At 46.7% G+C, this 72089-nt stretch overlaps 1 protein-coding gene across 1 annotated transcript; it reads left to right on the forward strand.

The window, feature by feature from the left end:
* The first annotated feature begins 9236 nt into the window (after positions 1 to 9236).
* Positions 9237 to 23266, forward strand: MCM3 (minichromosome maintenance complex component 3). The gene is made up of 17 exons (XM_063915117.1): positions 9237 to 9454; positions 11499 to 11611; positions 11745 to 11953; positions 13305 to 13435; positions 13570 to 13808; positions 13991 to 14099; positions 15640 to 15793; positions 15933 to 16064; positions 16465 to 16673; positions 16790 to 16964; positions 17881 to 18007; positions 18090 to 18243; positions 19452 to 19592; positions 20616 to 20716; positions 21224 to 21297; positions 22059 to 22128; positions 22562 to 23266. Exons 1-17 carry the CDS (start codon positions 9377 to 9379, stop codon positions 22758 to 22760), a joined length of 2415 nt encoding a protein of 804 aa, XP_063771187.1. The 5' UTR covers positions 9237 to 9376; the 3' UTR covers positions 22761 to 23266.
* Positions 23267 to 72089: the final 48823 nt, after the last annotated feature.

The following is a 72089-nucleotide window of genomic DNA, read 5'->3' on the forward strand; positions in this document are numbered from 1 at the left end:
GGCAGCATGAGGGCATATATGGCACTGTGGGGCATATCTGGCACATCTGGCACTGTGGGGCATATCTGGAAGCATGAGGGCATATCTGGCACTGTTGGGCATATCTGGCACATCTGGCATTGTGGGGCATATCTGGCAGTATGAGGGCATATCTGGCACTGTGGGGGCATATCTGGCACTGTGGGGGTATATCTGGCAGTATGAGGGCTGTGTACGGCTAGAGCTGCATTTCCCACCCTAGGCTTATATACTCGAGTCAATAAGTTTTCCCAGGTTTTTGTGGTAAAATTAGGTGCCTCGGCTTATATTCGGGTCGACTTATACTCGAGTATATACGGTATATAAGTTACTTCTATGACAATTACAAGTAACTTTATAGTTAGAATTCTCATGTTTCCTATGCAAGAGCTGATAGCTCCATCAGTAAGGTGCTTGCTTCCAGTGTAACAGATCATGGGTTCAAATCCTGGCCATGACACTTGCAAAATAATTGTCAGAGAAATAATCAGTGTTGTGAGTGAGCAGCTCTATGTAGTGTGTGTGTGTGTGTGTGTGTGTATGCCTGCACACTACATAGACCAGCCTAGTTGCAATGGTTTTGAACTGACAATTTAGGCTTGCTATACAGGAGCAAAAAGCTCTGTCAGTAAGGTGTCTGTCGTCAGTATAACAGGTTGTGGGTTCTAATCCTGGCTATGACTGCTAAGAAATGTGTGATTTAAAATAAATGACAATGAAATATACATATATTTATCTATATATAGGGAGGTGCCAATATTTATCTTGCAACTGGGACGAACTTATACCACTGTAATTGGCACACAACATGGAGGAATAATAAGCCCAGCCCAATATGCCTACACTCCACCGGGAGCCACCCAAATTCTGCTGGTGAAATGTGCAAGCTTTCATGGTCATATGCAAACAGAGGGGGTCATTCCGAGTTGATCGCTCGCTAGCTGTTTTTAGCAGCCGTGCAAACGCATAGTCGCCGCCCACAGGGGAGTGTATTTTCGCTTTGCAATTGTGCGAACGCCTGTGCAGCCGAGCGCTACAAACACATTTTCTGCAGTTTCTGAGTAGGTCTGAACTTACTCAGTCCTTGCGATCACTTCAACCTGTCCGGTCCCGGAATTGATGTCAGACACCCGCCCTGCAAACGCTTGGACACGCCTGCGTTTTTCCATCCACTCCCAGAAAACGGTCAGTTGCCACCCACAAACGCCTTCTTCCTGTCAATCTCCTTGCAATCGGCGGTGCGAGCGGATTCTTCATTAAATCCATCGCTCAGCAACGATCCGCTTTGTACCCATATGACGTGTCTGCGCATTGCGGTGCATACACATCCGCAGTAGTTACCTGATCGCTGCGCTGCAAAAAACAGCAGCATACGATCAGGTCGGAATGACCCCCAGAGGCCACTATTTCTCAACATTTTTTTATTTTTTGTTTCCCTCTTCTCCACCAATAGGACACAGAGCCATCTTGTGGTCAAAAATAAAACTGCAGTTTATGAACCCAATCATCTGAATTGGTATGATCACTTATTGGCCAGACTTTTTGTTTTATCCCCTTCAGCAACAGTTGGGAGTGGACAATAAGGACTTTGGAAACTGTAAAAGGAGTGGGGTGGTGCTGCAAAAACAGGGCGAACCAATGATGTGCACTTACATAGCTAATTATTTATTGTAAATGTGTCATACCATCACAGAGGTTCCCAAACGCGGTCCTCAAGGTACCCCAACGGTCCATGTTTTAGGTTTATCCAAGCTTGGCCACAGGTGACTTAATTAGCACCCCAGTCTATTGGATGTAACCATCTGTGCTGAGCAATGGATATACCTAAAACCTGGACCGTTGGGGTTCCTCTGTATTAACATATACATGATAGCTCCCTGGAGTACAAAACCATACTTGCCTACCTGACCCTCTCCATGAGGGAGAAAATACTCTGCTCCTGGACTTTCCTGGTAATGTATGATTGCCATCACCTGTGGTGAGCTAGTTAATTGATAAGAAAGGTGGTTTCACCACAGGTGATGGCAATCATACATTACCAGGAAAGTCCAGGAACAGAGCATTTTCTCCCTCATGGAGAGGGTCAGGTAGGCAAGTATGTACAAAACATACATAAACACGGCAAATGTGTCTAAAATAAAAGGGACTAATAACCTACTGGCAATAAAAAAGCAACAAATATAGATATGGAGAGAAGTCTCATAGAGCTATGCTCACCATATGAAGAGTGAGTTTCGGGAGTCTGATATTATAGTGCAGTGGTTCTCAAACTCGGTCCTCAGGACCCCACACAGTGCATGTTTTGCAGGTAACCCAGCAGGTGCACAGGTGTATTAATTACTCAATGACACATTTTAAAAGGTCCACAGGTGGAGCTAATTATTTCACTTGTCATTCTGTGAGGTGACCCGCAAAACATGCACTGTGTGGGGTCCTGAGGACCGAGTTTGAGAACCTGTGTTATAGTGTATCATGCCTGCAAAACCTCCGTGCTGCTGTGCCATAGTCTCCTCTTGGGTATTGTAGGAGTTAATTTGGTGTGTCCTGCAATCACAAGCACCTGGTTCACTGCTACATAACCCTGCCTCTTAGGAGGCATCCTGCTGGGCTATTATACCACTTTTACACTCGCACTCCCGGGTCACTCCCGGGATGCGTCCCGGGATGCCTTCCCGGGACTGACCCCTTTCACACTGCACTAAGACCTGGGATCGACCCGGGACAGCCCCATTTACACTGATCCCGGGATATCCCTGCAAATGCACATGTGTGTCATTAGAAATGGCCTTTTCTGGCTCACATTGATGAGGTCACACTAGTCAACAAAGGGAGGGGTGGTGCCTGCTCACACCATTGCTGCAGTCATGGCCGACGGAGTACCAGTGTGTATGCCTGAGCTCATGATTCTTTCTGCTTTGCAGATGTTTCATACAGCCACTGACAGCATGATGCAGCTTATCACACTGTGCAGTATACTGCACATATATTTTATGAGGAGGAGGAGGGCGCAATTTATGCTGGATAGGGCTGCTAGTCGCCGCCAATATTTGCGCAGGAGGAGAGCCTTCATATCATCCAGGATGAGTATCATACTGAGCGTGAGTATGGGCCCTAACCGCTCATTTTGGTCCAGAGATCGCCGGCACGGAGAAGCCTTTATGAGGACCGTGGAAGCTTACCAGGATGAGGAGTGGATGGCTAACTTCCGTGTGTCTCGTGCAACCTTTAACTACATCCTGGAATTACTTACCCCAGCACTTGACATGCAGACCACCAGGCTTAGGAGACCCATCGAGGCACGCAGGAGATTAGCTATTGCATTGTGGTGGTATGCTACCCCAGGAGAGTACCGCTCAGTCTCATGCTTGTTCGGTGTTGCAATCTCCACCTGCTGTGTCATAGTCCACCAGGTGACTAAAGCAATTGTATCTACCTTATACAAGCGCTTCATATCTCTACCACAAGGACAGCGCTTACAGGATACCATCATTGGATTTGTGAAGCGAGGCTATCCGCAGTGTGGAGGAGCGATTGATGGGACACACATCCCCATTATTGCCCCACGTGACAACCATGCTGACTATTTTAATAGGAAGGGCTGGCACTCCATCATATTACAGGCTGTTGTGGACCACAAATATTGGTAAGTGTTTATTTTTGGGGTGGTGGGATGAGTTGCATGTGTGAGTTTTACATTCTAATTGTTTTCAATTTTACTGTTCTTTAGTTTCCTAGATGTGTTTATTGGCTGGCCAGGCCGATCTCATGACTCCCGAGTTCTTGCCAATTCTGACCTGTACAACATCGTAGAGGAGAAGCAGGGAGGCTGGCTGTACCCCAAAGAGTGTGCAAAGATTGTGAATGGGGTGGAGATCCCTGTCCACATCATCGGGGATGCTGCATACCCTTTACGCCCCTGGATTATGAAAGGCTACACCCAACAGGTCCAGTTAACCCCAGAGCAACAAACCTATACTCACACCCTGAGTTCAGCAAGGATGGTGGTTGAGAACGCCTTTGGCAGGTTAAAAGGAAGATGGCGTTGTTTGATGAAGCGCAATGATGTGGACCTTATGAATATGCCTAATGTAGTAGCTGCGTGCTGTATACTGCACAACATCTGTGAACTGCAAAATGAGCTATTCCTTCCTGAGTGGACTGTGCAGGACCCTGAGGTTATAAACCCACATGTGGAAGGTGCTTTGTTTGGGACTGCCTCAAACTCCGCTGCAGAACAAATACGCCACACTATTACGTCCAACCTTGCAGCACTGGTACAATAGTGTTTAAGAATCAGCACAACATGTTTGGTGAATGAAAATGTTTTTATTTTGTATTCCACCTTTGATCTTTGGGTTCATTATTTATGTTTTTCCAAAAAAAACACATTGCCAGCAACTGTGTATATATGCATAAACAATGTAGAAAACACTGTAAACATGGTCTACTTTACGCACAAATGGGAATGTTATGCCTAGATTTGCAAACAAGTTTTTATTGGCATAAAAAAAAAAAAAAAAACACTGGTAGGTTTGTAGATACAACACCATAAACCACAGTGTCCCTGCAGTATATTATCTCTGTGTAAAAAATAAATAAAAAGTGCTTTAATGTAGACACTATACAAAACAGAACATAGAAAAAAATGAAGGAAGGCACAAACAGTTGTGCATAAACAATGACCACACTGTGGTTATTTAACAACAAATAACAACCAAAAAAAGCAATTCACTGTGTTTCACGGCAAATTGCGCAATACAGTAAACTCTGGGCTTGGCGCACTAGATGGTGCAGTATTTGGGGCATAGTATGGACCAGGATTAAATGATGAAAAACCCTGCTCAGGGGGGTATTGTGAGTTGTGGTGTTGGTTTGGTGCTCTTGAGGTATTGGTCATACGCTCATAGAACGCCATGTTCATTTGGTGCAATTCCCTGTGGCGGTCATACTGCTCTCTACTCATGCGTTCCTGCATTGTCATGACTTGGGAAAGGAATGCATCATGCATTTGGCGTTCTGCCTCTAGAAACCTGTCGAGCCTTGCATCCTCCTGTGCGGACATTGTAGCGTCCATCTCTCGGAGTTGGTCGACAAGGACATTTGACATGGCTTTAGCCACTTGCTCCGCTCTGTTCAATTTCTTCCTTCTAGGCGGTACGGTGTAAACTGTGAAGAGAAGAAATACAAAATGAGCGTATATAAAAATAGCAGCGTTAGCAAACGTGTTTGTGGCATTAATCCACCTATACACTAGCTACTCTGCAACATTGAACTTTTTTTAAAAATGCAAAGCCCCCCTGCGTGGGGGCAGAAAATGCAAAGTGTGCCACCGTGCCAGCAGCGTGTTGAGCGCAGTGATCCTGCAAGGGGCTCATTAGCGCTCGCCACGCTGCCGCCACACTGGCCACTCATACTACGCACATAACCGGATGATTAACAATTGTGGATTTGTGCTATGAGTGTTAATTTCTAAACATGTACTTACTGTTTTTCTGTAAAGTTGGGGTGACGGCACTTTGTACAGTCCCACTGTCACTGGTCTGAGCATCCACGACGTCTTCAATGGTTGCAGTTATGCTGTCGTCGTTTCTGGATGTGTTTATGGACGGCTGGGATGATGTGTCGCTGTCCTCAGGTGTGTCGTCAATTAACAACGGTGATGATGGACAGACGTCACTGCTTGTCTGTGTCTCTTCTGGAGTGCCTTCTGTAGCAGTGTACTGTGAACTGGAAGACAGACTCACCGGACTGCATATAGCTGTGTTTCCAAAGATATTGGCGCACATGTCATAGTACTGCCAGTCGATACGGCCAACACCGCTCTTTTTCCTGTTGTTGTCATGCACCTTAAGGAAATGCTTTTTAAGAGTTTTCATTTTGTTTAACACTTGCTGCTGTGTGCGGATGATTCCCCTGGCTTGCAGCATCTTGGAGATGTTTTTATAAATGACTGCATCTTTGACTGTGCCTGTGATCTGCCTCATAATTTCCTCCTCTCCCCTAATGCTCAGCAACTCTCTCACCTCCTGGTCTGTCCAGGTCGCCATGCTGCCTTCCTCACACGCATCAAGGACGCTCCCCAGGGCTCTGAATGATGACATCATCTTTTCTGAGCCCATGAAAGCTCCAATCGGAGGCCTTTTAACAGTCCCGGGTAGTGAATCCCGGGACGGGCCCTTTCACACTACCCAGCTTCCCGGGACGGTCCCGGGTTCAACCCTGCTTTTGACCTGGGATGAAATCCCGGGATGCTCGTCCCGGGAAATTGTCCCTGTACCCATTTACACTGAGAAGAATCCCGGGATGATGCGCGTTCACGTGCAATATCCCGGGATTTTTCTGCGAGTGTAAAAGGGGTATTAATGGTCTCTGATGGGAGAATAGTGGCCTGGTCCTGTCTGCTGGCCATAGTTTCTGGATTCACCAAGTCATGTGTACTGTCATGGTTGCTGCTGCTGCAGTGAGAGGGTGTTCCTCAAGTCAGTTCTGATTCAATGCGCCTGGAAACTTTCTGGATTCCTACTTCTGCCTGTTCTACTACTGTGTACATTGTTAAACCGCAGTGTTCCCCAGTGTTGGCGTAATCCTAGTGAACTCTGCAGCTCACCCATCTACCGTCTGCTGTGTTGCATTTGTTCTGGTAACATAGTGAGGTTGAAAAGAGACAAAATGCCCAACGGGTTCAGCCTATATTCTGCATTGGTACATCTTGGTGAGCTCCGTTCCAGACTCCCCAGTTTGTCTGCTATACCATTCAGTGTCTGCAAATTGGTGTTTCTACACCTGTGAATGTCAGCCTTGTCCCGTCGGTATGTGTGGTATGCCGGGATCCCATACTGCTCCCGTCCCATCACTGTGGTTATTTTTATCTAGAATTTATTTCATATCCAGCCACACCCGAAGTGTATTACTTTGCTGCTAAACCCTGAATTTTTCTGCTGCATGTTGTGATTCTGGTATACTTTGGGCTTTTTTCATAAGTGAGAAATTCCAGTCCGCAAAGCCGGTATGGTGTAAAGTCCATTAGGCCAGAGATGTTTGAACTGTGAAAAATAATAGTGTGCCAAAGCTGCATGAATCCACAGTGATGACATGACTGGCTGACTCAACCTGGCAAAAAAAACCTCACAGTGGAGTATAGGGCCTAATTCAGACCTGATAGCAGCAGCAGCAAAATCTTTCTCTAATGGGCAAAACCATGTGCAGGGCAGATATAACATGTGCAAACAAATTTAAATTGCCGTGTAAAAATAAAGCAGCCAGTATTTACCCTGCACAGAAACAAAATAACCCACCCAAATCTAACTCTCTCTGCACGTTATATCTGCCACACCTGCAGTGCACATGGTTTTGCCCATTATAGAAAAATTTTGCTGCTGTGATCAGGTCTGAATTAGGCCCATAGTCCAGTGTGTGGTGGACATTCGGCAAGGTGCGGGGACCAACCAACAGAGGTTCCCAAATGTGATCCTCAAGGCACCCCAACGGTCCAGGTTTTAGGTATATCCATGCTTGGCCACAGATGACTTAATTAGCACCCCGGTCTATTTGATGTAACCATCTGTGCTGAGCCACGGATAGACCTAAAACCTGGACCGTTGGCGTGCCTTGAGGACCGCGTTTGAGAACCTCTGCAAAAGATGTTAGCAAGGTGCTGCTGCAGTGGGGAATGACTGACCCGTGATGGGACTCTTTGCTAAGTATCTCACAGGCTCTGTGTAGTGGAGAGATGCATGTTCCACAAATAGGTACGGCAAGGCTCAATTGTGCTATGATAACAGTCAAGGTTGCAGTGTCTGCTGTGAAAACAAATGGGGAGACTTTGTGCCTAATTCAGGTGATGTGCGTATACGCAGGATCTGTACTGCACATGTGCAAAGTAAACAGGGATGCGTTGAGGCCAGTGGCTGATGCAGCTTCACTGGCCCTGGCAATGAAAAAACACTGTATACCCTCCAACTGTACCTTTTTGGCAGGTATAGTTCCTTTTTTTTTTTTTTTTTTTTTTAATGGTCGACCTGCCAAAAAGGGCTTTGTACTGATTTTTGACTCTCCAACTTAACATTAAAGGTATAGGAAAGGGGGTGTGACCCATACCTGCCTACCTGACCCTCTCCATGAGGGAGAAAATGCTCTGTTCCTGGACTTTCCTGGTAACGTATGATTGCCATCACCTGTGGTGAGCTAGTTAATTAATAAGAAAGGTGTTTCACCACAGGTGATGGCAATCATACATTACCAGGAAAGTCCAGGAACAGAGCATTTTCTCCCTCATGGAGAGGGTCAGGTAGGCAAGTATAGTGTGACCATGCCCCCGTTCCTAATTTGTATTGGTTTTCATTGGTAAAATATTAGAGGGTATGACTCTGGGGTTAGTTCTAAATCCCTGTTGGGTAAGGGATGTGTGATGTCACCAGGGGGAGGAGCTACAGATGTGTCCACTTACATCTTTGCTATTTTGCTACATTTGGCACAACATGCAAAACACGGCTAAGCTGTTCTTCACGAGTAGCGAGTGGATGGGTTTTAAAATTTTTGTTTGCCATAATAGAATATGTATAAGTAACATTAAAGAAGCAAATTAAGAAAATCACAAGAAATGGCTAAATCTCTGATTCTATAGCAAGCAAAACCGTGCCATACATGTTGGGATATAGCAAAAATGTATGTGGAGTTGGACACATCTGTATGTCACCAGGGGAGGAGCCATGCCCGAACAGGGTACCTGAAATGTACCCTAGTGGGCTCGGTGGCTCTCTTCGCTCGCCAGTGGGTTAGTAAAGGTAGTTGGTGGTGGGGTTGGTAAAAGAACACTCTTGCAGGCATAACTCCTCCCCCTGGTGTCTTAGGTCTTTTGGGCCACTTAATTCTAGCATCTACCATGACGCTGGCCACCCTGAGGATTACACAAGATGCCTCCTGCTGCATTTACATATTATTACACAGCAGCTGCGTACAAACGTGCAGCGGCTGTGCAATAGTGTTCGTCTCTGAATCAGACCCTCCCTAGCTTCACTTAAACCAATTTGCCCTGACTAAATATGGCGGCAGCGGCGCGCACACATTACGTCACTAGTCCGTTCCCACGCTTCACAACGCGATCCCCCAGTCACCGCCCTCCTCCTCCTGTACGACACACACAGCCCCGCCCCTTAGCCGCGAACTCCGCCGCGGATTGGGTAGCCGGCCGTTCGCGCCAATCGCCGGGTCCAATCCGGTGGGAGGGATCGGACAGGTTTGGCGGGAAAGCCGGGTTTTCGCGCCACTAGTCGGATCAGGGAGGCTGCAGAAGAACTTGTAGATCGGCGTCGGCCATTCATCAGCGGGGATTATAGTACCAGACACCGGAGATTGAGCCATGGCCGGAGTGATTGAGGCGGACGAGCAGGAGATGCGGGATGCCCAGCGCGAGTACCTAGATTTCCTGGACGACGAGGTGAGTGCGGGGCAATAACTTCATACTTACCCCGGGCGGGGGCTCGATCACCCTCCAAGCACACTGCTCCCCCTCACCGGCCTGCAACCTCCGACTGCAATTCCCAGATCATGCTGCGATCAGAGAGTAAGTGGGAAAAGCAGAAGCTGGGCGGCTGGGGTAGGTGCCCTGGTACCCACTCCGCTTACTTCCGAGGTAAGTGATCAAGCTGTAGTTCCTGGGACACTACTTCTGCTTCTCCAGCTGGTGTATTCCCCTTACAGGGGTGGTTCTTCCTGCTGTGCATGAGTGGGTGAGAGTTGGGGATCCCCGGGGGGCAGTGCCCACCCCCCATCTCATAATGCTGTAATGTACCCTGTTGTGTCCTAGTTGCCGCCCCCCACGCATACATACATACATACATACATACTTCCCTTCTCTCCCGGAATGGCCGGGAGGCTCCCCCTGTCCCGCCTCCGGCCACCCCCTCCATTACAGCACAGCCTTCCCTGCCCGACCACTGAGCCGACCTGGCTGCTCTCTCCCGCAGAGAGCAGCCAGAATATCGGTAAGTATGATACATGTACACATACATACGCGCGCACATATACATACGCGCGCACATATACATACGCGCGCACATATACATACGCGCGCACATATACATACGCGCGCACATATACATACGCGCGCACATATACATACGCGCGCACATATACATACGCGCGCACATATACATACGCGCGCACATATACATACGCGCGCACATATACATACGCGCGCACATATACATACGCGCGCACATATACATACGCGCGCACATATACATACGCGCGCACATATACATACGCGCGCACATATACATACGCGCGCACATATACATACGCGCGCACATATACATACGCGCGCACATATACATACGCGCGCACATATACATACGCGCGCACATATACATACGCGCGCACATATACATACGCGCGCACATATACATACGCGCGCACATATACATACGCGCGCACATATATACACACACGCAATACAGCCCAGCCTCTCTCCTGTGCAGCCCTGTGTGCATTGTCTTCCACCCGTCCATGTAATGTCTGTGTCCTTGTAGTGTGTGGTAGGTCCCTACATTAGTATGAGTAGTGCAACATTACCTCTGTACAGGTCCCCTCCTCCTGTGCATCCCCTGTGTATGGGTATTGTCTTGCCCGCAGTAACTGTGTGCTGGGGTACATGTGGTTGCTGGATCCTGGTTATTTCATGGTCGTCACTCTGCTGGTGGAAGGAGATGATCTCTTCCGGTGATCAGGCTCTCTAGTGTGACCCAGGTGGTTCTTTCACACTGCAGGCTACCAGGGTTCGACCCTGGTATACCCCTTTCACACCGCACAAATAACCCGGTATTCAGCCGGTATTGGGGTTGGCACGGGTCCTGGTGTGAGAGGGGTCATGGATGAATTCCTAGGTCGCCTGACCCGGTCATTCAGCCCAGCCTGGGAATAAAGGGTTATTCCCAGGTTAAATCCCTGGTTAAGTGCAGTGTGAACGGGTTGCCGGGTCGATGGGACCTGTCCACTGCATAGGGAGAGGCAGCGCAATGATGATGGCATCTCCTAGCGCCGCCCCTGATGGCTCCGTCCACTTTATCACTCCCAAGACTTAAAGGCCCTACACACCTAGCGATTGGTCGCCAACGTGCACGACAGCCGTCTGACGGAGAGGAGTGAAGTTTCTTCGCTCTCCCCCGTCATACGGCTTCATGGCTTGCATATGTTTAAACGATATGGCACCAATGATGAACAAGTGCTGCTCATCGGTCATCATTGGTGCCTACACACTGAGAAATATGAACGATATCCATTGATGAACGAGATCGTTCATATCTTAAAGTGAAATCGCAATGTAAGGTTATATCATAAACATATGATCCGGTATAAATGTTAATAATCCTTTTCACAGAATGTATTGAAAATTTATTTAAGTCGCGGCCTAATCCGCTAAAGACAGTTTATTGCTATAAAGTAACACGTTATTTCCCCACCACCAATCCCCCCCCTTGCAGGAAGATCAAGGTATTTACCAGAGCAAAGTCCGAGACATGATCAGTGATAATAATTGCCGGCTGATTGTGAATATTAACGATCTCCGGAGGAAGAATGAGAAGCGCGCGCACCTGTAAGTACGCTGTCATAGTGTAACCCATCTGCGCATCTAAAGAGCATTTTGTAGAAGCCTTTATGCCTTATTCTAGCTGATGTGTTGATTGCAGCCTATAGCTATACACAATTGTAATGTGTTTATTTACCAGGCTTATGAACAGCGCCTTTGAGGGGCTGATCGCTTTCCAGCGGGCGCTGAAGGATTTCGTGGCGTCCATCGATGGTACCTATGCTAAGCAGTATGAAGACTTCCATGTTGGCCTAGAGGGCAGTTTCGGCTCCAAACACGTCACCCCTCGTACGCTCACGTCCCGCTTCCTGGGCTGCGCTGTCTGCGTGGAGGGGATCGTTACTAAATGTACGTATAAGAAGTTTCTTGTAGACTGCTTTTCCCATAACTGGTCTTCCATAGCTTTAAGATTTAATGACGTGAAAGCCTTATTGTAAACGGATTACAATATCATCAGACTGTAATTTATAGTGGAAGCAAAAAGACAGTAAAATATTGTAAATTAAACATCCATAACCTCTTATAGCTGCGTACAGAGAAGGTGACAGAGAAGCTTTGCGTTCCTCTAAGCTTCATTGACTGCAGCGCCATCTTGTGGCAGAACACATTATTGCAGAGATGCACAAATTTAAATAGCTGGATAACGTTCTGTTTCATTAGAATGGAGTATAAAGAATAACCCATTAGCAGTTTACTATGAATTCGTTAACGGCGTACAGCATAGGGATTGTTGTGGGATGAGCCAGTATTCAGAATGCAGGCTCATAGATTAATAACCTCACTAGTTTATGGTGAATTGATGAGCTTTATTGATTATCATGATCAGAATATCAAGCAATGCAGGATGTATTGGCAGTGAAATGTATTGGAGTTACTGGAGAGGGGTTGCAGTACCTCCGGTGATCGCTGCCTGTATGGCATCTGCCTAGTGCTGATGTTACAGTGCAGGTCTGGCCAACCTATGGCCTTCCAGCTGTTGTAAAACTACAAGTCCCAGCATGCCGTGCCACCGGTTTAGCACTCCCTAATAGTAAAACTGTGGCAGGGAATGCTGGGGCATTCAAAACAGCTGGAGAGGCACAGGATGGTCAGGCCTGTTATAGTGAATGACTTCTAGCAGTTGGGGGGGGTGCTGCGTGTATGTGAGATCCTATTGAGAGGTTATGGGGCATATGCGCAGAGACATCGGGAGTACTTGGTGGACTGCCTCTCTTTGTAGGTGGTAAACTTTTTTTCATAGCTACTGCAACCAAAGGTCACCACCACTTCATACACATCCTACTATGTTCTGCCCTGTGTGGTTGGTCATTCAGAACATAATCCTCCTTTCTGAACTGTTCTTTAGTCCTTGGGTTACTGTCATTGGGCTGGGTTTGTGCGGGATGTAGCTGGGATCCCAGCAGTCAGAATGCCGGGGCCGAAATCCTGAACGGGTTAGGTTTAAGCTGCGGAGACTGAGGGCTGGGATTAGCATTACCTGCACCCCTGCCATGCCAGTGTCTGTATTCTGACTGCTGGCATCCCATACCCAACACGTTGGTACCATGCCACTAGCTGGTCAGACTTCTGTCGCTCAGCTGGAATGTTCACACTGTATGAGTTGAGCCTTTATATTTATGTAGCTGCTGATATTACAGGCGCACCCAATGAATGCAGAGTTCAGGTCAGGTTATTTCATTACACAATTGTCGCATCCCAGGCTCCCTGGTTCGTCCTAAAGTGGTACGCAGCGTCCATTACTGTCCGGCTACGAAGAAGACCATTGAGCGCAAGTACTCAGATATGACCAGCCTTGAGGCCTTCCCGTCCAGTGCCATCTATCCCACTAAGGTGAGAGTTCTGCTCCACAGGATATTTGGGGGGGGGGGGGATTTATCCTAACCATTTAGAGACCACAAGTATTCAGGGCTGTAGCTGGACAGTCGTATGCTTAAAGCATGTCTCTTACCCCTTTCTTAATACAGGATGAGGATAATAATCCACTGGAGACAGAATTTGGCCTCTCGCTGTATAAAGACCATCAGACAATTACTATTCAGGAGATGCCAGAAAAAGCCCCCGCGGGTCAGCTGCCCCGATCTGTAGATATCATCTTAGATGATGACCTTGTTGACAAGGTGAAGCCTGGTGACCGTGTACAGGTCATTGGCACCTACCGCTGTCTGCCATCCAAGCAAAATGGCTACACCTCTGCGTCATTCAGGTAACTGCGTCCTTCTGTCTTTTTCCAGTTTTGATGGCTGCCCTATTGATCTTTGGGCTCCACAGTTCTTGTGTTGTAGGATATTTAACTGGGGGAAATGGTCTGGGGACCTAGGTACAAAAATGCCAACTTGTGTGTCTGCAAACTCTGCCCTCCATGTTAATGCCTATATTTTCTTGCAGGACCATCCTGATAGCCTGCCACGTGGTTCAAATGAGCAAGGAAGTGTCTCCTGTCTTTTCGGCGGACGATTTGTCCAAAATAAAGAAGTTCAGTAAAAGCCATTCCAAGGTAACGCTTGTGTTAACTGTGCTTTCAGCATTGTCGCACACGGTGACCTTTATATCCCTCTGTGTCCGTTATCGTTTGCCTTTATTGTATATCCCGTTATGGCGGTAATGGGTGTGGGACCCCGTTCGATGCAGCAGATCGCTACGAACACTTGCTGGGACCAAAGAGCAGAAATAGGAAATGCTTCCCATCTCTAAAGGCCCGTACACACTGGTCGATATATCGGCCGTTCTCTTGAACGGCCGATATATCGCGGGACCGTCGGCCAGTGTGTACGGCCGATACGTCTGTGAACTCCGTCGTTCAGACGTATCGCGTCGGCCCCGCAGCACAGCCAACGGCCAATATATCTACCAATATATTGGCGCGTCGCTGTGTGTGTATGGCCGACCGCCCGTACACATGCTGCGGCGGCCGGCGGTGATTGACAGGTGAACTGGACGGGCATGTGTACACGCCTGCCCAGTTCATGACGTCAGTCCCCGACGGATCGAGTAGTGTGTATGCTCAACACACTGCTCGATCCGTCCATAGATATATCTGCAGATCAATTGATCTGCAGAAATATCTGTTAGTGTGTACCCACCTTTAGGCTCATATCTGTTTGGTGCCATCACAGGATGCAGCGTTGATTCCTTTCCTACCAGTAGAAACCGTTGTGCTAGTACATTGTAAAAGTTTGAATACATGGACAAAGGTGGTAGAAGATTAAATTGCACCCATCTTTCTGAATAAAATGCTAAATAGAGATTTTTTGTTTTATAGCACATTTCATGCATTAAACTGCTTTCCAAATATTTTAAGAGCATGTTTTTGTTAACAGTGAAGTGCATCGGAATCTAATCTAATTAAGATAAATGCATAATGCCGCTTAAGAATGGAGAAAACCTAATAAGCTTGTGCTACAGCATAATTCCCGAGATAACAAGTGTATCTAGGTAATTACACAGGCTATGACAATTCTGAGTTAGGCATAAATAAAAATTAAGACAGTAACTGCGCATAGGAGTAAGACCATGCTGAACTTAGATGGAACATGTGCAAAAAGATTCAGAGGTGGGGAGGAGAGAGTCCAAACCTGGGTCTAAATTGTATTGTAAAAACAACTATCCAGCATTTGTGGGCTGCATGCAAAAGCAGCCAGTATTTACACTGCATGGGAAAATAATGTATCTGCATCTCTTGCAATGCCACCTGATCTGTCCAGGTGCAAAGCTGCTGTTTTGCTTTCCTGCCACCAAAGAATTAGCCCCTTTCTGCCCTTGAAGATTAGGTCTGTGAAAAGGAAAATGACAAACTACTGTAACGTTGGGTAGCACTAGCTGGCGGTGCTAGCTTACCCTTCTGACTTCCGTGTCCGTGAAGGTCTCCTGGGATATAGTAGAAGTTGTGATGACTGGCATTCCAGGCAGACAGGCTCTGTGGTACCTCGGATATGATTACCTGCATCGGGCCACAGGCATTCAGAAGAAAAGCTTTTTAACTTGGAATGTTCAGAATGACATAATGCGTAATGATTGGTTCCTTGCTCTATCGCCAGGATGTGTTTGAGCAGCTGTCCCGGTCTCTCGCACCCAGTATTCATGGCCACCACTACATTAAGAAGGCAATCCTGTGCATGCTGCTGGGAGGTGTGGAGAAGGTGCTGGATAATGGGACCCACATCAGAGGAGACATAAACGTTCTCTTAATAGGTATATTACACCGTATTCTCATTCCTCTACATTTCATGTATGTATTGCACTCACTCATAACGTTCATTGCTAGCTCTGTGCACTAGAGATGCCTTCAATACAAACTGTCTAATACAAACTTGCTTATAACTTATTTTAGGTGATCCCTCCGTGGCAAAGTCTCAGCTACTAAGATATGTGCTCGGCACTGCTCCCCGTGCCATCGCTACCACTGGCAGAGGGTCCTCGGGAGTGGGTTTAACTGCAGCTGTCACCACTGACCAAGAGACGGGTAAACAGCGCTGTCTACACCGCGTGTCGGGGGTGGTATGTAGTAGTGTGAGATTACGGAGCAGGTGTGACTTCAGGAAGTCCGTTTTGCTAGGTTTAAAGCGACAATTGTTTAAGTCAGGTTTTGCCTTATAACGGTCACTTTTAGCGGGGAACACCCCCCCCCCCCCCCTCCCCCCCCAAATCGTGCACTTCCTGTAACCTCAAACTATTATGTAGCCCCCGTATTCTCTTAAAAAAACATTTTCAATTCTTTTGAACATGCAAGTTAAGGACCGTGATATTGATGCACGTGTTTAATCGCTCAAAGCTGGAATATGCCTCTTAAATTGACTCTTACATGAGGGGTTTTTTTTGTGTGGATATTAAAGCTAATGTGTACATGGTTTTTGTTTTGCCAGGGGAGAGAAGACTGGAGGCCGGGGCCATGGTGTTGGCCGATAGGGGTGTAGTCTGCATCGATGAGTTTGACAAAATGTCCGACATGGATCGGACGGCCATCCATGAGGTCATGGAGCAAGGTCGTGTCACCATCGCCAAAGCTGGCATTCATGCTCGGCTAAATGCCCGCTGCAGTGTGCTGGCAGCAGCTAACCCCGTCTATGGAAGGGTGAGCCTTGTTGCATACCGTCACCTTGCTATTAATATAGAATCGTAGTTGTTGGGCTCTGTGCTGTATGGAGACACCAGAGTTTAATAGGTTCATATCTCTTCCCCGGATCTTAGTATGACCAGTACAAGACCCCTATGGAGAACATTGGCCTTCAGGACTCCTTGCTGTCCCGTTTTGATCTCCTCTTTATTATGCTGGATCAGATGGATCCGGAGCAGGACCGTGAGATCTCTGACCACGTCCTGCGCATGCACCGGTACAGAGCCGCAGGGGAGCAGGATGGGGATGGTGAGTTCTTATAAAGAGATCAGCGGATTGTACTATTGGTTGCCGTTACCACAACGGGTAGGATGAGTCCTATGTATACAGACGGAGGCTGCAGGAATAGTTGGTGCCATTGATGTACATTTATATAGGGTGTCTCGTCTTCCAGCAGGTCTTAGACTTCCTCTGTTCACTGCTAACCATGCCGATTATGTTCAGCCGCACTGCTAGGTGATTGCTAAAACAGATTTAGTACAGTGGTCCTCAGGACCCCAAACGGGTCATGTTTTCCAGGTCACCCAGCAGGCACACAGGTGTATTTGTTACTCACTGACACATTTAAAAGATCCACAGGTGGAGCTAATTATTTCATTTGTGATTCTGTGAGGAGACCTGGAAAATATGACCGGTGTTGGGTCCTGAGGACCGAGTTTGAGAACCTGTGGTTTAGAATACCTATATTGCACCAATAAACATTTAATTGTATATGATTGCACCATGGTGCTAATATGTTGTTGCCCCGATATCACCCAGCAACTCTTTTTACACCCCCCACCCCATTATACAGACCGTTGCAGGTCCTCCATCATTGGAACACTGTTCCGGTCTTTTACAAACCAAATAGTCATCACAACCATCTGTTCTCCTCGACAGTCTGATCTGTTTGTTTTTAAATGGCTTTACTTGCGCTTCAAGTCCTCGGGGGCAGATTTATTAAGCCTGATGAAGTGATAAAGTGGAAGGTGCTAATGTGCCAGCCAATCTGCTTCTAACTGTCATGTTACAGGCTGTTTTTGAAAAATGATAGTTAGGAGCTGATTGGCTGGTGCATTATCACCTTCCACTTATCACTTCACCAGGCTTAGTAAATCTGCTCCTCAGTGCTGCATGGCTAGATACTGCAGGCCTGTAATGAGATGATGTAAATGTTGTGTTCCAGCTATGCCCCTGGGCAGCACAGTGGACATCCTTGCCACAGAGGACCCCAACGTCACTCATGAGGAGCAGCAGGAGCTGCAGGTCTATGAGAAGCACGACAGCCTCCTCCATGGAGTGAAGAAGAGGCGGTAAGTGCGGCGTTTTCATGTGTAAGAGAATGATGCGGCAGCGGCTTGACTGAGTGTTGACCAATATTTCTCACGTCACCAGGGGGGAGAAGCTCATCAGCATGGAGTTCATGCGCAAGTACATACACGTGGCCAAGCTCTTCAAGCCCGTTCTGACTTCGGAGGCCGCCGGTTACATCGCAGAGGAGTATTCCCGCCTGAGGAGCCAGGAGCAGATGAGCACCGATGTGGCTCGGGTGAGTCCTCTACGAGCCTTCATAAATGTGGTTCCTCTGTAGCCAGCCAATTTCTGCTCTGAGTCCACCGGGTCCTTCAGGTTGTGGTCCAGAAGCATTGTGTGCCTGTTCTAGGTCTCTCCTAAGTACACTGGTAATCAGAACAATTCTAACAAACTCGGCAACGTAACATGGTGTAAAACTGAGGTTCTTATAATTCTTGGCCCAAAATATGGACCCACCTACCAAGACCCAGGTGACCTCATCAGGTGTATCCCTAACATTCCCAAGGTCAAAGTTTTGGTGGAGTTCCACAAGATAGGAGGAGCAAGGGAGAGAGGTCTTTATAGGTGGGTGTTGGATGGTTACAAGGATGAGAGATGTAGGTCAGAGGGGGAGAGTGAAAGTAGGTCAGATGTACTGTAATGAAGGGAAGGAGATGGTGAGAAACTTGAATTGAATGTTGGAGGAAATGGGATGCCAGGGCAGGGATGTGCTGAGCGGTGCGAAGATCCTTCTCCCCACAGCACATGGTCGAGGTTACAGCTATCGAGGTGAGAGATAAGGGAATCTATAGAAGTGTTTGACAGGAGTACTGGAAGTGTGGGGGGAAAAGCCAGTGCAGACTTGTAACAGGGGCGTTATTGCCAACTGAATAGATGGGCAATAACCCTAGGAGGGGGAGAGGTGTTCCGTACGCATTGCTCTTTAGGTAATGTTGGGGCACCCAGGTGGAAATACAGTAGCAGAGACGTAGCTGGTAGAGAAGAGGTAGATTTGTCTGCATGTATGATAGTGGAGGGAGGAGAGAGAAGCAGGTGCCATGAGTTGAGCCTTAAGAAATGTGTCTGACAATGGAGGAGGCGATCCAGGAGAGTGCTGCAAGGGGAGGTAATTGTGTTGACATTTGGGTAACTCTGGTAGATGAGTGACCCTTCCAGTGTTCCGTGTGTAGAGCAGATGAGTGCCTGTAGTCAGGGCAGTCTCTGAAGTGAGGGAAAGAGCAGAACAGTGGATCAGGTGCTTGCACACAAACTACTGCTGTAATTAGGAGGGGATGAGAGGGGATTGCTGTACACAGGGGAGTGCATGATTGCAAAGGGAAATGGTATGTGAAGAGCTGGGAGGGGGAGGAGTGAGGGTAGGTGCTTGTATTACTCCAAAACAGTGGTGTATTCATATTACTGTTGTGTGAGCAGTAACATCTAAACTGTACTCTTCCTCATCAGACCTCTCCTGTCACTGCCCGTTCCCTGGAGACTCTGATCCGCTTGTCCACTGCACACGCTAAAGTGCGGATGAGCAAAACTGTCCAGCTGCAGGACGCCGAGGCTGCTGTGGAACTTGTCCAGTATGCGTACTTCAAGAAGGTGAGGGACTTCTGCCGCTTCCCTTGCTCATACATATTGACTACAGCTAGATTACAAGGATTCATTTGTAACCAATGGGATCCGGTCTGAAGATCGACACTGTCTAGGTCGACAATGTATAGGTCGACGGTCACTAGGGTTTCTAGGTTGACATGTGCTAGGTCGACAGGTCAAAAGGTAGTCATGAGTTTCACTTTTTTTTTATTTTTTTACTTTCATACTTAACGATTCACGTGGACTACGATTGGAAGATTCACGTGGACTACGATTGGAACGGTAATCTGTGCAGGGCACAGTGGTAGCGGGGCACCTTGCCCGAAGCGGTGCACTAATTCGACTTCCTGGTCACTGTACGCAGAAAACGACACAAAAAAACAACCCTCATGTCGACCTAGCACATGTCGACCTATAGTGGTCGACCTTGCACAGGTCGACCTATAGTGGTCGACCTTGCACAGGTCGACCTATAGTGGTCGACCTTGCACAGGTCGACCTATAGTGGTCGACCTAGCACAGGTCGACCTATAGTGGTCGACCTAGCACAGGTCGACCTATAGTGGTCGACCTAGACACTGTCTATTTGATCCACACCCGTAACCAATATGTAATTTGAAGTATTGAACTCTTCAGTAGAAGGAAAGCTTTTCCTGTCCTATGTGTAGTACCCAATAACAGCCACTGTGTGTCGCTGCTGATGCATGAGGTAGATTGTCTAGCTGGTCTGGATCTTCCCGATCTGATAAAGAATGACTTATTGTCCCACAGGTTGATGGCTGACACTTATTTCTAGAATGAACAATCTTGCGCTACATGTGGGATTGCTCGTGGAAGTTTGTTTGCAATCTAGATATAGTCCACCTTGAGACCATATTGGTAGCAGACCAAGTATTGCTGATGAAGTAGAATATAATATGTGGAAGGGCTGGGTATCTGGACTATGTTACTGGTGTGTAGAGGTTTAGTGCTGGGAAGTGACCTGTTGTCAGAGCCGAGGGTCTGAATCCTGTGGTGGTCTGTGTTAAGGTACTGGAGAAGGATAAGAAGCGAAGGAAAGGCACGGAGGACTCAGATACTGAGGAGGAGGAAGTGCTGACGCAGACTGACCGGCAAACCAGAAAGAAAAGGTCAGTGATGTACTCTTGATGCTGTGCCGCCATAGCTGTGTGAGGTAGGCACTACACCTGTGTGCGCTGATGAGATGCTGAGACCGAATAAGGTCCAGACATGAGGTGTAGTGGCAATGATTTAGCACATCTACGATCAGGCACACTGACGTGGGTGAACGCCCAGCACAGGGCTAGTCCGCCCCACATGTCTGGCCCCCCCTTCCCCTTGCAGAAGTATAAAAGCATTGCACAGCTGCAATGATTTTGTACTTCAGGAGTAGCTCCTGTGCACTGACAGGGAGCTGCTCGTCGCAGCGGCTGCATGTAACGCTGCCGTACTGTGCATATTAGAGGGCGGATACCTCTTGTGTAAGCAGTTCCTGACGCTCTAATGCAATCTGTCTCTCTCTGCTCAGTAACTACTGTGGACTGGTGGACACCTGGTGCCCAAACGTTACCGGACATTGGATCTAATACATGACCCTTTTCAGTCTGTGCCTGATGTGGTTTTTCTTGTGTTTCCAGGAAGACGACGGGTGCGGATGGAGAGTCACATGACCCCTACGCTTTCAGCGATGCAGAAGATGAGACCCCTGATGGTTAGTTCTTAGATTGCTCATATTTCTCCCTCTTATCGCCGGTGCTGCCGCTTTGACCTAGATCTGCAATGTCTCCGCTGCCCTGATTCTTGGGCACCAGATTTCTAGGTGTGATGTGTGGTCGCAGAGGAGTTTCTGTAAATGTCAGATCAGATATGAAACCTTTTATATTTGCATGGAGATGTTGCTGCAGAGCTATTCTACAGAACAAAGACGCTTATGTAGGTTAAAATGGAAAACCTCTTACCAATGCTGTAATACGCAACCATGACGCGTGTGTCAGGTGATCAAACGGAAGTGTCTAGTAATTGTATGGTTTTATCGGGCACACGTGGCGCATTCAGAGCTATGAGTGTCATATTAGTGTTTGTATGCTCTAGTTCCACTACGTTGGTAAGTCAGTCCGCTCGAAGCCTCATCACTGACTGTAACTCTCGCACACCTAAACCTTGTGTCTCTTAAAAACATACATTACAAAGGACCACAGTGTTGGTGTCACTTTGTCAGTCTTAATTTATTAAACACTGGCATCGTAATTTTCTTTATGCCAGAAGCAGAAACCATGTTATAGAAAGGAAAGAAAAAATAAAATAATGCAAGAGACAAAACCTTTGCTCCGTACTTTTGAGATATTCTGTCTGTACGAGCGCTACGTTGCTCTGCGCAGTGAGGAATACACTTGCCCGGCAGCCAGTAAATGTTACAGGTGCCTGTGTCTGTCCCTGTTACCTCTAATGGTTCATTTGTCTTTTCAACTACAGTTCAGGCCCATCCCCCGAAAACCCCAGAGCACGGAGACTCGCCTAAGAAAACAGGACTGTCTGGAGAGAGGTAATTGTGCCGGGGTCATTTAAAGGACTTTGGAGTTTTATTTTTCAGTGATTGGTTTACTGGGAATCTGCACTTGAGGGAGGGGGGGGGGGGGGGGGGGGGTAGTAGAGTAGAAATACCTCCCCTTAATTACATTATGATTTTGATGGCACACTTGCTTTGAGGAAGACTTGTGTGCCCCTCCAGACACTGGGCTGATCCATGGCCAAACCAATGAAATTCCTGTGACCCCAGCCAATAGTATCTTTATGGCTCTGCTGAGTGTTCATTGATACCATGCAATGGCTATGCCTTTCTGGTAAAGCTACGGTAGCCTGGGAGTGACATTTGTTTTGCATCTTTCAGGTCATGGCTATCCTGCAGCCGTTTGGTTTATTACTCTTTTTCTTTTTTTATTCCAATTTGACGTTTTGTTTTTTTGTCTTATCACCAGGCTGAAAGATTTCAAGGCGGCTTTGCTAGATGCCTTCAAGACGGCCCATGCCCAGTCCGTCGCTATGCCGGCCCTCATGACCGCTATAAACAAGAACAATGATGCTCCTTTCTCCCAGGGGGAGGTGGATGCTGCTCTGGAACTCATGGAGGAGGCGAACCATATCATGGTTTCTGAAAACATTGTGTTCTTGATTTAATAATGGACAATGGTTTTTGTTTTTTGGAAAGCGGAGTCTGAGGTCTGGTTAGTGACCTGCGTTGGCGCATTTGCCTGGACTACAGCTGCTTTCACCTCCCTTCAGTGGGATAATGCTTTTATGCAGCCATGTGCTACGTTTCTACAAGCACCTTTATACAGTATATAGGGTTTCGTGTCCGCCTGTGGTCACGTTCCACAAATTCCAGTCAGCTTTGTTTTACCTTTATTTTACAAATTAGGGGAAGCCCGTTTTATATAGCGTCAGATTGTTTTACTTTATCTGGGGAACGCTTGGAAGAGGTTTTTATTGGGCTTGTTTGGTATATTTTAATACCCTTTATAAGTCACTTTGTTGCAATATTGTAGTTGTAGTCTGTATAGAAGTTTACCTTATTCCAGGTAAGTAATGTTTGCAAATTTTTTTTTTTTCCTTTTGTATAGTACAAACTTGTCACCTAGCTCCTCTTACACTGTGTAATATTGGCAATAAAATGTAAAACTTTACCAACTGCAGACAAATACATTGAACATTTACTGAAGGCGGCCAGACTTGCTGCATGTCTGACTAGTTCGGCCAGCCTAACACAACGGCCTGCACATTTTTGCTACAAAGCTGGTTACCAGTTCTCATCCTGACTATCCTTGGACTGGTGGAAAATGCAGTGAGTACAGTCCTGTTCCCATTACACAAACTGTACCCCATGCAATCTTGCAGCATCTGCTTGTCAATTTCTGACCAAACTGGGTACATTAATTTCTGGTTGCAGTATTGGTTTAGTACAGTGGTGCCTCGGGTTGGTAATTAGGACCAATTCAAGTTATTTACGGACAGTGTAATAAACAGTGCCAATGTGTTTGGCTTTCAATCATTAAATGTGGACAAAAAGCAAATCGTGCCCCTTACCACCTAACTGAAAGGATGATGTATAAAACGCAACTGTAATATATAATTTCTCTAACGTCCTAGTGGATGCTGGGGACTCCGTCAGGACCATGGGGAATAGCGGCTCCGCAGGAGACAGGGCACAAAATTTAAAAGTTTGACCACTAGGTGGTGTGTACTGGCTCCTCCCCCTATGACCCTCCTCCAAGCCTCAGTTAGGTTTTTGTGCCCGTCCGAGCAGGGTGCAATCTAGGTGGCTCTCATAAAGAGCTGCTTAGAGTAAAAGTTTTGATAGTTTTATTATTTTCAGTGAGTTCTGCTGGCAACAGGCTCACTGCAACGAGGGACCTAGGGGAGAAGAAGTGAACTCACCTGCGTGCAGGATGGATTTGCTTCTTAGGCTACTGGACACTAGCTCCAGAGGGACGATCACAGGTACAGCCTGGATGGGTCACCGGAGCCGCGCCGCCGTCCCCCTTGCAGATGCCGAAGTAAGAAGAGGTCCAGAAACCGGCGGCTGAAGGCTTTTCAGTCTTCATGAGGTAGCGCACAGCACTGCAGCTGTGCGCCATTGAGCTCAGGCACACTTCACACCGGCGGTCACCTGAGGGTGCAGGGCGCTGGGGGGGGCGCCCTGGGCAGCAATGTTAATACCTTTCTGGCTAAAAAGAATACATCACATATAGTCCATGAGGCTATATGGATGTATTTCACCCCTGCCAGGTCTCAGAAAAACCGGGAGAAGAGCCCGCCGGAATAGGGGGCGGGGCCTATCTCCTCAGCACACAGCGCCATTTTCCTACACAGCTCCGCTGCTAGGAAGGCTCCCAGGCTCTCCCCTGCACTGCACTACAGAAACAGGGTAAAAAACAGAGAGGGGGGGCATTTTTTGGCGATATTATATATATTTAAGCAGCTATAAGGAAACAACACTTATATAAGGTTGTTCCTATATAATTATAGCGCTTTGGTGTGTGCTGGCAAACTCTCCCTCTGTCTCCCCAAAGGGCTAGTGGGGTCCTGTCTTCTATCAGAGCATTCCCTGTGTGTCGGTACGTGTGTGTCGACATGTATGAGGACGATGTTGGTGTGGAGGCGGAGCAATTGCCGGTAATGGTGATGTCACCCCCTAGGGAGTCGACACCGGAATGGATGGCTTTGTTTATGGAATTACGTGATAATGTCAGCACGCTGCAAAAGTCGGTTGACGACATGAGACGACCGGCAAACCAGTTAGTACCTGTACAGGCGTCTCAAACACCGTCAGGGGCTGTAAAACGCCCTTTGCCTCAGTCGGTCGACACAGACCCAGACACGGACACCGAATCTAGTGTCGACAGTGAAGAAACGAACGTATTTTCCAGTAGGGCCACACGTTATATGATCACGGCAATGAAGGAGGCTTTGCATATCTCTGATACTGCAAGTACCACAAAAAGGGGTATTATGTGGGGTCTGAAAAAACTACCTGTAGTTTTTCCTGAATCAGAGGAATTGAATGACGTGTGTGATGAAGCGTGGGTTACCCCTGATAAAAAACTGCTAATTTCAAAGAAGTTATTGGCGTTATACCCTTTCCCGCCAGAGGTTAGGGCGCGCTGGGAAACACCCCCTAGGGTGGACAAGGCGCTCACACGTTTATCCAAACAAGTGGCGTTACCGTCTCCTGATACGGCCGCCCTCAAGGATCCAGCTGATAGGAGGCTGGAAAATACTCTAAAAAGTATATACACACATACTGGTGTTATACTGCGACCAGCAATCGTCTCAGCCTGGATGTGCTGGGGTGGCTTGGTCGGATTCCCTGACTGAAAATATTGATACCCTGGATAGGGACAGTATTTTATTGACTATAGAGCAATTAAAGGATGCATTCCTTTATATGCGAGATGCACAGAGGGATATCTGCACTCTGGCATCAAGAGTAAGTGCGATGTCCATATCTGCCAGAAGAAGTCTATGGACACGACAGTGGTCAGGCGATGCGGATTCCAAACGGCATATGGAAGTATTGCCGTATAAAGGGGAGGAATTATTTGGGGTCGGTCTATCGGATTTGGTAGCCACGGCAACAGCCGGGAAGTCCACCTTTTTACCTCAAGTCCCCTCCCAGCAGAAAAAGACGCAGTCTTTTCAGCCGCAGTCCTTTCGTTCCTATAAGAACAAGCGAGCAAAAGGACATTCATATTTGCCCCGAGGCAAAGGAAAGGGTAAGAGACTGCAGCAAGCAGCCCCTTCCCAGGAGCAGAAGTCCTCCCCGGCTTCTGCAAAGGCCTCAGCATGACGCTGGGACCTTACAAGCGGACTCAGGGGCGGTGGGGGGTCGCCTCAAGAATTTCAGCGCACAGTGGGCTCACTCGCAGGTGGACCCCTGGATCCTGCAGGTAGTATCTCAGGGTTACAGGTTGGAATTCGAGAAGTCTCCCCCTCGCCGGTTCCTAAAATCTGCTTTGCCAACGTCTCCCTCAGACAGGGCGACGGTATTGGAAGTCATTCACAAGCTGTATTCTCAGCAGGTGATAATCAAGGTACCCCTTCTACAACAGGGAAAGGGGTATTACTCCACGCTATTTGTGGTACCGAAGCCGGACGGCTCGGTAAGACCTATTCTAAATCTGAAATCTCTGAACCTGTACATACAAAGATTCAAGTTCAAGATGGAGTCACTCAGAGCAGTGATAGCGAATCTGGAAGAAGGGGATTTTATGGTGTCCTTGGACATCAAGGATGCTTACCTTCATGTCCCAATTTGCCCTTCACACCAAGGGTACCTCAGGTTTGTGGTACAAAACTGTCATTATCAGTTTCAGACGCTGCCGTTTGGATTGTCCACGGCACCCAGGGTCTTTACCAAGGTAATGGCCGAAATGATGATCCTTCTTCGAAGAGAAGGCGTATTAATTATCCCTTACTTGGACGATCTCCTGATAAGGGCAAGATCCAGAGAACAGCTGGAGGTCGGAGTAGCACTAACTCAAGTAGTGCTCCAACAGCACGGGTGGATTCTGAATTTTCCAAAATCCCAACTGATCCCGACGACACGTCTGCTGTTCCTAGGGATGATTCTGGACACTGTTCAGAAAAAGGTATTTCTTCCGGAGGAGAAAGCCAGGGAGTTATCCGAACTCGTCAGGAACCTCCTAAAACCAGGGACAGTGTCTGTGCATCAATGCACAAGAGTCCTGGGAAAAATGGTGGCTTCTTACGAAGCGATTCCATGCACGAATTTTTCAGTGGGATCTGCTAGACAAATGGTCCGGATCGCATCTGCAGATGCATCAGCGGATAAAATTGTCGACAAGGGTCTCTCTGCTATGGTGGTTGCAGAGTGCTCATCTGTTAGAGGGCCGCAGATTCGGCATACAGAACTGGGTCCTAGTGACCACGGATGCCAGCCTGAGAGGCTGGGGAGCGGTCACACAAGGAAGAAACTTCCAGGGCGTGTGGTCAAGCCTGGAAACGTCTCTTCACATAAATATACTGGAACTAAGAGCAATCTACAATGCTCTAAGCCTGGCAAAACCTCTGCTTCAGGGTCAGCCGGTGTTGATCCAGTCGGACAACATCACGGCAGTCGCCCACGTAAACAGACAGGGCGGCACAAGAAGCAGGAGGGCAATGGCAGAAGCTGCAAGGATTCTTCGCTGGGCGGAAAATCATGTGATAGCACTGTCAGCAGTGTTCACCACATGATTGTAGTCCATTGGGAAAGACCAATGGTGGACATGATGGCGTCCCGCCTTAACAAAAAACTGGACAGGTATTGCGCCAGGTCAAGAGACCCTCAGGCAATAGCTGTGGACGCTCTGGTAACACCATGGGTGTACCAGTCAGTGTATGTGTTCCCTCCTCTGCCTCTCATACCAAAAGTACTGAGAATTATACGGCAAAGGGGAGTAAGAACGATACTAGTGGCTCCGGACTGGCCAAGAAGGACTTGGTACCCGGAACTTCAGGAGATGCTCACGGAAGATCCGTGGCCTCTACCTCTAAGAAGGGATCTGCTTCAGCAGAGACCGTGTCTATTCCAAGACTTACCGCGGCTGCGTTTGACGGCATGGCGGTTGAACGCCGGATCCTAAGGGAAAAAGGCATTCCGGAAGAGGTCATCCCTACCCTGGTAAAAGCCAGGAAGGAGGTGACCGCACAACATTATCACCGCATTTGGAGAAAATATGTTGCATGGTGTGAGGCCAGGAAGGCCCTGACAGAGGAATTTCAACTGGGTCGATTCCTACATTTCCTGCAAACAGGATTATCTATGGGCCTCAAATTAGGGTCCATTAAGGTTCAAATTTCAGCCCTTTCGATTTTCTTCCAGAAAGAATTGGCTTCAGTTCCTGAAGTCCAGACTTTTGTAAAAGGAGTACTACATATACAGCCCCCGGTTGTGCCCCCAGTGGCACCGTGGGATCTCAATGTAGTTTTGGATTTTCTTAAATCCCATTGGTTTGAGCCACTCAAATCGGTAGATTTGAAATATCTTACATGGAAAGTAACCATGCTACTGGCCCTGGCTTCAGCCAGGAGAGTGTCAGAATTGGCGGCTTTATCTTATAAAAGCCCATATCTGATTTTCCATTCGGACAGGGCAGAATTGAGGACGCGTCCTCATTTTCTGCCTAAGGTGGTATCAGCGTTTCACCTGAACCAGCCTATTGTGGTGCCTGCGGCTACTAGCGATTTGGAGGATTCCAAGTTGCTGGACGTTGTCAGAGCATTGAAAATATATATTTCAAGGACGGCTGGAGTCAGAAAATCTGACTCGCTGTTTATACTGTATGCACCCAACAAGCTGGGTGCTCCTGCTTCTAAGCAGACGATTGCTCGTTGGATTTGTAGCACAATTCAACTGGCACATTCTGTGGCAGGCCTGCCACAGCCTAAATCTATCAAGGCCCATTCCACAAGGAAGGTGGGCTCATCTTGGGCGGCTGCCCGAGGGGTCTCGGCATTACAACTCTGCCGAGCAGCTACGTGGTCAGGGGAGAACACATTTGTAAAATTCTACAAATTTGATACCCTGGCTAAGGAGGACCTGGAGTTCTCTCATTCGGTGCTGCAGAGTCATCTGCACTCTCCCGCCCGTTTGGGAGCTTTGGTATAATCCCCATGGTCCTGACGGAGTCCCCAGCATCCACTAGGACGTCAGAGAAAATAAGAATTTACTCACCGGTAATTCTATTTCTCGTAGTCCGTAGTGGATGCTGGGCGCCCATCCCAAGTGCGGATTGTCTGCAATACTTGTACATAGTTATTGTTACAAAAAAATCGGGTTGTTTATTGTTGTGAGCCATCTTTTCAGAGGCTCCTACGTTATCATACTGTTAACTGGGTTCAGATCACAAGTTGTACGGTGTGATTGGTGTGGCTGGTATGAGTCTTACCCGGGATTCAAAATCCTTCCTTATTGTGTACGCTCGTCCGGGCACAGTATCCTAACTGAGGCTTGGAGGAGGGTCATAGGGGGAGGAGCCAGTACACACCACCTAGTGGTCAAACTTTTAAATTTTGTGCCGTCTCCTGCGGAGCCGCTATTCCCCATGGTCCTGACGGAGTCCCCAGCATCCACTACGGACTACGAGAAATAGAATTACCGGTGAGTAAATTCTTATTTTCTCTAACGTCCTAGTGGATGCTGGGGACTCTGTAAGGACCATGGGGAATAGACGGGCTCTGCAGGAGACTGGGTACTCTAAGAAAGATTTAGTACTACTGGTGTGCACTGGCTCCTCCCTCTATGCCCCTCCAGACCTCCGTTAGAATCTGTGCCCGCAATATGGTTTGTTGGTTCCGCACTAGCAGTGCGCTGTAAAGTCACACTAAAATATAAGTAAATATGAAAATAACCAATATAAATAATGCTAGTAACCCAATCTTTGAATAGCACTTTGCTATTGGTGGTGCTTCCAAAACACTTTGTAGATTAACTACACATATATGGGGAAAGAGAAGGACAAAAGAATTCTTTTTTGGGAGCACTCTTAATTGAAAATAATAGTCGTTCAAAACAGTATAAGGTAGACAATTTATTGATGAATAATCTAAAACTTAACATTTATTCTGTTCCTTTAAAATATGGACCTAATTAGAATCTTAGTTTCTAAATAAGAGATAGAAAGGTGAAAATATAGATTAAAATAGTGAGAGTTGGTAGCATAGGTATGCTCCACCAGTGTTTATCAGGTGAAAATATAAGTGATCATCTTGGTGATATCCACAGTGCCTGGTATTCCTAAGTGGTCTCCCCTCAGAGTACTAGCCAGGTCTATCCTATCAGCTTCCGAGATTGAAGATCGGGCTACTTTCAGGATAGTACGACCTTGAACAGTGAAGATGATAAATGAAGGAAGAGAGAACCCACTTCTGCTGTCTGTACTCTGCCTGCTACACGTCACTGAATAAATTGGCCCCAGGCTTTTCCAGATGAGAGTGTGTTGGAAAAGAGAGCCGTAACCAGTCTAGGGGTGGAATAATTCACTAGATGTCACGGTCATATTCCACTTTCAATAAGAAAAGAAAAAAGAAAGAGGACACTTCTGCTTTCTGATTTGACATCAAAATGTACGCTGAAAAGGACAGGGCCCTTGCCAGCACTGCTGTCAGCCAGATGAGAGAGTGATAGAAGAGGTAAGAGGAAGTACAGATCGGAAAATAAGTGTTTGAGAAGTTAAATACTATGTTCATATAGAAAAACAACATTCCAGTCACATATATAATTGATCACCTCTGAATGTAGAAGCCAAATATGCGCACTAACATCAATACATAAATAAATATGCTAGTAATTCTGAATGGCAGATAAGTTGGAGTTCTAGCACATTAGTTCAATAACGTATATTAAATCATGAACATTTAGGCATTTGACAAATCATAATAATTCCGGTTAGTTGATAAAACCGGAGTGACAGTGTCTGTGGAAATAAACGGAATCCTATTCACCTGAAACACATTGTTAAGTGATGGATCATTGGTAATATAGTAACCTTGACCTCTCACAAAAAAGGCTAAAATGAAATTTCTCTATCGTCCTAGTGGATGCTGGGGTTCCTGAAAGGACCATGGGGGATAGCGGCTCCGCAGGAGACAGGGCACAAAAAGTAAAGCTTTAGGATCAGGTGGTGTGCACTGGCTCCTCCCCCTATGACCCTCCTCCAAGCCAGTTAGATTTTGTGCCCGGCCGAGAAGGGTGCAATCTAGGTGGCTCTCCTAAAGAGCTGCTTAGGAAAGTTTAGCTTAGGTTTTTTATTTTACAGTGAGTCCTGCTGGCAACAGGATCACTGCAACGAGGGACTTAGGGGAGAAGAAGTGAACTCACCTGCGTGCAGGATGGATTGGCTTCTTGGCTACTGGACATCAGCTCCAGAGGGACGATCACAGGTACAGCCTGGATGGTCACCGGAGCCTTGCCGCCGGCCCCCTTGCAGATGCTGAAGTAAGAAGAGGTCCAGAATCGGCGGCAGAAGACTCCTCAGTCTTCTAAAGGTAGCGCACAGCACTGCAGCTGTGCGCCATTTTCCTCTCAGCACACTTCACACGGCAGTCACTGAGGGTGCAGGGCGCTGGGAGGGGGGCGCCCTGGGAGGCAAATGAATACCTATTTTGGCTAAAAATACCTCACATATAGCCTCCGGAGGCTATATGGAGATATTTAACCCCTGCCAGAATCCGTTAAGAGCGGGAGACGAGGCCGCCGAAAAAGGGGCGGGGCCTATCTCCTCAGCACACAGCGCCATTTTCCCTCACAGAAAGGCTGGAGGGAAGGCTCCCAGGCTCTCCCCTGCACTGCACTACAGAAACAGGGTTAAAACAGAGAGGGGGGGCACTAATTTGGCGATATGCTTATATATATATTAAGATGCTATAAGGGAAAACACTTATATAAGGTTGTCCCTATATAATTATAGCGTTTTTGGTGTGTGCTGGCAAACTCTCCCTCTGTCTCTCCAAAGGGCTAGTGGGTCCTGTCCTCTATCAGAGCATTCCCTGTGTGTGTGCTGTGTGTCGGTACGTGTGTGTCGACAGGTAGGAGGACGATGTTGGTGAGGAGGCGGAGCAATTGCCTGTAATGGTGATGTCACTCTCTAGGGAGTCGACACCGGAATGGATGGCTTATTTAGGAAATTACGTGATAATGTCAACACGCTGCAAGGTCGGTTGACGACATGAGACGGCCGACAAACAATTAGTACGGTCCAGACGTCTCAAAAACACCGTCAAGGGTTTTAAAACGCCCGTTTACTTTAGTCGGTCGACACAGACACAGACAGGGACACTGAATCCAGTGTCGACGGTGAATAAACAAACGTATTCCTTATTAGGGCCACACGTTAAAGGCAATGAAGGAGGTGTTACGTATTTCTGATACTACAAGTACCACAAAAGAGGGTATTATGTGGGATGTGAAAAAACTACCATAGTTTTTCCTGAATCAGATAAATTAAATAAAGTGTGTGATGATGCGTGGGTTCCCCCCGATAGAAAATTATGGGCGGTATACCTTTTCCCGCCAGAAGTTAGGGCGCGTTGGGAAACACCCCTTAAGGTGGATAAGGCGCTCACACGCTTATCAAAACAAGTGGCGGTACCGTCTATAGATAGGGCCGTCCTCAAGGACCAGCTGACAAGGCTGGAAAATATAATAAAAAGTATATACACACATACTGGTGTTATACTGCGGCCAGCGATCGCCTAAGCCTGGATGTGCAGAGCTAGGGTGGCTTGGTCGGATTCCCTGACTAAAAATATTGATACCCTTGACAGGGACAGTATTTTATTGACTATAGAGCATTTCTATATATGCGAGATGCACAGAGGGATATTTGCACTCTGGCATCATGAATAAACGCGATGTCCATAACTGCCAGAAGATGTTATGGACACGACAGTGGTCAGGTGATGCAGATTCCAAACGGCACAGTATGGCCGTATAAAGGAAGAGGACTTGTTTGGGGTCGGTCCATCGGACCTGGTGGTCACGGCAACTGCTGGAAAATCCACCGTTTTTTACCCTAAGTCACATCTCTGCAGAAAAAGACACCGTCTTTTCAGCCTCAGTCCTCTCGTCCCTATAAGATCATATCTGCCCAGGGATAGAGGAAAGGGAAGAAGACTGCAACAGGCAGCCTATTCCCAGGAACAGAAGCGTTCCACCGCGTCTGACAAGTTCTCAGCATGGCGCTGAGACCGTACAGGACCCCTGGATCCTACAAGTAGTATCCCGGGGGTACAGATGGGAATGTCGAGACGTTTCCCCTTCGCAGGCTCCTGAAGTCTGCTTTACCAAGTCTCCCTCCGACAAGGAGGTAGTATGGGAAAAAATTCACAAGCTGTGTTCCCAGCAGGTGACAATTAAATTACCCCTCCTACTACAGAAAAGGGGTATTATTCCACACTATATTGTGGTACTGAAGCCAGAAGGCTAGGTGAGACTTATTCTAAAAAAATTTTTTTTTGAACACTTACAAAGGTTCAAATTAAGATGAAGTCACTCAGAGCAGTGATAACGAACCAGGAAGAAGGGGACTATATAGTGTCCCGGGACATCAGGGATGCTTACCTCTATGTCCCAAATTTGCCCTTCTCACTAAGGGTACCTCAGGTTCGTGGTGCAGAACTGTCACTATCAGTTTCAGACGCTGCCGTTTGGACACGGCACCCCGGGGTCTTTACCAAGGTAATGGCCGAATTGATGATTCTTCTTCGAAGAAAAGGCGTCTTAATTATCCCTTACTTGGACGATCTCCTGATAGGGGCATAGTCCAGGGAACAGTTGGAGGTCGGAGTAGCACTATCTCGGATACTGCTACAATCAGCACGGGTGGATTCTAAATATTCCAAAATCGCAGCTGATCCCGACGACACGTCTGCTGTGCCTAGGGATGATTCTGGACACAGTCCAGAAAAAGGTGTTTCTCCCGGAAGAGAAAGCCAGGGAGTTATCCGAGCAAGTCAGGAACCTCCTAAAAACAGTGCATCATTGCACAAGGGTCCTGGTAAAAATGGTGGCTTCCTACGAAGCAATTCCATTCGGCAGATTTCACGTAAGAACTTTTCAGTGGGATCTGCTGGACAAATGGTCCGGATCGCATCTTCAGATGCATCAGCGGATAACCCAATATCCAAGGACAAGGGTGTCTCTCCTGTGGTGGTTATAGAGTGCTCATCTTCTAGAGGGCCGCAGATTCGGCATTCAGGATTGGATGCTGGTAACCACGGAGCCCAGCCTGAGAGGCTGGGGAGCAGTCACACAAGGGAAAAATTTCCAGGGAGTGTGATCAAGTATGGAGACTTTTCTCCACATAAATATACTGGAGCTAAGGGTAAATTTATAATGCTCTAAGCTTAGCAAGACCTCTGCTTCAAGGTCAGCCGGTATTGATCCAGTGGGAAAAACATCACTGCAGTCGCCCACGTAAACAGACAGGGCGACACAAGAAGCAGGAGGGCAATGGCAGAAACTGCAAGGACTTTTCGCTGGGCGGAAAATCATGTGATAACACTGTCAGCAGTTTTTCATCCCGGGAATGGAAACTGGGAAGCAGACTTCCTCAGCACGACCTCCACCCGGGAGAGTGGAAACTTCATTGAGAAGTTTTTTCCACATGATTGTAAACCGTTGGGAAATACCAAAGGTGGACATGATGGCGTCCCGTCTGAACAAAAAACGGGACAGGTATTGCGCCAGGTCAAGGGACCCTCAGGCAATAGATGTGGACGTTCTGGTAACACCGTGGGTGTACCAGTCGGTGTATGTGTTCCCTCCTCTGCTTCTCATACCTAAGGTGCTGAGAATTATAAGACGTAGAGGAGTAAGAACTATACTCATGGCTCCGGATTGGCCAAGAAGGACTTGGTACCCGGAACTTCAAGAGATGCTTACAGAGGTCTTATGGCCTCTGCCGCTAAGAAGGGACTTGCTTCAGCAAGTACCATGTCTGTTCCAAGACTTACCGCAGCTGCGTTTGTCGGCATGGCGATGGAAAGCCGGATCCTAAGGGAAAAAAGGCATTCCGGAAGAGGTCATTCCTACCCTGGTCAAAGCCAGAAAGGAGGTGACCGCACAACATTATCACCACGTGTGGCGAAAATTTGTTGCGTGGTGTGAGGCCAGGAAGGCCCCACAAAGGAATTTCAACTCGGTCGTTTCCTGCATTTCCTGCAAACAGGAGTGTCTATGGGCCTCAAATTGGGGTCCATTAAGGTTCAAATTCGGCCCTGTAAATTTTCTTCCAGAAAGAATTGGCTTCAGTTCCTGAAGTCCAGAAGTTTGTCAAGGGAGTATTGCATATACAAACCCCTTTTTTGTGCCTCCAGTGGCACTGTGGGATCTCAACGTAGTTCTGGGATTTCTCAAATCACATTGGTTTAAAACCAGTCAAATATGTGGATTTGCAGCATCTCACATAAAAAGTGACCATGCTCTTGGCCCTGGCCTGGACCAGGCGAGTGTCAAATTGGTGGTTTTTTCTCAAAAAAGCCCATATCTGTTTGTCCATTCGGACAGGGCAGAGCTGCGGACTCGTCCCCAGTTCTCTCCCTAAGGTGGTGTCAGTGTTTTACCTGAACCAGCTTATTGTGGTGCCTTGCACCTACTAGGGACTTGGAGGACTCCAAGTTGCTAGAAGTTGTCAGGGCCCTGAAAATATATTCCAGGACAGCTGGAGTCAGAAAATCTGACTCGCTGTTTATACTGTATGCACCCAACAAGTTGGGTGCGCCTGCTTCTAAGCAGTCGATTGCTCGTTGGATTTGTAACACAATTCAACTTGCACATTCTGAGGCAGGCCTGCCACAGTCTAAATCGGTTAAGGCCCATTCCACAAGGAAGGTGGGCTCATCTTGGGCGGCTGCCCGAGAGGTCTCGGCATTACAACTCTGCCGAGCAGCTACGTGGTCAGGGGAGAACACGTTTGTAAAATTCTACAAATTTGATATCCTGGCAAAAGAGGACCTGGAGTTCTCTCATTCGGTGCTGCAGAGTCATCCGCACTCTCCCGCCCGTTTGGGAGCTTTGGTATAATCCCCATGGTCCTTTCAGGAACCCCAGCATCCACTAGGACGATAGAGAAAATAAGAATTTACTTACCGATAATTCTATTTCTCGGAGTCCGTAGTGGATGCTGGGCGCCCATCCCAAGTGCGGATTATCTGCAATACTTGTACATAGTTACAAAAATCGGGTTATTATTGTAGTGAGCCATTTTTTCAGAGGCTCTGCTGTTATCATACTGTTAACTGGGTTTAGATCACAAGTTGTACGGTGTGATTGGTGTGGCTGGTATGAGTCTTACCCGGGATTCAAAATTCCTCCCTTATTGTGTACGCTCGTCCGGGCACAGTACCTAACTGGCTTGGAGGAGGGTCATAGGGGGAGGAGCCAGTGCACACCACCTGATCCTAAAGCTTTACTTTTTGTGCCCTGTCTCCTGCGGAGCCGCTATCCCCCATGGTCCTTTCAGGAACCCCAGCATCCACTACGGACTCCGAGAAATAGAATTATCGGTAAGTAAATTCTTATTATTGTTGCAAAGAAAGTCATCAAATATAAATCCTCAGAATCATTAAAAGATTCATGATTCTTCTATCAAACGAACTGAAAAATGAGCCTATATCCGTTCTGACTGGTTAAAGTAATAATTATTAATACTGAATTTTCATAAAGAAAAAAAGGGAAAGATAACTGCACATATGACTCCTTAATTATACTCATAACTGTTGCAAGATTACAGCTGGTATGTCATCAGAAGAAAGAAATTCATAGGCATAATTCAGAGAATCAATTTCTGCTAATAAAGCTATATATTAAATTCATAGCAATTCTGACACACTGAATTACTAAACAATAGTATGAAAGCAGTCGTGGATCAGACCTTTTTACATGAAAATATATTGCAACAAATGTAACCAATATACCAAAGCACCTCCATGATAATTGTTTTATAATTAATAGGGAACAGCAGGGAAATGTTTTTTAACTGACATGGATACTGAGTATATGTACTGATAAGTATCAAACCTGTAATCGGGTAAAAATATATATATATATATATACATATATGTGTCCCCGGTAAATGATCCTCAAATATTTGGCGTAAAAGTGTGAGGGGAGGGAGGGGGAAACAGGGCAAATGTAACCGAAAGTGGGCATTAACGGATAAGGAGCATTACATTACCAAACGCTGCTCTAGACAGACTTGGATGCCGGCGTTGTAGGTCTCGTCTACCGCTCCCGGTCAGCCTGCTTCCACTCTCCGTACACGCCGAGGTGCAGCGGCCGCCCGCACTAGAAAGGGGGACGTAGCCGCACGACGTCCTTCGATGACGTCCGTCCCGACGTACGTTTCACCGCTGGGCTTGTTCACGGGAGCCTCAATCCCACAAGCCCAGCCACAAATTATAGGGGGATGAATGCATAATCAATGGTAATTAAAGTCAAAGAAATTAACCTGATAAACGATTTATACTTCATAAATAATATACATTTCCCATAGTGCCCAGATAATGAATTCACATGGCACTACCATTTATCCTAATAGTTAATATACATCCAGAATTCCTCCACCCTAGTTAATTAATAAATTGATATAACAATTATATTGACAGGTGATTCTAGATTGCTTAATGTGATAAGGCAAAAAGGCCAGGACAGCAAGAATAGCATTGTTAAATAAACCCAATTAAAAACAGGAAAAGAGAAAAAGGAATACACAATTCAATATATAGAGCCAGGAGATTGGTACAAAAGATTTAGACACACATATACTAGTATATGTGTGAAACTTTTTTGGTACAATAAACATTGATGTATGTAGATAAATATCTACAAGATGCATATCAAGGTAAATAAATCATTTTTCTCTGACGTCCTAGTGGATGCTGGGGACTCCGAAAGGACCATGGAGAATAGCGGCTCCGCAGGAGACTGGGCACAAAAGTAAAAGCTTTAGGACTACCTGGTGTGCACTGGCTCCTCCCCCTATGACCCTCCTCCAAGCCTCAGTTAGATTTTTGTGCCCGAATGAGAAGGGTGCTCACTAGGTGGCTCTCCTGAGCTGCTTAGTAAAAAAGTTTAAGTATAGGTTTTTTATTTTCAGTGAATCCTGCTGGCAACAGGTTCACTGCACCGAGGGACTAAGGGGAGAAGAAGCGAACTCACCTGCGTGCAGAGTGGATTGGGCTTCTTAGGCTACTGGACATTAGCTCCAGAGGGACGATCACAGGCCCTGCCATGGATGGGTCCCAGAGCCGCGCCGCCGGCCCCCTTACAGAGCCAGAAGACTGAAGAGGTCCGGAAAATCGGCGGCAGAAGACGTCCTGTCTTCAATAAGGTAGCGCACAGCACCGCAGCTGTGCGCCATTGCTCTCAGCACACTTCACACTCCGGTCACTGAGGGTGCAGGGCGCTGGGGGGGGGGCGCCCTGAGACGCAATAAAAACACCTTAGATGGCTAAAAATACATCACATATAGCTCCTGGGCTATATGGATGCATTTAACCCCTGCCAATTTTTCCTTAAAAAAGCGGGAGAAAGGCCGCCGAGAAGGGGGCGGAGCCTATCTCCTCAGCACACTGGCGCCATTTTTCCTCACAGCTCCGTTGGAGGGAAGCTCCCTGACTCTCCCCTGCAGTCCTGCACTACAGAAACAGGGTAAAACAAGAGAGGGGGGGCACTAATTTGGCAGATAAATCTATACAGCAGCTATATAAGGGAAAAACACTTATATAAGGTTATCCCTGTATATATATATATAGCGCTCTGGTGTGTGCTGGCAAACTCTCCCTCTGTCTCCCCAAAGGGCTAGTGGGGTCCTGTCCTCTATCAGAGCATTCCCTGTGTGTGTGCTGTGTGTCGGTACGTTGTGTCGACATGTATGAGGAGGAAAATGGTATGGAGGCGGAGCAATTGCCTGTAATAGTGATGTCACCCCCTAGGGAGTCGACACCTGACTGGATGGTCTTATGGAAGGAATTACGTGATAGTGTCAGCACTTTACAAAAGACTGTTGACGACATGAGACAGCCGGCAAATCAGTTATTACCTGTACAGGCGTCTCAAACACCGTCAGGGGCTCTAAAGCGCCCGTTACCTCAGATGGTCGACACAGACCCAGACACGGACACTGACTCCAGTGTCGACGGTGAGGAAACAAACGTATTTTCCAGTAGGGCCACACGTTACATGATCACGGCAATGAAGGAGGTTTTGAACATTTCTGATACTACAAGTACCACAAAAAAGGGTATTATGTGGGGTGTGAAAAAACTACCCGTAGTTTTTCCTGAATCAGATGAATTAAATGAGGTGTGTGATGAAGCGTGGGTTTCCCCCGATAAAAAACTGCTAATTTCGAAAAAATTATTGGCATTATACCCTTTCCCGCCAGAGGTTAGGGCGCGTTGGGAAACACCCCCTAGGGTAGATAAGGCGCTCACACGCTTATCAAAACAAGTGGCGTTACCGTCTCCTGATACGGCCGCCCTCAAGGAACCAGCTGATAGGAAGCTGGAAAATATCCTAAAAAGTATATACACACATACTGGTATTATACTGCGACCAGCAATCGCCTCAGCCTGGATGTGCAGTGCTGGGGTGGCTTGGTCGGATTCCCTGACTGAAAATATTGATACCCTGGACAGGGACAGTATATTATTGACTATAGAGCATTTAAAGGATGCATTTCTATATATGCGAGATGCACAGAGGGATATTTGCACTCTGGCATCAAGAGTAAGTGCGCTGTCCATTTCTGCCAGCAGAGGGCTATGGACGCGACAGTGGTCAGGTGATGCGGATTCCAAACGGCATATGGAAGTATTGCCGTATAAAGGGGAGGAGTTATTTGGGGTCGGTCTATCGGACCTGGTGGCCACGGCAACGGCTGGGAAATCCACCTTTTTACCCCAGGTCACCTCTCAGCAGAAAAAGACACCATCTTTTCAGGCTCAGTCCTTTCGTCCCCATAAGGGCAAGCGGGCAAAAGGCCACTCATATCTGCCCCGGGGCAGAGGAAGGGGAAAAAGACTGCAGCAGGCAGCCTCTTCCCAGGAACAGAAACCCTCCCCCGCTTCTGCCAAGTCCTCAGCATGACGCTGGGGCCTTACAAGCGGACTCAGGCACGGTGGGGGCCCGTCTCAAGAATTTCAGCGCGCAGTGGGCTCACTCGCAAGTGGACCCCTGGATCCTGCAGGTAGTATCTCAGGGGTACAAAGTGGAATTCGAGACGTCTCCCCCTCGCCGGTTCCTGAAGTCTGCTTTACCAACGTCTCCCTCCGACAGGGAGGCAGTATTGGAAGCCATTCACTAGCTGTATTCCCAGCAGGTGATAATCAAGGTACCCCTCCTACAACAGGGAAAGGGGTATTATTCTACGCTGTTTGTGGTACCGAAGCCGGACGGCTCGGTGAGACCTATTTTAAATCTGAAATCCTTGAACACTTACATACAAAGGTTCAAATTCAAGATGGAGTCACTCAGAGCAGTGATAGCGAACCTGGAAGAAGGGGACTATATGGTGTCTCTGGACATCAAGGATGCTTACCTCCATGTCCCAATTTGCCCTTCTCACCAAGGGTACCTCAGGTTTGTGGTACAGAACTGTCACTATCAGTTTCAGACGCTGCCGTTTGGATTGTCCACGGCACCCCGGGTCTTTACCAAGGTAATGGCCGAAATGATGATTCTTCTTCGAAGAAAAGGCGTCTTAATTATCCCTTACTTGGACGATCTCCTGATAAGGGCAAGGTCCAGAGAACAGTTAGAGGTCGGAGTAGCACTATCTCAAGTAGTACTACGACAGCACGGGTGGATTCTAAATATTCCAAAATCGCAGCTGATTCCGACGACACGTCTGCTGTTCCTAGGGATGATTCTGGACACAGTCCAGAAAAAGGTGTTTCTCCCGGAGGAGAAAGCCAGGGAGTTATCCGACCTAGTCAGGAACCTCCTAAAACCAGGCCATGTGTCAGTGCATCACCGGATCGCATCTTCAAATGCATCAGCGGATAACCCTGTCTCCAAGGACAAGGGTGTCTCTCCTGTGGTGGTTACAGAGTGCTCATCTTCTAGAGGGCCGCAGATTCGGCATTCAGGACTGGGTCCTGGTGACCACGGATGCCAGCCTGAGAGGCTGGGGAGCAGTCACACAGGGAAGAAATTTCCAGGGCTTGTGGTCAAGCATGGAAACGTCACTTCACATAAATATCCTGGAACTAAGGGCCATTTACAATGCCCTAAGTCAGGCAAGGCCTCTGCTTCAGGGTCAACCGGTGTTGATCCAGTCGGACAACATCACGGCAGTCGCCCACGTAAACAGACAGGGCGGCACAAGAAGCAGGAGGGCAATGACGGAAGTTGCAAGGATTCTTCGCTGGGCGGAAAATCATGTGATAGCACTGTCAGCAGTGTTCATTCCGGGAGTGGACAACTGGGAAGCAGACTTCCTCAGCAGACACGACCTCCACCCGGGGGAGTGGGGACTTCACCCAGAAGTCTTCCACATGATTGTGAACCGTTGGGAAAAACCAAAGGTGGACATGATGGCGTCCCGCCTCAACAAAAAACTGGACAGATATTGCGCCAGGTCAAGGGACCCTCAGGCAATAGCTGTGGACGCTCTGGTAACACCGTGGGTGTACCAGTCAGTGTATGTGTTCCCTCCTCTGCCTCTCATACCCAAGGTACTGAGAATCATAAGAAGGAGAGGAGTAAGGACTATACTCGTGGCTCCGGATTGGCCAAGAAGGACTTGGTACCCGGAACTTCAAGAGATGCTCACGGAAGACCCGTGGCCTCTACCTCTAAGAAAGGACCTGCTCCAGCAGGGACCCTGTCTGTTCCAAGACTTACCGCGGCTGCGTTTGACGGCATGGCGGTTGAACGCCGGATCCTGAAGGAAAAAGGCATTCCAGATGAAGTCATCCCTACCCTGATCAAAGCCAGGAAGGATGTAACTGTGCAACATTATCACCGTATTTGGCGTAAATATGTTGCGTGGTGTGAGGCCAGGAAGGCCCCTACAGAGGAATTTCAACTGGGTCGTTTCCTGCATTTCCTGCAAACAGGACTGTCTATGGGCCTAAAATTAGGGTCCATTAAGGTTCAAATTTCGGCCCTGTCGATATTCTTCCAAAAAGAACTAGCTTCAGTTCCTGAAGTTCAGCCGTTTGTCAAGGGGGTACTGCATATACAGCCTCCTTTTGTGCCTCCAGTGGCACCTTGGGATCTCAATGTAGTTTTGGGGTTCCTAAAATCACATTGGTTTGAACCACTCACCACTGTGGACTTAAAATATCTCACATGGAAAGTGGTAATGCTGTTAGCCCTGGCTTCAGCCAGGCGTGTCTCAGAATTGGCGGCTTTATCCTATAAAAGCCCTTACCTAATTTTTCATACGGACAGGGCAGAATTGAGGACTCGTCCTCAATTTCTCCCTAAGGTGGTTTCAGCGTTTCACTTAAACCAGCCTATTGTGGTACCTGCGGCTACTAGGGACTTGGAGGATTCCAAGTTGCTGGACGTAGTCAGGGCCCTGAAAATATATGTTTCCAGGACGGCTGGAGTCAGAAAATCTGACTCGCTGTTTATCCTGTATGCACCCAACAAGCTGGGTGCTCCTGCTTCTAAGCAGACTATTGCTCGTTGGATTTGTAGTACAATTCAGCTTGCACATTCTGTGGCAGGCCTGCCACAGCCAAAATCTGTAAAAGCCCATTCCACACGGAAAGTGGGCTCATCTTGGGCGGCTGCCCGAGGGGTCTCGGCTTTACAACTTTGCCGAGCAGCTACTTGGTCAGGGGCAAACACGTTTGCTAAATTCTACAAATTTGATACCCTGGCTGAGGAGGACCTGGAGTTCTCTCATTCGGTGCTGCAGAGTCATCCGCACTCTCCCGCCCGTTTGGGAGCTTTGGTATAATCCCCATGGTCCTTTCGGAGTCCCCAGCATCCACTAGGACGTCAGAGAAAATAAGAATTTACTTACCGATAATTCTATTTCTCATAGTCCGTAGTGGATGCTGGGCGCCCATCCCAAGTGCGGATTGTCTGCAATACTTGTACATAGTTATTGTTACAAAAATCGGGTTATTATTGTTGTGAGCCATCTTTTCAGATGCTCCTCTGTTATCATGCTGTTAACTGGGTTCAGATCACAAGTTGTACGGTGTGATTGGTGTGGCTGGTATGAGTCTTACCCGGGATTCAAAATCCTTCCTTATTGTGTACGCTCGTCCGGGCACAGTATCCTAACTGAGGCTTGGAGGAGGGTCATAGGGGGAGGAGCCAGTGCACACCAGGTAGTCCTAAAGCTTTTACTTTTGTGCCCAGTCTCCTGCGGAGCCGCTATTCTCCATGGTCCTTTCGGAGTCCCCAGCATCCACTACGGACTATGAGAAATAGAATTATCGGTAAGTAAATTCTTATTATAAAGAAGAGGAAAATTCTGTCAGATCTAATACAGAAGTTGCGGAGGAGATATATATACGTATATATATTTCTCTAACGTCCTAGTGGATGCTGGGGACTCCGTCAGGACCATGGGGATTAGCGGCTCCGCAGGAGACAGGGCACAAAAATAAAGCTTTAGGATCAGGTGGTGTGCACTGGCTCCTCCCCCTATGACCCTCCTCCAAGCCTCAGTTAGGTTTTTGTGCCCGTCCGAGCAGGGTGCAATCTAGGTGGCTCTCCTAAAGAGCTGCTTAGAAAAAGTTTTTAGGTTTTTTATTTTCAGTGAGTCCTGCTGGCAACAGGCTCACTGCATCGAGGGACTTAGGGGAGAGAAGTGAACTCACCTGCGTGCAGGATGGATTGGCTTCTTAGGCTACTGGACACCATTAGCTCCAGAGGGAGTCGGAACACAGGTCTCACCCTGGGGTTCGTCCCGGAGCCGCGCCGCCGACCCCCCTTGCAGATGCTGAAGATGGAAGAGGTCCAGAAGCAGGCGGCAGAAGACTTTTCAGTCTTCCTGAGGTAGCGCACAGCACTGCAGCTGTGCGCCATTGTTGTCAGCACACTTCACACAGCGGTCACGGAGGGTGCAGGGCGCTGGGGGGGCGCCCTGGGCAGCAATGTATAATACCTTTTTTATGGCTAAAAATACATCACATATAGCCCTTGAGGCTATATGGATGTATTTAACCCCTGCCAGATCTCACAAACTCCGGAGAAGAGCCCGCCGAAATAGGGGGCGGGGCTTATTCTCCTCAGCACACAGCGCCATTTTCCTGCTCAGCTCCGCTGTGAGGAAGGCTCCCAGGACTCTCCCCTGCACTGCACTACAGAAACAGGGTAAAACAGAGAGGGGGGGCACTTTTTTTGGCGATATTACTATATTTAAGCTGCTATAAGGATACAACACTTATATAGGGTTGTTCCCATATATATTATAGCGCTTGGGTGTGTGCTGGCAAACTCTCCCTCTGTCTCCCCAAAGGGCTAGTGGGGTCCTGTCTTCAATAGAGCATTCCCTGTGTGTCTGCTGTGTGTCGGTACGTGTGTGTCGACATGTATGAGGACGATGTTGGTGTGGAGGCAGAGCAATTGCCGGTAATGGTGATGTCACCCCCTAGGGAGTCGACACCGGAATGGATGGCTTTGTTTATGGAATTACGTGATAATGTCAGCACATTACAAAAATCAGTTGACGACATGAGACGGCCGGAAAACCAGTTAGTACCTGCCCAGGCGTCTCAGACACCGTCAGGGGCTGTAAAACGCCCTTTACCTCAGTCGGTCGACACAGACCCAGACACGGACACTGAATCTAGTGTCGACGGTGAAGAAACAAACGTATTTTCCAGTAGGGCCACACGTTATATGATCACGGCAATGAAGGAGGCTTTGCATATCTCTGATACTACAAGTACCACAAAAAGGGGTATTATGTGGGGGGTGAAAAAACTACCTGTAGTTTTTCCTGAATCAGAGAAATTGAATGATGTATGTGATGAAGCGTGGGTTAACCCAGATAGAAAAGTGCTAATTTCAAAAAAGTTATTGGCATTATACCCTTTCCCGCCAGAGGTTAGGGCGCGCTGGGAAACACCCCCTAAGGTGGATAAGGCGCTCACACGCTTATCAAAACAAGTGGCGTTACCGTCTCCTGATACGGCCGCCCTCAAGGATCCAGCTGATAGGAGGCTGGAAACTACCCTAAAAAGTATATACACACATACTGGTGTTATACTGCGACCAGCCATCGCCTCAGCCTGGATGTGCAGTGCTGGGGTGGTCTGGTTGGATTCCCTGACTGAAAATATTGATACCCTGGATAGGGACAGTATTTTACAGACTTTAGAGCAATTAAAGGATGCTTTTCTTTATATGCGAGATGCTCAGAGGGATATTTGCACTCTGGCATCTAGAGTAAGTGCGATGTTCATATCTGCCAGAAGAAGTTTATGGACACGACAGTGGTCAGGTGATGCGGATTCCAAACGGCATATGGAAGTATTGCCGTATAAAGGGGAGGAATTATTTGGCGTCGGTCTATCGGATTTGGTGGCCACGGCAACTGCCGGGAAATCCACCTTTTTACCTCAGACCCCCTCCCAACAGAAAAAGACACCGTCTTTTCAGCCGCAGTCCTTTCGGTCCTATAAGAAGCGGGCAAAAGGACAGTCATATCTGCCCCGAGGCAGAGGAAAGGGTAAGAGAGGGCAGCAAGCAGCTCCTTCCCAGGATCAGAAGCCCTCCGCGGGTTCTGCAAAGCCCTCAGCATGACGCTGGGGCTTTACAAGCGGACTCAGGAACGGTGGGGGGTCGACTCAAGAATTTCAGCGCGCAGTGGGCTTGCTCACAGGTGGACCCCTGGATCCTGCAGGTAGTATCTCAGGGTTACAGGTTGGAATTCGAGAAGTCTCCCCCTCGCCGGTTCCTAAAGTCTGCTTTGCCAACGTCTCCCTCAGACAGGGCGACGGTATTGGAAGCCATTCACAAGCTGTTTTCTCAGCAGGTGATAGTCAAGGTACCCCTCCTACAACAGGGAAAGGGGTATTACTCCACGCTATTTGTGGTACCGAAGCCGGACGGCTCGGTAAGACCTATTCTAAATCTGAAATCTTTGAACCTGTACATACAAAAATTCAGTTTCAAGATGGAATCACTCAGAGCAGTGATAGCGAATCTGGAAGAAGGGGACTTTATGGTGTCCCTGGACATAAAAGATGCTTACCTGCATGTCCCAATTTGCCCTTCACATCAAGGGTACCTCAGGTTCGTGGTGCAAAACTGTCATTATCAGTTTCAGACGCTGCCGTTTGGATTGTCCACGGCACCTCGGGTCTTTACCAAGGTAATGGCCGAAATGATGATTCTTCTGCGAAGAAGAGGCGTATTAATTATCCCTTACTTGGACGATCTCCTGATAAGGGCAAGGTCCAGAGAACAGCTGGAGGACGGAGTAGCACTAACCCAAGTAGTGCTGCAACAACACGGGTGGATTCTGAATTTTCCAAAATCTCAGTTGACCCCGACAACACGTCTGCTGTTCCTGGGAATGATTCTGGACACGGTTCAGAAAAAAGTGTTTCTTCCGGAGGAGAAAGCCAAGGAGTTATCCGAACTTGTCAGGAACCTCCTAAAACCAGGAAAAGTGTCTGTGCATCAATGCACAAGAGTCCTGGGAAAGATGGTGGCTTCTTACGAAGCAATCCCATTCGGCAGATTCCACGCACGAACTTTTCAGTGGGATCTGCTGGACAAATGGTCCGGATCGCATCTGCAGATGCATCAGCGGATAACCTTATCGCCACGGACAAGGGTGTCTCTTCTGTGGTGGTTGCAGAGTGCTCATCTGTTAGAAGGCCGCAGATTCGGCATACAGGACTGGGTCCTGGTGACCACAGATGCCAGTCTGAGAGGCTGGGGAGCGGTCACACAGGGAAGAAACTTCCAGGGAGTATGGTCAAACCTGGAGATGTCTCTTCACATAAATATACTGGAGCTAAGAGCGATTTACAATGCTCTAAGCCTGGCAAAACCCCTGCTTCAGGGTCAGCCGGTGTTGATCCAGTCGGACAACATCACGGCAGTCGCCCACGTAAACAGACAGGGCGGCACAAGAAGCAGGAGAGCAATGGCAGAAGCTGCAAGGATTCTTCGCTGGGCGGAAGATCATGTGATAGCACTGTCAGCAGTGTTCATTCCGGGAGTGGACAACTGGGAAGCAGACTTCCTCAGCAGACACGATCTACACCCGGGAGAGTGGGGACTTCATCCAGAAGTCTTCCACATGATTGTGAACCGTTGGGAAAAACCAAAGGTGGACATGATGGCGTCTCGCCTCAACAAAAAACTGGACAGGTATTGCGCCAGGTCAAGAGACCCTCAGGCAATAGCTGTGGACGCTCTGGTAACGCCGTGGGTGTTCCAGTCAGTGTATGTGTTTCCTCCTCTGCCTCTCATACCAAAAGTACTGAGAATTATACGGCAAAGGGGAGTAAGAACGATACTCGTGGCTCCGGATTGGCCAAGAAGAACTTGGTACCCGGAACTTCAGGAGATGCTCACGGAAGATCCGTGGCCTCTACCTCTAAGACGGGACCTGCTTCAGCAGGGACCGTGTCTATTCCAAGACTTACCGCGGCTGCGTTTGACGGCATGGCGGTTGAACGCCGAATTCTAAGGGAAAAAGGCATTCCGGAAGAGGTCATTCCTACACTGGTAAAAGCCAGGAAGGAGGTGACTGCACAACATTATCACCGCATTTGGAGAAAATATGTTGCGTGGTGTGAGGCCAGGAAGGCCCCCACGGAGGAATTTCAATTGGGTCGATTCCTACATTTCCTGCAAACAGGAGTGTCTATGGGCCTCAAGTTGGGGTCCATTAAGGTTCAAATTTCGGCCCTGTCGATTTTCTTCCAGAAAGAATTGGCTTCAGTTCCTGAAGTCCAGACTTTTGTAAAAGGAGTACTACATATACAGCCCCCGGTTGTGCCCCCAGTGGCTCCGTGGGACCTTCATGTAGTTTTGGATTTTCTCAAATCCCATTGGTTTGAGCCACTCAAATCGGCGGATTTGAAATATCTTACATGGAAAGTAACCATGCTACTGGCCCTGGCTTCAGCCAAGAGAGTGTCAAAATTGGCGGCTTTATCGTATAAAAGCCCATATCTGATTTTCCATTCGGACAGGGCAGAACTGCGGACGCGTCCTCATTTTCTGCCTAAGGTGGTGTCAGCGTTTCACCTGAACCAGCCTATTGTGGTGCCTGCGGCTACTAGCGATTTGGAGGATTCCAAGTTGCTGGACGTTGTCAGGGCATTGAAAATATATATTTCAAGGACGGCTGGAGTCAGAAAATCTGACTCGCTGTTTATACTGTATGCACCCAACAAGCTGGGTGCTCCTGCTTCTAAGCAGACGATTGCTCGTTGGATTTGTAGCACAATTCAACTTGCACATTCTGTGGCAGGCCTGCCACAGCCTAAATCTGTCAAGGCCCATTCCACAAGGAAGGTGGGCTCATCCTGGGCGGCTGCCCGAGGGGTCTCGGCATTACAACTCTGCCGAGCAGCTACGTGGTCGGGGGAGAACACGTTTGTAAAATTCTACAAATTTGATACCCTGGCTAAAGAGGACCTGGAGTTCTCTCATTCGGTGCTGCAGAGTCATCCGCACTCTCCCGCCCGTTTGGGAGCTTTGGTATAATCCCCATGGTCCTGACGGAGTCCCCAGCATCCACTAGGACGTTAGAGAAAATAAGATTTTACTTACCGATAAATCTATTTCTCGTAGTCCGTAGTGGATGCTGGGCGCCCATCCCAAGTGCGGATTGTCTGCAATACTTGTACATAGTTATTGTTACAAAGAAATCGGGTTGTTATTGTTGTGAGCCGTCTGTTCAGAGGCTCCTACGTTGTCATACTGTTAACTGGGTTCAGATCACAAGTTGTACGGTGTGATTGGTGTGGCTGGTATGAGTCTTACCCGGGATTCAAAATCCTTCCTTATTGTGTACGCTCGTCCGGGCACAGTATCCTAACTGAGGCTTGGAGGAGGGTCATAGGGGGAGGAGCCAGTGCACACCACCTGATCCTAAAGCTTTATTTTTGTGCCCTGTCTCCTGCGGAGCCGCTAATCCCCATGGTCCTGACGGAGTCCCCAGCATCCACTACGGACTACGAGAAATAGATTTATCGGTAAGTAAAATCTTATTTTTGTTTGTTTATTGGAACGCCCTAAGATAGACATGATAATAAAAAAATCTATTTCTTTATTTTTTTAAAAATTATGGATTATCAATAGGTCACCTGTTAGGTAAACATCATTCCAGAAAGAGATAATGATGGAGTGAATTGAAGGTACTAATATTAGTGCATATATTGCTAAAAAAGTGCTAATATATCTGAAGAAAATATATATGTCTGGAGAAAAATATATATATATATATATATAATAATAATCTGCCTAGACAAAAATGTGAAGGTGTTAAGATGTATGTTTATTTCCACAGACACTGTCACTCCGGTTTTATCAACTAACCGGAATTATTATGATTTGTCAAATGCCTAAATGTTCATGATTTAATATACGCTATTGAACTAATGTGCTAGAACTCCAACTTATCTGCCATTCAGAATTACTAGCATATTTATATATGTATTGATGTCAGTGTGCATGTTTGGCTTCTACATTCAGAGATGATCAATTATATATGTGACTGGAATGTTGTTTTTCTATATGAACATAGTATTTAACTTCTCAAACACTTATTATTTTCTGATCTGTACTTCCTCTTACCTCTTCTATCACTCTCTCATCTGGCTGACAGCAGTGCTGGCAAGGGCCCTGTCCTTTTCAGCGTACATTTTGCTGTCACAACAGAAAGCAGAAGTGTCCTCTCTCTTTTTTCTTTTCTTTTTCATCCACTAGGGGTCACTGGAGTACTCTTGGGATATGGACGGCTTCCGTAGGAACAGCACTGAATATTTAAATTTAGAACACTCCACCCCTCCATATCCCCGAGTACCTCAGTGTTTTTTCTGTGCTCGATAGCAACAGTTCGTTTGTGGCTGGGTCCACAATTACTTTGAATATTTTATTTTTATTTTTTACTATTTTATACACATCCCTTTCCCCCTTCCAACAGGCAGGGTCAGGGATAGTGCAAGCTGCTGATAGCAGCAGGGGCGTGTCGGTCCTCTCTAAAAGAGCACCCTCACAGCCACACACACATAGCTCTCCTGCAGGCTGGCCGGCGCTTACTGAGAAGCCCCGTCGGAGCCTCATCACAAGAAGTGCAGGTATGTGAGTGGGGCGGTCAGCTTCCGCTGCCGCCCCGAGGTGTGGGGAAGGCGCTGGGTTCCCTCTGCTGACGGAGCCGCCGCTGCTCCGGCCGCCGTGTCTAATAGCCCGCCCGCTGCTCCAGCCGCCGCCTCTCATAGCCCCACCGCTGCTCGGCCGTCGCTTCTCATAGCCCACCGCTGCTCGGCCGCCGCTTCTCATAGCCCCACCGCTGCTCCGGCCGCCGCTTCTCAGAAGCCGTCCGCTGCTCCGCCCGCCGCTTGTTCATCATAGCGCTTCACAGCGCGCTCCCCGTCCCGCTTCCAAGTCCTGCTGGCGGCCCCACGGACTCGCTGGCCGGCCCGCACTGCATTCACAACGGAGCAGACGCGGGGGGGGGGGGGGGGGCGCGAGAGGTACAGCAGCAACATCAGCAGTGAAATATATATATATATATATATATATATATATATCTGTTTTACTAACAGGGATGGTTACACAGCCGGTTTATAATATCAGTATGAATACAATAGCCTGCACTGTGATTATAAGTTAAGCATGGCAACCATTTTAACCATGCTTCCTGTGTCTTCCTGCTGTGATTCCAGAACGTTCCAGTACTACATCTCTACTCCACCGGAGGCGCAGGGGTGTTAGTGGGAATTTGGGATCACATTTCATAGTACTGGCCACGTGTACTGCACTTGGCCAGATATATATATATATATATATATATATATATATAGAAATGTAATTGGCGGCACTCCTGGGACTAATTCCAGTGAATAAACGAGACCACCCCGTCTATTCCAGCTTAACGTTTCGGTCTTTATTGACCGTCTTCAGAAGCAACAATAATCAAAATACAAAACATCTTACCTTAAATAACTGTACAAATCACCACATGTGCAAACGCTCACGGAGCCCCGTGTAGCTACATCCGGTTACGTCATCAACCGCGGACCACAAAGTCCCGTCTCTGGCGCATACCGGCATACGTGCTCCCATCACCATGGAAACTTCAACATAAACAGAATCGGCAGCCCATTAATAAATGACATACATAGTCATCGTAATAAACATTGTCCAGTGATAATCTGAACATAACAATATTAAACAAAGTCATATATACATAAAGAGCCTACTTATCAAAAGACTTAACACGTTTAGTGAAACTTGCTACTTATAGAAAACATGAAAGGGACAATGTTTCATTCAGCCCATATGGAGACACCGTCTTAAGGCGGTGTATCCATCGAGCTTCTAATTGCAAGAGCTGTTTAGCCCTGTCACCTCCACGTTTAGTAAATGGTACTTGTTCTAAGATCCTGTACCTTAATGTGGATAAATTATGACCACACTGCTTGAAATGTTTTGCAACGGGTTGATCTATTAGTTTCCCTTCCAATGATTGTTTTATTGCACTCCTATGTTGTGTCATCCGTTCCTTAAATTGGCAAGTTGTCTTGCCAATATACAATAAGTCACAAGGACAACGTATACAATATACTACAAAACGGCTGCTACAGGTTAAAACTTGTTTAATCATAATCCTCTGGCCTGTACGTGGATGCATAAAATGATCACCCACTTCCAGGTATACACATGTAGCGCAACCCGTGCATTTATAATTACCGGGTTTGCGTACAAGAAAAGAGCTAGAACTGCTATTCATTGGTTGTAAGTTAGCAATGTCTGTACGTACCACTTTATCTCTGATATTTCTCCCTCGTTTGTAACAAGGCAACAGAGAACTAGAGGAAAGTGATGGCAAGCTAGTATCCGTTGTAATGACAGGCCAAACCCTTTTGGCCGTAGCCATTATCCGTTTGCTTGCTGGTGAATATTTTGAAACATAAACCATTGCATCAACTTTTTTATTTACTGTATCAATTCGGTTACTTATCACCTTTGGTTGTTTCAAAGCACGTTGTTTAGCATCTTGTAATAATCTATTAGAATATCCCCTTTCTAAGAATTTCTTAATCATCTCATCCATTTGTCTCATCTCATCATCTACATCACTGCAGATGCGATGCACCCGCAATAGTTGTGAATATGGTAAACCACTTTTTAGGGGGTTGGGGTGATAACTAGATGCATGCAACAAACTATTTACATCTGTGGGTTTGTTATAAATTGAGGTGGTAAGTTTACCTTCAGACAAATTGATTCTCACATCCAAAAAGTGTATGGTATCAGGTTGGATATTAAAAGTAAATTTGATGTATTTATCCAAAGCATTAGCCAGATCCATCATCAAAATGAATTCTTCACGTGTGCCAGTCCAGAGGATAAACACGTCATCTATATAGCGCGTGTAAAGCGCCATACGTGACCTGTTACTCTCATTGGCAAAAAATAGGTTCTGCTCCACACCAAACATAAAAGCATTTGCATATGCCGGTGCGGAGCAAGAACCCATGGCACAACCCTGTGCTTGAAGGAAAAATTCATCATTAAAAAGAAAATAATTTCTATGCAAAGTGAGAAAAATCAATTTCAGAAAGAATTCGAACTCTGGACCTGTATAGTGGTGATTATTCTCAATGAGAGTTTTTACAGCTTCGATACCTCGATGGTGTGGAATGCTGGTGTAGAGGCTGTTGACGTCAGCCGTACATAACCAGCATTGTCCATTCACCTCTCCAATCTCATTAAGTTTTTCCAAAAATGAAGTCGTATCTTTAAGGTACGTACTTTGTTGTTGTATTATCGGCTGCAGATAATAATCAACATACTGTGCAACTTTTGTGTACAGGGAATCACGGGCTGAGATTATAGGTCTACCCGGGGGGTTCAAACGATTTTTATGCAGCTTCGGGATGGTATAGAAAATCGGAACCCGAGGACTTTCAACTAATAATGCTGTCATGGTTGCCTTCGAGATAATCCCCTCCTGTACTGCCTTTCCCAACACTTCTGTTAATTCTTTTACATATTTGGGAGTAGGGTCCAATGGTAATCTAGCATATACCGTGGTGTCATTTAACTGCCTATAAGCCTCTAGTTTATAATCTGCTAAATCCTGAATAACAATTCCGCCCCCCTTATCGGCAGGGCAGATTGTTATATCAGTATAACCCGATAGATCATTAAGGGCTTTGAACTCTTGTTTAGACAAGTTAGGTTTAATTTTAATAGAACTACCACAATCATCTATACATTTAGACACAGTCCTTGTATAGGATCTAATAGCCGGATTCATCGAATGGGGATCAAACGTCGATTTAGTTTTCACAGGACAGTCTCTGCCAGGAACATAGTCCTTCTCCTTATCTGCAAAAAATTCCTTTAACCTGAGTTGTCTATTAAATCGACTGAGATCAACTTTACTTTCAAACGTATCATGTTTATTTGTGGGCACAAAATTAAGGCCTCTAGATAATACACTAATCTCCACCGTTGAGATTTCTCTAGATGATAGGTTATACACTACTTCTTGCTTTTTGAACTCTTGCCTCCTTTGCCTTTGGCATTGCTTGCCACGTCGGGTTCTTTTACTTCGGGGCCCTCGAGCTGGGCTCTCGTTTTCACACCTAAAGGGAATTTAGAGGCTTTAGAGGTCTTGGAAGTAGAAGGTTGTTCCGCCTCACTGTTTGAAGCCCCACTGCTAGAGTCCGCTTCCAGCGGAAACCGTCTGTTTCTATTAAAGGTCTTAGATCTGAAATTCTTCTGTTTGAAAGTAGAGTTGTTGGCCCAAAGATATACCCTATTCTCCACATAGTCCTTAGATACTGTCACATATTTTTTGGTTTTGAATCTGATGAGATCTGATTTATATTTTTCTACTTGTGTGGTTAATTTACTCAACCAATCACAACTGGTATCAGTGGATAAATCATTGAGACATACCATCTCAAGGTCTTTGATCTTTTTGCGGACCACTTCCAATTCTCGTGCCGCCTCCTCTACTACCAGCAAGATCAAGTCAAAAGATGCTTTGTTAAGCACTGCAGCCCATTTTCTGCAGAAATCAGGGTTATGTGGCCCTATAGTAGGAGTGTTCTTAATTCTAAAACCACGTGGAAGCATTTTTATCCCGATAGTAATCTGAAAGTGACACTCCATGAAGATAAAAGTCAGTTTCACGGTTCTTCAGTCTCAAAAGTGCAGTGAACTGTTGCTCTAATGTATCTTTTGTATGTGTTGAAGACATCTTGTCCTTGAACAGGATTCTCTCCACATCTACATCAGATAATGACAAAAAATCACCTTGCGGCAACGTCACCTGCCGAAAGCCTGCTACCTCCTCTCGTACTGTATCCATTTTCCAACGTGAAATAGACAAACAGGAGAAAGTGAATCACCAGTTCTCGTAGTTGTTGCAATTAACAATGGCAATATGTCCACAATAAGAAACAGGTGCCTTAGTGCAATATAGGCATAGAAGCCAATTGTAATATATACACAAATGATCCTCGGCACTCCGTTACGAAAAGTTGGTGCAGCCTGCCCGGTGCCCTCCACAGCCAAACAGCAAAATAGAAATGTAATTGGCGGCACTCCTGGGACTAATTCCAGTGAATAAACGAGACCACCCCGTCTATTCCAGCTTAACGTTTCGGTCTTTATTGACCGTCTTCAGAAGCAACAATAATCAAAATACAAAACATCTTACCTTAAATAACTGTACAAATCACCACATGTGCAAACGCTCACGGAGCCCCGTGTAGCTACATCCGGTTACGTCATCAACCGCGGACCACAAAGTCCCGTCTCTGGCGCATACCGGCATACGTGCTCCCATCACCATGGAAACTTCAACATAAACAGAATCGGCAGCCCATTAATAAATGACATACATAGTCATCGTAATAAACATTGTCCAGTGATAATCTGAACATAACAATATTAAACAAAGTCATATATACATAAAGAGCCTACTTATCAAAAGACTTAACACGTTTAGTGAAACTTGCTACTTATAGAAAACATGAAAGGGACAATGTTTCATTCAGCCCATATGGAGACACCGTCTTAAGGCGGTGTATCCATCGAGCTTCTAATTGCAAGAGCTGTTTAGCCCTGTCACCTCCACGTTTAGTAAATGGTACTTGTTCTAAGATCCTGTACCTTAATGTGGATAAATTATGACCACATTGCTTGAAATGTTTTGCAACGGGTTGATCTATTAGCTTCCCTTCCAATGATTGTTTTATTGCACTCCTATGTTGTGTCATCCGTTCCTTAAATTGGCAAGTTGTCTTGCCAATATACAATAAGTCACAAGGACAACGTATACAATATACTACAAAACGGCTGCTACAGGTTAAAACTTGTTTAATCATAATCCTCTGGCCTGTACGTGGATGCATAAAATGATCACCCACTTCCAGGTATACACATGTAGCGCAACCCGTGCATTTATAATTACCGGGTTTGCGTACAAGAAAAGAGCTAGAACTGCTATTCATTGGTTGTAAGTTAGCAATGTCTGTACGTACCACTTTATCTCTGATATTTCTCCCTCGTTTGTAACAAGGCAACAGAGAACGAGTGGAAAGTGATGGCAAGCTAGTATCCGTTGTAATGACAGGCCAAACCCTTTTGGCCGTAGCCATTATCCGTTTGCTTGCTGGTGAATATTTTGAAACATAAACCATTGCATCAACTTTTTTATTTACTGTATCAATTCGGTTACTTATCACCTTTGGTTGTTTCAAAGCACGTTGTTTAGCATCTTGTAATAATCTATTAGAATATCCCCTCTCTAAGAATTTCTTAATCATCTCATCCATTTGTCTCATCTCATCATCTACATCACTGCAGATGCGATGCACCCGCAATAGTTGTGAATATGGTAAACCACTTTTTAGGGGGTTGGGGTGATAACTAGATGCATGCAACAAACTATTTACATCTGTGGGTTTGTTATAAATTGAGGTGGTAAGTTTACCTTCAGACAAATTGATTCTCACATCCAAAAAGTGTATGGTATCAGGTTGGATATTAAAAGTAAATTTGATGTATTTATCCAAAGCATTAGCCAGATCCATCATCAAAATGAATTCTTCACGTGTGCCAGTCCAGAGGATAAACACGTCATCTATATAGCGCGTGTAAAGCGCCATACGTGACCTGTTACTCTCATTGGCAAAAAATAGGTTCTGCTCCACACCAAACATAAAAGCATTTGCATATGCCGGTGCGGAGCAAGAACCCATGGCACAACCCTGTGCTTGAAGGAAAAATTCATCATTAAAAAGAAAATAATTTCTATGCAAAGTGAGAAAAATCAATTTCAGAAAGAATTCGAACTCTGGACCTGTATAGTGGTGATTATTCTCAATGAGAGTTTTTACAGCTTCGATACCTCGATGGTGTGGAATGCTGGTGTAGAGGCTGTTGACGTCAGCCGTACATAACCAGCATTGTCCATTCACCTCTCCAATCTCATTAAGTTTTTCCAAAAATGAAGTCGTATCTTTAAGGTACGTACTTTGTTGTTGTATTATCGGCTGCAGATAATAATCAACATACTGTGCAACTTTTGTGTACAGGGAATCACGGGCTGAGATTATAGGTCTACCCGGGGGGTTCAAACGATTTTTATGCAGCTTCGGGATGGTATAGAAAATCGGAACCCGAGGACTTTCAACTAATAATGCTGTCATGGTTGCCTTCGAGATAATCCCCTCCTGTACTGCCTTTCCCAACACTTCTGTTAATTCTTTTACATATTTGGGAGTAGGGTCCAATGGTAATCTAGCATATACCGTGGTGTCATTTAACTGCCTATAAGCCTCTAGTTTATAATCTGCTAAATCCTGAATAACAATTCCGCCCCCCTTATCGGCAGGGCGGATTGTTATATCAGTATAACCCGATAGATCATTAAGGGCTTTGAACTCTTGTTTAGACAAGTTAGGTTTAATTTTAATAGAACTACCACAATCATCTATACATTTAGACACAGTCCTTGTATAGGATCTAATAGCCGGATTCATCGAATGGGGATCAAACGTCGATTTAGTTTTCACAGGACAGTCTCTGCCAGGAACATAGTCCTTCTCCTTATCTGCAAAAAATTCCTTTAACCTGAGTTGTCTATTAAATCGACTGAGATCAACTTTACTTTCAAACGTATCATGTTTATTTGTGGGCACAAAATTAAGGCCTCTAGATAATACACTAATCTCCACCGTTGAGATTTCTCTAGATGATAGGTTATACACTACTTCTTGCTTTTTGAACTCTTGCCTCCTTTGCCTTTGGCATTGCTTGCCACGTCGGGTTCTTTTACTTCGGGGCCCTCGAGCTGGGCTCTCGTTTTCACACCTAAAGGGAATTTAGAGGCTTTAGAGGTCTTGGAAGTAGAAGGTTGTTCCGCCTCACTGTTTGAAGCCCCACTGCTAGAGTCCGCTTCCAGCGGAAACCGTCTGTTTCTATTAAAGGTCTTAGATCTGAAATTCTTCTGTTTGAAAGTAGAGTTGTTGGCCCAAAGATATACCCTATTCTCCACATAGTCCTTAGATACTGTCACATATTTTTTGGTTTTGAATCTGATGAGATCTGATTTATATTTTTCTACTTGTGTGGTTAATTTACTCAACCAATCACAACTGGTATCAGTGGATAAATCATTGAGACATACCATCTCAAGGTCTTTGATCTTTTTGCGGACCACTTCCAATTCTCGTGCCGCCTCCTCTACTACCAGCAAGATCAAGTCAAAAGATGCTTTGTTAAGCACTGCAGCCCATTTTCTGCAGAAATCAGGGTTATGTGGCCCTATAGTAGGAGTGTTCTTAATTCTAAAACCACGTGGAAGCATTTTTATCCCGATAGTAATCTGAAAGTGACACTCCATGAAGATAAAAGTCAGTTTCACGGTTCTTCAGTCTCAAAAGTGCAGTGAACTGTTGCTCTAATGTATCTTTTGTATGTGTTGAAGACATCTTGTCCTTGAACAGGATTCTCTCCACATCTACATCAGATAATGACAAAAAATCACCTTGCGGCAACGTCACCTGCCGAAAGCCTGCTACCTCCTCTCGTACTGTATCCATTTTCCAACGTGAAATAGACAAACAGGAGAAAGTGAATCACCAGTTCTCGTAGTTGTTGCAATTAACAATGGCAATATGTCCACAATAAGAAACAGGTGCCTTAGTGCAATATAGGCATAGAAGCCAATTGTAATATATACACAAATGATCCTCGGCACTCCGTTACGAAAAGTTGGTGCAGCCTGCCCGGTGCCCTCCACAGCCAAACAGCAAAATAGAAATGTAATTGGCGGCACTCCTGGGACTAATTCCAGTGAATAAACGAGACCACCCCGTCTATTCCAGCTTAACGTTTCGGTCTTTATTGACCGTCTTCAGAAGCAACAATAATCAAAATACAAAACATCTTACCTTAAATAACTGTACAAATCACCACATGTGCAAACGCTCACGGAGCCCCGTGTAGCTACATCCGGTTACGTCATCAACCGCGGACCACAAAGTCCCGTCTCTGGCGCATACCGGCATACGTGCTCCCATCACCATGGAAACTTCAACATAAACAGAATCGGCAGCCCATTAATAAATGACATACATAGTCATCGTAATAAACATTGTCCAGTGATAATCTGAACATAACAATATTAAACAAAGTCATATATACATAAAGAGCCTACTTATCAAAAGACTTAACACGTTTAGTGAAACTTGCTACTTATAGAAAACATGAAAGGGACAATGTTTCATTCAGCCCATATGGAGACACCGTCTTAAGGCGGTGTATCCATCGAGCTTCTAATTGCAAGAGCTGTTTAGCCCTGTCACCTCCACGTTTAGTAAATGGTACTTGTTCTAAGATCCTGTACCTTAATGTGGATAAATTATGACCACATTGCTTGAAATGTTTTGCAACGGGTTGATCTATTAGCTTCCCTTCCAATGATTGTTTTATTGCACTCCTATGTTGTGTCATCCGTTCCTTAAATTGGCAAGTTGTCTTGCCAATATACAATAAGTCACAAGGACAACGTATACAATATACTACAAAACGGCTGCTACAGGTTAAAACTTGTTTAATCATAATCCTCTGGCCTGTACGTGGATGCATAAAATGATCACCCACTTCCAGGTATACACATGTAGCGCAACCCGTGCATTTATAATTACCGGGTTTGCGTACAAGAAAAGAGCTAGAACTGCTATTCATTGGTTGTAAGTTAGCAATGTCTGTACGTACCACTTTATCTCTGATATTTCTCCCTCGTTTGTAACAAGGCAACAGAGAACTAGAGGAAAGTGATGGCAAGCTAGTATCCGTTGTAATGACAGGCCAAACCCTTTTGGCCGTAGCCATTATCCGTTTGCTTGCTGGTGAATATTTTGAAACATAAACCATTGCATCAACTTTTTTATTTACTGTATCAATTCGGTTACTTATCACCTTTGGTTGTTTCAAAGCACGTTGTTTAGCATCTTGTAATAATCTATTAGAATATCCCCTCTCTAAGAATTTCTTAATCATCTCATCCATTTGTCTCATCTCATCATCTACATCACTGCAGATGCGATGCACCCGCAATAGTTGTGAATATGGTAAACCACTTTTTAGGGGGTTGGGGTGATAACTAGATGCATGCAACAAACTATTTACATCTGTGGGTTTGTTATAAATTGAGGTGGTAAGTTTACCTTCAGATAAAGTGGTACGTACAGACATTGCTAACTTACAACCAATGAATAGCAGTTCTAGCTCTTTTCTTGTACGCAAACCCGGTAATTATAAATGCACGGGTTGCGCTACATGTGTATACCTGGAAGTGGGTGATCATTTTATGCATCCACGTACAGGCCAGAGGATTATGATTAAACAAGTTTTAACCTGTAGCAGCCGTTTTGTAGTATATTGTATACGTTGTCCTTGTGACTTATTGTATATTGGCAAGACAACTTGCCAATTTAAGGAACGGATGACACAACATAGGAGTGTAATAAAACAATCATTGGAAGGGAAGCTAATAGATCAACCCGTTGCAAAACATTTCAAGCAATGTGGTCATAATTTATCCACATTAAGGTACAGGATCTTAGAACAAGTACCATTTACTAAACGTGGAGGTGACAGGGCTAAACAGCTCTTGCAATTAGAAGCTCGATGGATACACCGCCTTAAGACGGTGTCTCCATATGGGCTGAATGAAACATTGTCCCTTTCATGTTTTCTATAAGTAGCAAGTTTCACTAAACGTGTTAAGTCTTTTGATAAGTAGGCTCTTTATGTATATATGACTTTGTTTAATATTGTTATGTTCAGATTATCACTGGACAATGTTTATTACGATGACTATGTATGTCATTTATTAATGGGCTGCCGATTCTGTTTATGTTGAAGTTTCCATGGTGATGGGAGCACGTATGCCGGTATGCGCCAGAGACGGGACTTTGTGGTCCGCGGTTGATGACGTAACCGGATGTAGCTACACGGGGCTCCGTGAGCGTTTGCACATGTGGTGATTTGTACAGTTATTTAAGGTAAGATGTTTTGTATTTTGATTATTGTTGCTTCTGAAGACGGTCAATAAAGACCGAAACGTTAAGCTGGAATAGACGGGGTGGTCTCGTTTATTCACTGGAATTAGTCCCAGGAGTGCCGCCAATTACATTTCTATTTTGCTGTTTGGCTGTGGAGGGCACCGGGCAGGCTGCACCAACTTTTCGTAACGGAGTGCCGAGGATCATTTGTGTATATATATATATATATATATATATATATATATATATATATACTGGAAAGACGAGGCGGCACTCAGAGGCTTGTAACTGCAATCATATATTTGTGCAAATGGTGCAAATCATTGATATGATTTGCACCATTTGCACAAATATATGATTGCAGTTACAAGCCTCTGAGTGCCGCCTCGTCTTTCCAGTATACATCACCGGTTCCCGGTTTGGGAGGGCACCAGAGCAGCATCAGTCCAGTATTGGACTAAGTGGAGTGCCGGAGCATCTGTTCCTCTTATATATATATATATATATATATATATATATATATATATATATATATATACAGAGACACCTTACTACTATTTTACTGAGTCGTGCAAGTGTCTGTTTTTTGTGTATTGTATTGTCTGTCGCCATAATGAGTAAGGCACCAGCAAAAACTAAAAAGCATAATTGCAAAGTCTGTAGCATGGTGTTACCGGATGGATCTACCACATGTACAGTATGTTTTGTGGATTCGGTTCAGAATACGATTTCTGCTCCAGTTTTACAGCCAATTTCCTCACCGAACCCTCCGTGGGAAATGTTAGTAAATGTACTGGATAGGTTACAATCAGAATTGACCGCCGCTCGACAGGAGCGGGAAATGGCAAGATCTGAGTCTAGGGTGAGACCGCCAGAACTACCGGAGGCGTCTCAGCCTTGCGTAAGGTCCAAATCCATTTTGGGTAAACGGGATAAATGTCATATGTCTTATGATTTTCCGGTTTCTGCTATGTTGCATTCTGACGATTCCATGCCAGATCTCACGGAACAAGATGAGGGTGAGGAGGGCGAAGTGGAGTCAGATGGTGAGGATTTTAACAGTTCCGGCATTGATGATCTCATCAGAGCGGTACGTCAGTCTCTGAAGTTTACTGAAACTGAGGAGCCTCTCACAAATGATCAGGTCGTATTTACTAAACGACAAAAAACTCCAATAAGTTTTCCTGTCTCGGAATCTCTGAATCAGATGTTAGTAGAAACACGACAGAATCCAGATAAACGGTTTTCTATACCTCGCAGATTTAAGTCTAGTTACCCGTTTCCAGACTCGGTAACATGTACATGGAAGAATCCACCAATAGTTGATTCGTCAGTGTCGAAGCTTACCAAGAAATTAACCATACCAGTGCCAGCAGCTACTACGCTTAAAGACCCTTCAGATCGCAAGATAGAAACTATGCTAAAGTCCATGTATGTAGCAGCAGGTGTGATGCTGAGACCTGGATTGGTTGGCATCTGGGTCACTAAGGCGCTCATAATATGGATTACAGAACTCAAATCTGCTTTACATGACGAAAACCTGATACTTCTTGCAAATCAAATGAGTGAGACTGTAGAGTATCTCTGTACAGCGTCTACTGACGTCTGTCAACTCACTTCTCGTATTTCATCGTCGCTAGTTACGGCACGAAGAGCACTCTGGCTGCGTGCTTATCATGCGGAGGCAGAGGTCAAACGAGGTATAGAGGCGTTGCCTTACGATGGCAAGAAGTTGTTTGGTCCTGAATTGGACGCATGGATTGCTGAGGCTACGGGAGGTAAGTCTGTTTTCTTACCATTGCCTCCACCGGTATCAAGAAGGAGGTACGCTGGACCTTCGTTCAAATCCTTTAGACCTCAGTCCTTTCGAGGACGTGGCAGAGGAACAGCCACGCCTGCTAGACGTGGTCGTGGTTTCCAACAAACCAACACAAGTCGCCAGGACGCTAAGGTTACCGACAAACCAGTGGCATGACGGGCTACCAGCCCATCTCGGTTCTCCGATTGTGGGAGCACGCCTTAAGACGTTCCATTTGGCGTGGTTCCACACATCCGCGGATGGGTGGATCCGCAATTTAGTGTTAAAAGGTTACAAAATAGAGTTCGACTGTCTTCCGCCTCTGCGGTTTTTCAAGACAGGATTGCCTCTGTCGGACGACAAGAGGGCGGTTCTGCAAATTGCCATTCAGTCCCTACTGGATTCAGCAGTTTTGATTCCGGTCCCTGTACATCAGCAGGATCAGGGTTATTATTCCAGTCTGTTTGTGGTACCGAAGCCGGATGGCTCAGTCAGACCAATATTGAACTTAAAGGGTCTCAATCAGTACGTAACTTACTACAGATTCAAGATGGAGTCTCTGCGTTCGGTAATTGCGGGTTTAGAGCCAAAGGAATTTATGATTGCGCTAGATCTCAAGGATGCGTACTTACACATTCCAATTTGGCAGCCTCATCAGAAATTCTTACGGTTTGCAATACGCCAGAACCATTATCAGTTTCAGGCTCTACCGTTTGGCCTGTCGTCAGCGCCTCGGGTATTCACCAAAGTGATGTCTGTGATGATAGCTCATCTCAGATCCCTGGGAGTGACAATAGTTCCGTATTTAGACGATCTGCTCATCAAAGCTCGGTCTCAACAGATGCTTCTCCAACATGCGCTGCTAACGTACGATGTACTGGTTCACCACGGTTGGATTGTCAATTTCAAGAAATCACATCTAATTCCGTCTCAACGCCTTCAATTCCTAGGTATGATTCTCGATACGGTCAATCAAAGAATTTACCTACCACAACAGAAAGTACAAGTTCTACGCCATCTAGTACAGTTAGTGCTCAAGCCACGCCCAGTGTCTGTACACTTGTGCATTCGCCTCTTAGGCACAATGGTGGCAGCTTTCGAAGCGCTTCAGTTCGGAAGATTTCACTTGCGTCCATTTCAACTGAATGTGCTCGCCCAGTGGTCGGGCTCGCATCTGCAGATTCACCACAGGGTGAGGTTGTCGCCAAGGGCAAGAGTGTCTCTGCTCTGGTGGCTCAAGGAACACAATTTAACCGCAGGAAGACGGTTCGGAGGCTGGAATTGGATAATTCTAACTACGGACGCCAGTCTCAGAGGTTGGGGAGCGGTAATTCAAAATTGTCAGCTCCAGGGTCTCTGGGCGGATCACGAAAGATTGCTGTCTATAAATGTCCTGGAACTCCGCGCAGTTTACAATGCGCTAGGACAAGCAGTGCACATGCTTCGCTCTCAGCCTGTCCAAGTGCAGTCAGACAATGCGACGGCGGTCGCATACATCAACAAACAAGGAGGAACGAGAAGCCGCATGGCAATGCGGGAAGTAGCTCGAATCCTCAATTGGGCGGAATACCACCAGGTGATATTGTCGGCCGTGTTCATTCCGGGAGTGGACAACTGGGAAGCGGATTATCTCAGTCGTCGGGATTTTCATCCAGGCGAATGGGCATTAAATCCAGAAGTGTTTCACATGTTGGTTCAGCGATGGGGTTATCCTCAGGTGGACCTGATGGCGTCTCGACACAATCACCAAACGTTCCAGTATGTGTCCAGAACAAGAGATCCAAAGGCAGTGGCGGTGGATGCTCTCACTGTCGCGTGGCCGTACAGTCTTGTGTATCTGTTTCCACCGTTTCCGTTGCTCCCTCTGGTGCTAAAACGGATCAAAAGAGAGTCTGTCACAGTCATACTAGTGGCACCTCATTGGCCTCGGAGAGCTTGGTTCTCGGATCTCCAAGGACTACTCGCAGACGATCCTTGGCCGCTCCCACTACGTCCAGACCTGTTACAACAGGGTCCGTTCCTTTACCCCGATTTAGCGCGGCTGCGTTTGACGGGGTGGCTGTTGAGACCGCCCTCTTAAGAAGAGAGGGCATTCCAGAATCAGTTATACCAACCATGTTACGAGCTAGGAAGCCGGTTACGGCAGCTCATTATTACAGAATATGGCGTGCCTATATAGGTTGGTGTGAAGCTCGGAAGTTTCCGACATCATCTTTCAAGTTATCCCGCCTTTTGTTATTTCTACAAACGGGGTTGGATGGAGGACTGCGTTTATCTACACTAAAGGTGCAGGTATCTGCTTTGTCAATTTACTTTCAAAGACGATTGGCTCTATTGCCGTCTATACGCACTTTTCTCCAAGGTGTCCTCAGAGTACAGCCTCCATTCATTCCACCTACAGCGCCATGGGACTTGAATCTAGTTTTAGATTTCTTACAGTCTTCATATTTTGAACCCTTACAGCAAGTGGATATAAAGTTTCTCACTTGGAAAACAATTTTTCTTCTAGCCTTAGCTTCGGCAAGGCGTGTTTCAGATTTGGGTGCCTTGTCATGCAAGTCACCGTATTTGGTGTTTCATGATGACAGAGCGGAACTTCGGACGAATCCCGCTTTCTTACCAAAGGTAGTGTCATCTTTTCACATCAATCAACCAATAGTAGTTCCTGTGTTGACAGCACATTCTGGAACTCTGGATGTGGTACGTGCGTTACGCCTTTATGTATCCCGAACGTCTTCAGTTCGTAAGACGGATACGTTGTTTGTTCTCTGATGCTGCCAAGATGGGTTGGCCAGCGTCTAAACAAACCTTATCCAGATGGATAAAACTGATATGTCAAGCTTACCTTCATGCTAGGTTACAGCCGCCTACATCAGTAACCGCTCATTCCACACGTTCTGTGGGAACTTCATGGGCAGCTGGTCGGGGAGCTTCTACAACGCAGCTTTGCCGTGCGGCTACATGGTCTTCAGTACACACGTTTGTGCGCTTTTACAAGTTTGATATGTTTGCGGCATCAGCATCTAGCTTTGGCCGCCTAGTGTTACAGGTGCCAAACAGCTCTCCCGCCCACGGGGGAAGCTTTGGTATGTCCCAAGAGTACTCCAGTGACCCCTAGTGGATAATAAAGAAAATAGGATTTTGGTACTTACCAGGTAAATCCTTTTCTTTGAATCCATAGGGAGCACTGGACGCCCACCCAGAACAGTTTTACCTGGTTTGTGGTAAGTTCAGGGGATCTTATGGTAACACACTCTCACCGACTGGTTCACATTATCAAGTGCTGGTTATGGTGTCAACTGTTTAGTTGTCAGTAACGTTAGGTGTCAACGTTGTTGTCCGTTATGTTATATGTAATACTCCATTGTCAACCTCTCTATAGTTCCTGTTCGGCTCAGTAAAAAACACTGAGGTACTCGGGGATATGGAGGGGTGGAGTGTTCTAAATTTAAATATTCAGTGCCCTGTTCCTACGGAAACCGTCAATATCCCAAGAATACTCCAGTGCCCCCTATGGATTCAAAGAAAAGGATTTACCTGGTAAGTACCAAAATCCTATTTTTGGCCTAGGGCTGTCATGAAAAAACCCTTCATACTTTAGGCACCGTGATTCAATAAAATGTCATTTTGTTGCAGTACATATCCCATGTTTACAGAGGGCATTCAGTAATCCCTTTTCTCTGACGTCCTAGTGGATGCTGGGGACTCTGTAAGGACCATGGGGAATAGACGGCTCCACAGGAGACTGGGCACAACTAAAGAAAGATTCAGGACTATCTGGTGTGCACTGGCTCCTCCCCATATGACCCTCCTCCAGACCTCAGTTAGATTTTTGTGCCCCGGCTGAGCTGGATGCACACTAGGAGGCTCTCCTGAGCTCCTAGAAAGAAAGTATATTTTAGATTTTTTATTTTACAGTGAGACCTGCTGGCAACAGGCTCACTGCAACGAGGGACTAAGGGGAGAAGAAGTGAACCTACCTAACTGGTGGTAGCGTGGGCTTCTTAGGCTACTGGACACCATTAGCTCCAGAGGGATCGCACACAGGACCCGACCTCGACGTCCGGTCCCGGAGCCGCGCCGCCGTCCCCCTTACAGAGCCAGAAGCAAGAAGTGTCCGGAAAATCGGCGGCTGAAGACTTCTGTCTTCTCCAAGGTAGCGCACAGCACTGCAGCTGTGCGCCATTGCTCCTCATGCACACCACACACTCCGGTCACTGATGGGTGCAGGGCACTGGGGGGGGGGTGCCCTGAGCAGCAATATTAACACCTTGGCTGGCAAAACTGACACCATATATAGCCCTAGAGGTTATATAGGTGTTAATTATCCCTGCCAGGTTTACTCAAACAGCGGGAGAAAGCCAGGTGAAAAAGGGGCGGAGCCATCTTCCTCAGCACACTGGTGCCATTTTCCCTCAGCTCCGCTGGAAGGATCGCTCCCTAGCTCTCCCCTGCAGTCCTGCACTACAGAAAGGGTAAAAAAGAGAGGGGGGGGGCAATAAATTTAGGTGCAGTATATATAATACAAGCAGCTATAGGGGAAAACACTCTGTATAGTGATATCCCTGTGTTATATAGCGCTCTGGTGTGTGCTGGCATACTCTCCCTCTGTCTCCCCAAAGGGCTTTGTGGGGTCCTGTCCTCTGTCAGAGCATTCCCTGTGTGTGTGCTGTGTGTCGGTACTGCTGTGTTGACATGTATGATGAGGATAATGATGTGGAGGCAGAGCAAATGCCTGTGAATGTGATGTCACCCCCTGCGGGGTCGACACCTGTGTGGATGGACTTATGGAAGGAATTACGTGATAGTGTCAGCTCCTTACATAAAAGGTTTGACGACATAGGACAGCCGGCTACTCAGCTTGTGCCTGTCCAAGCATCTCAAATGTCATCAGGGGCTTTAAAACGCCCGCTACCTCAGATGGCAGACACAGATGTTGACACGGATACCGACTCCAGTGTCGACGACGATGAGACTAGTGTACCTTCCAATAGGGCCACACGTTACATGATTGAGGCGATGAAAAATGTATTACACATTTCTCTAACGTCCTAAGTGGATGCTGGGACTCCGTAAGGACCATGGGGAATAGCGGCTCCGCAGGAGACAGGGCACAAAATAAAAGCTTGAGATATCAGGTGGTGTGCACTGGCTCCTCCCCCTATGACCCTCCTCCAAGCCAGTTAGATTTTTGTGCCCGGCCGAGAAGGGTGCAAACTAGGTAGCTCTCCAGAGCTGCTTAGAATAAAAGTTTAGTTAGGTTTTTTTATTTTCAGTGAGTCCTGCTGGCAACAGGCTCACTGCATCGTGGGACTAAGGGGAGAAGAAGCGAACTCACCTGAGTGCAGAGTGGATTGGGCTTCTTAGGCTACTGGACGTTAGCTCCAGAGGGACGATCACAGGTTCAGCCTGGATGGGTCACCGGAGCCGCGCCGCCGTCCCCCTTACAGAGCCAGAAGAGACGAAGGTCCGGTGAAAGCGGCGGCAGAAGACATCCTGTCTTCAAGACTAAGGTAGCGCACAGCACCGCAGCTGTACGCCATTGCTCTCAGCACACTTCACACTCCGGTCACTGAGGGTGCAGGGCGCTGGGGGGGAGCGCCCTGAGACGCAATATAACACACATATACCTTAGCTGGCAAAAGGAATACATCACATATAGCTCCAGGGCTATATGGATGTATTTTTTCCCCTGCCATTTTACACAAAAAAGCGGGAGTTAAGGACGTCGTGAAGGGGCGGGGCCTATCTCCTCAGCACACTGGCGCCATTATTCCCTCACAGCTCCGCTGGAAGGACGGCTCCCTGATTCTCCCCTGCAGTACTGCATCTGATTCAGGGTAAAAAAGAGAAGGGGGGGCATTTTGGCAGCAAATAACTAGATTAACAGCAGCTATAAGGGATTAACACTTATATAAGGTTATCCCTGTATATATATATATAGCGCTGGGTGTGTGCTGGCAGACTCTCCCTCTGTCTCTCCAAAGGGCTAAGTGGGGTCCTGTCCTCTATCAGAGCATTCCCGGTGTGTGTGCTGTGTGTCGGTACGCGTGTGTTGACATGTATGAGGAGGAAAATGAGGTGGAGGCGGAGCAGTTGCCTGTGTTAGTGATGTCACCCCCTAGGGAGTCGACACCTGACTGGATGATTGTGTTTAAGCAATTAAGTGATAATGTCAGCAATTTACAAAAAACTGTTGACGACATGAGAAAGCCGGCAAATCAATTAGTGCCTGTTCAGGCGTCTCAGACACCCTCAGGGGCCCTAAAACGGCCGCTACCTCAGTGGGTCGACACAGATCCAGATACAGATACTGAATCTAGTGTCGACGGTGACGAGACAAACGTAATGTCCAGTAGGGCCACACGTTACATGATCACGGCAATGAAAGAGGCATTGAACCTTTCTGACACTACAAATACCTCAAAGGCGGGTATTATGTGGGGTGTGAAAAAACTGCCAATAGTTTTTCCTGAGTCTGAGGAAATAAATGAGGTGTGTGATAAAGCGTGGGTTTCCCCCGATAAAAAACAGCTAATTTCTAATAGGTTATTAGCACTATACCCTTTCCCGCCAGAGGTTAGGGCACGGTGGGAAACACCCCCTAGGGTAGATAAGGCGCTCACACGTTTATCTAAACAAGTAGCGTTACCGTCCCCTGATACGGCCACCCTCAAAGAACCAGCTGATAGGAGGCTGGAAAATATCCTGAAAAGTATATACACACATACTGGTGTTATACTGCGACCAGCAATCGCATCAGCCTGGATGTGCAGTGCTGGAGTCGCATGGGCGGATTCCCTGACTGAGAATATTGATACCCTGGATAGGGACAATATTCTGTTAACTATAGAACATTTAAAGGATGCATTGCTATATATGCGTGATGCGCAGAGGGATATTTGTACCCTGGCATCAAGAGTAAGCGCAATGTCCATCTCTGCCAGAAGAGCATTATGGACCAGACAGTGGTCAGGGGACGCAGATTCCAAACGGCACATGGAAGTATTGCCGTATAAGGGGGAGGAGTTATTTGGGGCTGGTCTAACAGACCTGGTGGCCACGGCAACGGCTGGAAAATCCACCTTTTTACCCCAGGTTACTTCACATCAACAGAAAAAGACACAGTCTTTTCAAACTCAGTCCTTTCGTTCCCATAAGTACAAGCGAGCAAAAGGTCACTCTTTTCTGCCCAAGGGCAGAGGAAGAGGAAAAAGGCGGCACCATGCAGCCGCTTCCCAGGAGCAGAAGCCCTCCCCTGCTTCTGCCAAGTCTTCAGCATGACGCTGGGGCTTTACAAGCAGACTCAGACACGGTGGGGGCCCGTCTCAAGTATTTCAACGCGCAGTGGGCTCACTCGCAAGTGGATCCCTGGATTCTACAGGTAGTATCACAGGGGTACAAACTGGAATTCGAGGCGTTTCCTCCTCATCGGTTCCTGAAGTCTGCTTTACCAAAGTCTCCCTCCGACAGGGAGGCAGTTCTGGAAGCCATTCACAAGCTGTACTCCCAGCAGGTGATAATCAAGGTACCCCTCTTACAACAGGGGAAGGGGTATTATTCCACACTATTTGTGGTACCGAAGCCGGACGGCTCGGTGAGACCAATATTAAATCTAACATCTTTGAACACTTACATAAAAAGGTTCAAATTCAAGATGGAGTCACTCAGAGCGGTGATAGCGAACCTGGAAGAGGGGGACTATATGGTGTCGCTGGACATCAAGGATGCTTATCTCCACGTCCCAATATATCCTTCTCACCAAGGGTACCTCAGGTTTGTAGTACAAAACTGTCATTATCAGTTTCAGACGCTGCCGTTTGGATTGTCCACGGCGCCTCGGGTCTTTACCAAGGTAATGGCCGAAATGATGATTCTTCTACGAAGAAAAGGCATCTTAATTATCCCTTACTTGGACGATCTCCTGATAAGGGCAAGAACCAAGGAACAGTTAGAAGTCGGAGTGGCACTATCTCAGGTAGTGCTAAGTCAGCACGGATGGATTCTAAATATTCCAAAATCGCAGCTGATTCCAACGACACGTCTACTGTTCTTAGGAATGATTCTGGACACAGTCCAGAAGAAGGTGTTTCTCCCGGAGGAGAAGGGCAGGGAGTTATCCGAGCTAGTCAGGAACCTCCTAAAACCAGGACAGGTCTCAGTGCATCAGTGCACAAGGGTCCTGGGAAAAATGGTGGCTTCTTACGAAGCGATTCCATTCGGAAGATTCCATGCAAGAACTTTTCAGTGGGATCTACTGGGAAAATGGTCCGGATCGCATCTTCAGATGCATCAACGGATAACCCTGTCGCCAAGGACAAGGGTGTCTCTCCTGTGGTGGCTTCAGAGGGCTCATCTACTAGAGGGCCGCAGATTTGGCATTCAGGATTGGATCCTGGTAACCACGGATGCCAGCCTGAGAGGCTGGGAAGCAGTCACACAGGGAAGGAATTTCCAGGGCTTGTGGTCAAGCATGGAAACATCTCTTCATATAAACATTCTAGAACTAAGGGCCATTTACAATGCCTTAATTCAAGCAAAACCTCTGCTTCAGGGTCAGGCGGTGTTGATCCAGTCGGACAACATCACGTCAGTCGCCCACATAAACAGACAGGGCGGCACGAGAAGCAGGAGGGCAATGGCAGAAACTGCAAGGATTCTTCGCTGGGCGGAAAATCATGTGATAGCACTGTCAGCAGTGTTCATTCCGGGAGTGGACAACTGGGAAGCAGACTTCCTCAGCAGACACGACCTTCACCCGGGAGAGTGGGGACTTCACCCAGAAGTCTTCCACCAAATTGTAAACCGTTGGGAAAGACCAAAGGTGGACATGATGGCGTCACGTCTAAACAAAAAACTGGACAGATATTGCGCCAGGTCAAGGGACCCTCAGGCAATAGCAGTGGACGCTCTGGTAACGCCGTGGGTGTACCAGTCAGTGTATGTATTCCCTCCTCTGCCCCTCATACCGAAAGTATTGAGAATCATAAGAAGGAGAGGAGTAAGAACTATACTCGTGGTTCCGGATTGGCCAAGAAGGTCTTGGTACCCGGAACTTCAAGAGATGCTCACGGACGAACCGTGGCCTCTACCTCTAAGACAGGACCTGCTACTGCAGGGGCCTTGTCTGTTCCAAGACTTACCGCGGCTGCGTTTGACGGCATGGCGGTTGAACGCCGGATCCTGAAGGACAAGGGCATTCCAGAAGAAGTCATCCCTACTCTGGTAAAAGCCAGAAAGGAAGTAACCGCAAAACATTATCACCGCATTTGGCGTAAATATGTTGCGTGGTGTGAGGCCAAGAAGGCCCCTACACAGGAATTTCAACTGGGTCGTTTCTTGCATTTCCTGCAAACAGGACTGTCTATGGGCCTAAAATTAGGGTCCATTAAGGTTCAAATTTCGGCCCTGTCGATATTCTTCCAGAAAGAACTGGCTTCAGTACCTGAAGTTCAGACATTTGTGAAAGGGGTGCTGCACATACAGCCTCCTTTTGTGCCTCCAGTGGCACCTTGGGATCTCAATGTTGTGTTGAGATTTCTAAAATCACACTGGTTTGAACCATTGTCTACGGTAGATTTAAAATATCTCACGTGGAAGGTGTCGATGCTGTTGGCCTTGGCTTCAGCTAGGCGTGTGTCAGAATTGGCGGCTTTATCATGTAAAAGCCCTTACCTAAATTTTCATTCTGACAGGGCGGAATTGAGGACTCGTCCTCAATTTCTACCTAAGGTGGTTTCTGCATTTCACATGAACCAACCTATTGTGGTACATGCGGCTACTAGGGACTTAGAGGACTCTAAGTTGCTGGACGTTGTCAGGGCCTTGAAAATATATGTTTCCAGGATGGCTGGAGTCAGGAAAACTGACTCGCTGTTTATCCTGTATGCACCCAACAAGCTGGGTGCTCCTGCTTCAAAGCAGACGATTGCTCGTTGGAT

This window comes from Pseudophryne corroboree, chromosome 4 (genome assembly GCF_028390025.1).
Source record: "Pseudophryne corroboree isolate aPseCor3 chromosome 4, aPseCor3.hap2, whole genome shotgun sequence".
Taxonomy (NCBI): domain Eukaryota; kingdom Metazoa; phylum Chordata; class Amphibia; order Anura; family Myobatrachidae; genus Pseudophryne; species Pseudophryne corroboree.

Excerpts from the sequence above, each read along its gene's own strand:
- MCM3 (XM_063915117.1), top strand. The coding sequence starts at position 9,377 with ATGGCCGGAGTGATTGAGGCGGACGAGCAGGAGATGCGGGATGCCCAG. Across the intron at positions 13,436-13,569 it reads GTGCCATCTATCCCACTAAG|GATGAGGATAATAATCCACT; the intron begins GTGAGAGTTCTG and ends TTCTTAATACAG. Across the intron at positions 21,298-22,058 it reads AGAAGATGAGACCCCTGATG|TTCAGGCCCATCCCCCGAAA; the intron begins GTTAGTTCTTAG and ends TTTCAACTACAG.